The sequence below is a fragment of the Setaria italica genome, chromosome VIII (genome assembly GCF_000263155.2).
Source record: "Setaria italica strain Yugu1 chromosome VIII, Setaria_italica_v2.0, whole genome shotgun sequence".
NCBI lineage: Eukaryota > Viridiplantae > Streptophyta > Magnoliopsida > Poales > Poaceae > Setaria > Setaria italica.
The window spans coordinates 2,522,001-2,584,510 of record NC_028457.1 but is presented as its reverse complement, the minus strand read 5'-3'; the positions used below and the strand labels follow the sequence as shown (position 1 = coordinate 2,584,510).

The 62,510-nt window shown below is 43.2% G+C and overlaps 2 protein-coding genes and 1 long non-coding RNA gene across 5 annotated transcripts; 2 read left to right on the top strand and 1 right to left on the bottom strand.

The window, feature by feature from the left end:
* The first annotated feature begins 5,410 nt into the window (after window positions 1-5,410).
* LOC111258298 lies at window positions 5,411-9,056 on the top strand. Of its 2 annotated transcripts, XR_002678964.1 has the most exons (7): window positions 5,411-5,545; window positions 5,612-5,671; window positions 5,747-5,920; window positions 5,994-6,662; window positions 6,880-6,974; window positions 7,580-7,665; window positions 8,835-9,056. It is a non-coding gene; the product is annotated as an uncharacterized LOC111258298 (long non-coding RNA). The 2 variants fall into 2 exon arrangements; XR_002678965.1 differs by lacking the exon at window positions 6,880-6,974.
* A 21,047-nt stretch (window positions 9,057-30,103) lies between these two features.
* On the bottom strand, window positions 30,104-37,730 carry LOC101765363. 2 transcript variants are annotated; one of them, XM_022828985.1, is made up of 3 exons: window positions 37,630-37,730; window positions 30,926-32,526; window positions 30,104-30,826 (listed from the first exon to the last, which is right to left on the bottom strand). In XM_022828985.1, the coding sequence occupies exons 1-3, from the start codon at window positions 37,689-37,691 to the stop codon at window positions 30,348-30,350; spliced, it is 2,142 nt and encodes a 713-aa protein (XP_022684720.1). In that variant the 5' UTR covers window positions 37,692-37,730; the 3' UTR covers window positions 30,104-30,347. The 2 variants fall into 2 exon arrangements, with proteins under 2 accessions (XP_022684720.1, XP_004978722.1); XM_004978665.2 differs by having other exon boundaries at window positions 30,104-32,526.
* Window positions 37,731-45,727: 7,997 nt separating this feature from the next.
* Window positions 45,728-61,386, top strand: LOC111258235. Its single transcript, XM_022829186.1, has 15 exons — window positions 45,728-45,886; window positions 45,992-46,250; window positions 46,404-46,626; window positions 46,734-46,881; window positions 54,214-54,855; window positions 54,928-54,989; window positions 55,077-55,128; window positions 55,239-55,619; window positions 56,134-56,268; window positions 56,366-56,511; window positions 56,556-56,613; window positions 57,672-57,738; window positions 59,989-60,137; window positions 60,485-60,577; window positions 61,234-61,386. Exons 1-15 carry the CDS (start codon window positions 45,728-45,730, stop codon window positions 61,384-61,386), a joined length of 2,727 nt encoding a protein of 908 aa, XP_022684921.1.
* The last annotated feature ends 1,124 nt before the right edge of the window (window positions 61,387-62,510 follow it).

Genomic DNA, 62,510 nt, shown 5'->3' with positions numbered 1-62,510 from the left:
AAATGGGCGGCCTCGCTTCCTATTCTCACTGACGGTTGCCTGCTGTACCCGAGAAACTGCACCCCTCCCAAGGCGGTTCCCAAGGCAGACGCATTCGGCATTTTTTAAATAACTCCTCCTGTTCCCTACCCTCTCCCCAATCTCCTCGCCATTTCGCAAAAGAGGGTTTCTAGAACTCTCGCTGTAGCCCCCATCGCCCCCTTCGATTTCCTTCAATCGTGGCCTCCGCCTCCCCAGCGTATATGGCCTTCCAAGCGTCCATGGAAACACTCCCGCTTGAGGTGGTCATTGAGATCACCATCCACGTCGCTGCGACCTCGGACCAGCCCATGGACGACCTTTGCAACCTACGGGCGACTTGCAGGCTCCTGCACTGCGCGTGCAGCCACTGCGCTGTCGGACGACGCGTGGCACTGCTCCGGTGCTGGGAGGATATGGAGTGGTACCAGCCGGACAGGTACTACTCCCTACTCCATCTGCTGGTTGGTGTGGGGAACCCGGAGGCCTCCATGCTCAGGGGGATACTAGACTTCTTCGGGGGAGCCGGAGGCCTGCCCTCGCATCCGTCCCTCGACGAGCTCTCCCGCGCCGCCACAGGCGGGCTCAATGTGGCGGCGTATCTGTACGCTGTGATGCTATACAGGAACGTTGGTGGCACCGCGGACGACGACATTGCCAAGATGTACGTCCGCCGCGTGGAGGGTGAAGAAGGAACAGTGGCGAGTGGGAGCATCGGCCCAATGAAGCTCGGCAACTTTGGTTGTCGGGAGTGCCGTGGGGATGCCGTATACCTCGTGTGGCGAATTACGTGGTGCAAGGCTGGCGATGCGCTGCCACCAGCACCGGTTCATGGCGAATTCCCATGCGCTGGAGGCGGCTGTGGCTTCCCTAATGGCTGGGGACAAGCTATGCTGTTTTGCAGTGAGGACTGCAGGCTACGCCATGAAATTGCGGCGTTCGAACAGAGATTGGGAATAGATATCTAATTCAGTTTTCGTATGCAGTTGTGAATTATCGTAGCTTTTGCGTTTCTTTTGCTTTTGCCAGATGATGTCCAGGACTGTTGGGTCTACTTGTAGTCCTTGCTGGACTATATATGTGGTTAATGAAGGTCGATGTTCTATACAACGTGTTACCATCCTGTGCTGGGTTGAACTAGCATGTGGATTGTTACTAGCATGTGTGATCATTGTAAATTTTACTGAGACAGTGAATTAGCGTAGCTTTTGCTTGTTGGTGTCCAAGACTGGTTGGCTGAACTCGTAGTCAGTGTTTGAACTATATATGCGGTTACTGAAGGTCCTTGTCCTAAACAACGTTTTACCAGCCTATGCAGGGTTGAAGTAGCACGTGCATTGTTACTATCATGTGCGTCATTCTAATTCTCGGTTTAGACAGAGTTGTTGGAAATCCGACAAGGTTATGTTTGTCGGAAACATCATGATACTGTAGCATCACATTGCCAAATTAGTCTCCATCACTGGTTTTGTAATTAGGGGGTGTTTGGATCCTAGAGCTAAAGTTTAGTCCGTGTCACATCGAATATTTGGAGCCTAATTAGGAGAACTAAGTATGAGTTAATTATAAAACTAATTACACAGATGAAGGTTAAACGGCGAGACGAATCTATTAAGCCTAATTAATCCATCATTAGCAAATGGGAGAGGACTAATTAGTAAATAGTCTATGTTTAATACTCCTGATTAGTATCCAAACATTTGATGTGACAGGGGCTAAAGTTTATCCCGGGGATCCAAACACCCCTTTAGTCTAAGTTTATGTTGGCGTGAAGATTGAACGGTAGACCCGATCCTCGCGTCGGACACACGACCCGGGAGAATCTGCTTCGCTTCTGTTCGGGTTTCGCCTTGGTGCGGTTCGCGCAGTGTGCCAGTCAATCTGACTTGTTGATTGAAAAGGAAAAGAATGTCAGATAATTAGAGCTGATCGGCTGGTCTTCCGATCTGCTTTAGGAAACGTATCGGCAGGATCTGCCGTAGTGTACTGTAGCAGTCGACTGGTTTGGCTGATGTACTCATAGTAGATTGTTAAGGAACAGGTAATGCAACCTAAGCAAATCTACCGCAACAATAAACGAAATAGATCTGATCGGCTGTATGATGATAAGTAAAATATAACGAAATAGAGCGAATAGCTGATCGGACGTATTCCAAGCTGGATAACTGGTCATAAAAGCTAAAACAATAGGCAAAACCTATAATTCTAGCTAGTATCAATAACTAGTGAATAAATCTAAACAAGACGACTGCGATGCGCCCGAAGTCAAAGCTTAGATATTACTCGAAACGCGGAACTTTCAGGTTGGCTGGAGATCGAAGTGATGCAGCCCTGCTGACTTGCACGAACTCGTGAAAGAAATAGAAAACTTGGCAAAGTTGCCGACTTGAAAGTAAATTGCGAAAATAGTAGATTTGTTTTGTATTGATGTTTGTATATGTTTACAAGTCTCGCAGGGTCTCTATTTATACCCTTTACAATAAGAATCTTATTCGATTACAACTCGGCAATATCTCTAATTTAAATTAAAGCAACTAACCTAAACAAACAAACTAGATTAGGAGTCGGACACAAACCCTACAATAACTGTCCGACTTCATCTTTGACACCATGCAACCGCCGCGGCCTGTACAGGCCTACCTCCTTGTCTGTTGTGCTCCAGTACCTTCTCACCTCCCTGGCCCACTTAGGCCCATGTCGGCCGAACTGCCTTGACCCTTCATTGGCCGATCTTATCATTGGCTGGTCAGCCGAGTTACTGAAGCTTAATCGGCTGCTTCCTTCAACCATAGCTCCTGGTTCATCCGTATCAGTCATCCTTCTTTCCCTTTTGATGCCGACTCTGGCACGTGTCAAAAACCAGCGTCAACACATGCCCCCTAGTTTCGAAGTGAAACATATCTTTTGCTCTGAAATTCTCTCAACTCCAATCCCTTCTTCCGTAAGACTCGCAACATCATAGGCAACAAAATCGTATCTGTCCCCGAAATCTCCTCCTTGATGATTACCTTCCCCGAATAGAGCGCCAGTCAGGTAACAACCCCATTTAAATTTTGCGCAGACGGCGTGGATGAAGTCCCGTTTTTACCCTTTCACTGGGTAATCCTTATAAATACATATCCTTCTTCACCGTCCTCCTTTGCCTTTTCACCCAAGCACTCCACTTTCTCTCTCTTCTTCTCCCGAGCGCGAAGGGCTCTTCCTCGGTGGATCCGGCATATGCTTCCACCACCTCCGATGCACCTCTGTCTCATCGGACCTCAACGACCTGCCTTCGCCACCTCCGGCGCCTTCCTGGAGATCCGTCCGCGAGCATCAATGGCATCTTCTGGTTCCCAACCTCAAGCGGCAGCGGCGCCCACGGCCACCATGACCTTCGTCCTCGAGGTATGTCCTTTCGACTTCTATCGCCTTTTTACCATGCCTTCTAATTCCTTTTTCTTAGTTATTTTTCGCATTTCCTCAGGAACTTAGGCATAACATTACCGTTCCAATGGCCAATGCACTTGGATTCATCGGCCTTGGTCCTATGGGAGATCCAGACCCCACATATCTGATTAGTTTAGAGACTCACCGGATTCCTTTTAAGAATTCCACCATGGAATTAGATCAATGGACAAACACCTTTAAATCCTAGCCATCTTGGTCTACTCAGACTCCTAAATGGAGGGATTGGTTTTTTAGGATGTCCGGCCCCAACAGAGTCTTTTGGGATGGGTTAAAGATCGGCCACTGTATAAACCTGTCACCATCCAGCATGGACAAGAATGAACCTTTGCTCATGGCAGCGTCTTATTTCTGGTCGGACGCTCTCAACGCCTTTCTCTTCGGCCATGGGCTGATGACTCCAACTTTGGCCGACGTCCCGGTGCTGACCGGCCTTGATGTCTCTTCCGCTGGCTGTCCTTTTGACTTTCTGGCTAAACCCACCCATAAGCTGAAGACCAAATCCATCAGCAGATGGAAAGGTTATATTGAAATGAACATGAAGACCGGGCCCATCTCGGAAAGAGAACACACAACTTTTCTGATGATGTGGCTAGAAAAGTTTGTTTTCTGTGGCAAATCAGCCGGTCCAACCTCCAATACTCAGTCGCTGGCCGAAGCACTAGTCAGAGGTGCAACAGTCCCCCTAGGAAAGCATCTGCTTGGGGCTATGTACTATATGCTGCACCAAGTTGCAGTAAAGCTGTCAAAAGGAGAGCTGATAGGAAATCTAGGTGGTCCCTGGTGGTTCGTTAACCTCTGGCTAAACCTGTACTTGATGAAGATTTCCAAAGAGAGGGTCGAACTCAAAACCTTCCCAGCTGTAGAAGAAGAGGCCGATCCATCGGCTAGACGCAGATGTACCTCCCTTGGTGAAGCCGTGTTGGCCTTCCTAGGCAGTCAGTTTTTACCATCTAGAGTGGCCAAACACTTCAGATGCTTCTATAATGGTTTCAATGAGGAGACCACGGACCGGTACCCATATAAGAGGGAAACTCCAATCTTTGAGTACCCAGTATGCTTCAATTCGGCCTCCAATAATTTTGACGAGGAGATCCTAAATATTCTGATCAAACCCAGGATTCTGACAGCGAACTTCTTTTCTGGAAAGGATTCTCCAACGTATGAATTTTACAACCCATCAGCAGCAGCTCACCTGTTTGGTTTAGGGCAAATGCTGATTGGAGTATACTTCGCCGACAAAGTAAAGTCCAGAGAAGTAGTTTCGAACGGACTGGAGTATAATAGACCGAGCAATTTAATTCCAGACTCCAGTACCATCGACTTGACCATATGGCTGGTGGCTCTATTCTCCACTCAGCAGTTCAAACTATGGTGGGATGAGTGGAAACGGTATATCTACTGCAAAGCCCCTGGAGTATACTGTCGCAAGCTTGACGTCGGCTTCGTTAATCCTGAAATTGAGGTAACTTCTCTTGTCCTGCCGATCCTTCTCATTTACTTAATATAAGAACTTTTTTCATCACTGACTTCTTTTGTTTAGGCCGATGATCAGGCGCTCCCAACACACAGTCAGTCTGGCCGACTGATAGAGACACATCACCCATACACGTCATATCCTCTCATCGGCTATCATGCGCCATCAATACAGATATAATGGCAGGTCGAAAACGCAAGAAGCCAGCCACCAAGGTGATATCCCGCAAGAGGATTATCAGGCCAGAGACGGCATCTTATCGAGCAGCATATCGGCAGGCAGCATCAACGGCCGGACCGTCGGAACCGTCTCCAAGTGGAGCAGGTGAAGCATCGGCAACAACAGCCAATGATATTGACTTAACTGCAGTAGCGTCGGCAGCAGTAACACTTCTGTCGGAGGCTGTTCAGGTAATGCTCACATCACTATCTCCTTCATATAATTGCCGACAATTAACCTTCTCCTCTGCAGTCATCTTTAATACTTGCGTCGGAGCAACTGGCCTCGACATCGGCCCTGGCACCAGCTCAACCTCCAACGACAGCCGATCCTCAGGACGAAGCTATCCTGAAGACCTCCGCAACAGTAGATACTCTGCTCGAGGTATAGAGTACTCATCCTACACTTGTACCCTTAACTCTTTGCTGACGTCGGCTGATTTTTATACAGACCCCTTCAATCTCACCGGCCGTCCTCCTTGAATCCTTGCCAGTTACACGTGTCTTGGAGGTAAAGATCAATCATCCGTGCTTATCCTCATACCCCTTTTTTTTTCTTCTTATTGAAAAAAAATCTAATTTTCAGGAGACCAACCCAAATGTTCCATCGGCCGCTCCCCTGGAGCCGATCATTATTGAGGATTCTCCAGACACAAACCCAGAGGGTACGCTTCCGGCGGTGAATGAGTCATCTCAACAAGACCTGCCGATGGAAAGAGCTGCACTCCCCGCTCAAGTTGAGGAGATATGCTGGAAGATGGTAAGTGTCTCTTCATACCTTTCAGCCGACTGATAATTAAAATTATTGGCTGACACCTCTCACCCTTTTGCAGGAACAAGATACTCCAGACAACAGTCTTTTCTCTTTTCAAGTCGAGGATCTTCCAGAGGATGAAGAGGCTGAATCCCGCCTGCTGGCTTTTGGAACGGTGCTTGATGAAGTAAGGGTTAAACTTCAAAACATGCGGGCCCTTCTCTAGCAAGATATCGGCCGTCTGGTGGAGGATGCTGAGCCGATACGCCGGATCCTTAGTGAGCTCAAAGGCTAAGTGCCAGAGAACATAGAGGAAGCCCTCCTTCCCGTAGCGCACATAGAAGTAATGCAGATCCAGGTAACGAAGGCTCTGCAGCGTACTGCCGATCGTGCCAACCAAGAGAAACTGCGCCAACAGAAGGATTCTCACAAGCTCCAGGCTGATGAACTCCATCACCGGATAGACTTCCTCAAGAAGTCCCATCCGAACATCGTCGGCGAAATTGATCGGCTAAAAGCGTGGAAAGCAGAACTTGCTAAAGAGATGGAGCTCGTCAGCTGTGCCATCATTGCTGAAGAGAAAAGGCTGGCTGAGCTTCCAGACGCTATCAAGGAGCTGGAGCGAGAAAAGCAAAGTCACGCACGCCAAGCCCTTAAGCTTCATCGGAGTACCTCAGATGTCCCTGGATCGGCGATTGAAGATCAACAGGTGATAGATACGGCCGATCAGATCCACCTTCGTGCGAAGGTATCCAGGCATTTCTGGGATAGTTGTAATAAATAGCATCGGCCCGGTGTATTAAACACTCAACTCTTCTTTTGCCGTAGTGATAACGCTTCGGAATCCTTTCAATTAATTGTTTGCAACCATTCCAAAGTCTGAATGGTCATTTGCATTAATTATCCCGACTGTTGCACCCCGTCACTTCGGCCTTATAAATGCGGACCTTTTGCACCTTCCTCAGAACAACTCCAAAGCTTGTATCCTTTCGTCCTCTGGAACCAGCAACTCCATCAACTCACCGAAATGGCCTCATCTTCCTTTTCCTCCGTCAACCAGGTATTCCTTCTCGCTATCATGGCCTTGCTATGAACCCCACGTGCTCCGTAGTTCGGGCAAGGTCGAAAGGCCAAGCCTTTAGCCCTGCTGCGCCACTTGTTTGGGCAAGGCTAGAAAACCAAGCCTTGAGCCAGCTGCCGTGCGCCTTGACTTTGCTGGGGCCTTGCAAGCTTGTGCCATCTCCTTGCTGCCATCCTTACTGAGCTGCTGCCTTGCCATCCCTTTGTACTCTTTTTGTCACCGCATCCTTTTGGTGCTTTTGGTCGAATACCTTGCTAGTGCATGCACCCCGCCGCTCGCAAGCCTGTCACGCTGCAGCCTACATGCTTGCATGGACACAAAAGATCTCAGCCGCGAGACCCGCGACACAACCAGAAGCTAAGACTTGACCCCACCTTAATTTCTATTAAATTCATAACTAATTTATTGATTTTCTTTACTTCCTATTAAATTCATAACTAATTTATTAATTTTCTAAAATTGAACCCGTGCTGTTTGTAGCTAGTTTGGAGTTATTTGTATCTTCTACTTGCTCTTCTTGGTATTTTTGCTTTAGATGTTTTGCCTGTTGTTTACTTTCGCGTTGCATCTCGTGTTTGTTGTAGACCTGTTTGAAGACCCGAGCAGCGACGATCGAGAAGGACCTTCAACCTCAACTTCAATGGCAAAGATTTCGACAAACAAATATAAGGTGTCATGTCACTCCCAAACATCCTATGCATGCTTAGTTGCTAGCGCTTTATTTATGATGCTTGCTTGATGATGGATTGCATAGCCAATATTTTAGCCATGCCTTGATAATTGTTATATCCTATTTCCTTGCTCCACCTTTATTTTATCCATACACATGCTTTTGAATTATGGATGGGCATATGCCACGGTTTTGGTGATGGGACTCTTTGGCCACTCTCATGTGTATTTTGGGTGTGTTACTCCTTGTTGTGTTTTGGCGGGAGCGAGCCGGTGCAGGTACTGAGGAGTGCCATGTCGGGAGAGAGCATTCTGGACTCTCTCCATCCCTTGTACCTGTGGCGGGTACCTTGTTTGAGGTGGTTGGTTGGTGCTTCGGCACGTTCTTGTTGTGGAGAGTGCTCGCTCCGAGCCGATTAAGGACCGAGTCAGTTTACCACCAGACACAACATCTATTTACGTACATATCGTTCGCTCACATATGGGCAAGGTTCGGTCCGAGACTGGTAGTGGATAGCGCTCTTCCCACAGGCGGATAGGAGATCGTGTAACGAGTTCGAGTCGATGGCCTGCTCTCACAAGACTGCAGCCCGGCGTGGTTAGGTTTCATAGCCTCGAGGTCTTCTCTGGTGACAGTGTGCCCTGCAGACAAAGACAGTTCCAGACTGGAGGAGTTGAGCAAGAGCTATCCACTTATTAGGGCTCTGGCCGTTACGTGGGGTTTGGAAGCTAGCTACCGTCCAGGCCCCATCCGGGCGGGTACATATGTACAACCTCTGCAGAGTGTTTAAAGCTATAGTTATAGTCCGTGTCCACTGGTATGGACAGTGCTATTGTCTACCACTACTTCTGATTAGACTTTGTATATTCTTCTACCTCCCCTTTTTAAGATAGGCTGACGTTTGCCATTGAGATGTGAGGGGAGGGAGCTCTCACATCGCCTAGAGTGCTTGGGACTGGACCCTTGGGTGAAGGGCCGGTGTTTTGTGCTGACTTCCTTGTTGAGGTGTTGATATCAGGATATGTGCTTGCTTCCTTGACTTGCTGCTGCTGCTGCTGCATGCATAAACCCCTACAGCCATATATAGGTTTATCCATTCATATAGAATTATTCCCTCATTTCCTTGGTTTGCTGCTTTTGGAAGCTGACATGGCTTACCTGCTTCTCAGGTAGATGGTGGCTTTTCAGGAATCGGTGCTCATATACGACTTCGACAATGATGAAAGGGAAGACTAATGACCGTTCTTCGCTCGAGTCGCCTATGAAGGTGGAGTTCGCCTTAGCTTCTGTTTCCGCTGCGTAGATATTTTACCTTTCTTTATTTAGTCCTGATGGACTTGTACCAGCATGTGTTGCTGAGTTGTACTCTTACTTATGTTAATTTTACTCAGTTGTACTCTATTCTTCCTCTCCGTTTCTGTGTTTGTATGGATTTGTACTATCTGAGATAGGGATTTGCACGTGATAGCCTTCCTGGGACTATCACCGAGATGTGTAGGCTTGAATTCTTTGATTTGGAAATTCGGGTCCGTTTCAAGTTTGGCCATCCGTTTGATGATGATACAAAGAGCTCATAAGCAATTTAGTGTCAGACAGTCGAAACAGCTCCTGCCACACTTTACTAGTGAACACGTTGTCTCTATCTCAAATGATAGCTTCAGGCAAGCCATGGAGCTTATAAATGTTTTGCATAAGCAACTAAGCCACATGCAAAGCTGTGAAGGGGTGAGACAGAGCTATGAAATAGGCATACTTTGTAAATTTATCCACCACAACAAAAATAGTATCCATCCTGTTAGAAGATGGGAGCCCTTAAATGAAGTCCATATTAATAACAGTCCAAGGAACTGATGGCACAAGGAGGGGTTGAAGAAGGCCAGGAGACTTACATGTTCAGACTTGGCTTGCTGACACACCTCACACTATTTGATGAAAAACTTGACAGTATCCTTCATCTTTAGCCAAGAAAACAAAGATTTCACCCTGTGATATGTGCCATGAAATCCTAAATGACCACCAACCCCACTATTATGTAATGCCTCTAGTACATGCTGTTGTGCCAGAGAATTATTTCCAAGCCACACTCTCCCTTTGTGCCTAATGACACCATCCACCAAAGAGAAATCCATAGAATTAGAGCCTGCAATGGCCAGCTCAGTCAAAAGTTGTTTAGCCACTGAGTCATCTTCATAACCCTGATCTAGCTTTTCAATCCAAGTAGGAGAACAAGCAGAAATAGCCAAAATAGGTGAAACTGAAGGACACCTTGAAAGTGCATCTGCATCAACATTGGTGATGCCCTTTTTATACACTATTTTAAACTTGAGGTCCATCAACTTCAATAAGGCCTTTTGCTGCACCTTAGTATGAACTCTTGATCAGTCAAATAAAGAAGACTTTTATGATCAGTCCGAATGACAAACTCTTGATTTTGAAGATAAGACCTCCACTCCTCAACTGCCATCAAAATGGCCAAGCATTCCTTTTCATAAGTGGACAGACCCTATTTCTTGGGACACAAAGATTTACTCAAATAAGCCACTGGATGATCCTCCTGTGTGAACACAGCCCCTAACCCATTGTCACTGGCATGTGTCTCAAGCGCAAAAGGTTTACTAAAATTGGGAATAGCCAACACAGGAGCTTGCACCAAAGCTTGTTTCAACAATTGAAAAGCTCGGTTAGCAATGGGAGTTCACTGAAACTGAAGACCTTTTTTAAGCAAGGTAGTAAGAGGTCAACTAATCAACCACAATGCCTAATAAACTTCCTATAAAAGCTAGTTAAGCCCAAAAATCCTCTTAAATCTTCAAGAGACACAGGAGTAGGCCAATTCTGCACAACCATAATTTTTGAAGGCTCAGTAGAAACACCCTTTTCTGAAATGCAATGGCCCAAATATTCAATGTGTTGTTGTGCAAAAGAACATTTAGAAAACTTGAGAAAGAATTGATGCTCTTCAATTATTTTGAACACTTGAGTAAGTAATTCCACATGTTCCTCAAGGGTGGCTGAATAAATCAAAATATCATCCATGAAAACCAAAACCCCTTTTCTGAGCAAGGGTTCAAAAATCATATTCATAGTGGATTGAAAAGTAGCTGCAGCATTTGAGAGCCCAAATGGCATTACTAAAGATTCATAGAGACCACTATGAGACCGAAAAGCAGTTTTATGTTCATCACCCTTGGCCATTCTGATATGATGATATCCATATCTAAAATCAAGTTTAGAAAACCACTTGGAGCCAGCTAATTCATCCAAGAGCTCATCCACAATTGGTAAAGGATGCTTGTTCTTCATAGAAATAGCATTCAAATGCCTATAGTCCACACAAAATCTCCAGGTTCCATCCTTTTTTCGAACCAACAAAACAGGAGAGGCATAAGAACTTGAACTGGGCCTAATCATGCCATTCCTAAGCATGTCAGCCAACTGATTCTCTATCTCTGATTTTTGAATAGGAGAGTACCTATAGGGTCTGATATTAACAAGTTGGGCACCAGGAACTAGCTCAATGTGATGATCAAACTGTCTTGAAGGGTGTAAGGCAGTTGGTTCTTGAAATAGATGCCTGAAGGTCAATAATACTTGCTTAACTTCAGGTTGAACAGACAACAATGCAGGGTCTGAAAGAGCATGAAGCTCCTGAAAGTCTGCTTGAACCTGTTGCTTAGATAACTAAGACTTCATCAAAACACAATGAGTAATAGCATGCCTTCTTAACAACCCTTTCACCTTCCTCACCCCAATTGATGTACATTTAGTTATCTCAGAAGAAATACCTCTCAATGTGATCCTTTGACCCTTATGAGTGAACCTCATAATCTTTTTTCTCCAATTGACCCACATAGGACTGCAGTCCTATAACCAATCTTCCCCCCGCAATCATATCAAAGCATTTCAAGGGCAAAATGCCCACATCAGTTATAAAAGTGTGTTGCTGAGTAGCCCACTGCAATTGCTGAATTCTCCTGTTACAATTCATAGGGGTGCCATCAACTGTGACAAAGGAGGCTACTGAACATTCTTGTTGAGGATATTCTAATTTGGCAGCCAATTCCTCACTGATAAAGGACCCAATGCTTCCAGAATCAACCAAAATCAGAACCTCCTGAGAGCCAATAAAACCCTGCAACATCATAGTTTTCCTTTTAACCATAGGTGTAGTAGATATATCCCCCAAAGCCATCACAACATCAAGGTTTTGCTCATCCTCACTGGAACCACTGTCACACCCTTCAGAAGGTTCCAAAGTATCCAGGAGTTCCTTAATAACATGTAATGGAACCTGAGGGGGACACTTATGATATTTTCTGCACTTTTCACCACATTTATAGTATAATCCATTTTTCTTCCTAAAAGCCATCAAGGCTTTGACCTTGTCATCAGAGTTCACTCTTTCCTTCTTTGGCTTCACTAAACCCGGTTTCTCTGAAATGCCCACCTTCCCTTTGTTAGACCCAAATGCTAGCCTAAAAGACATCTTGGGCAACTCATGAGCAAGAGGTTGTCCTGCACAACCAGCCAACTCTTCCTCTTGAAGAATTGCTAAAGCAGCTGCAGATGATACATCCTTAGGGCGATGCAAGGCAATAGCAGCTCTAATCTCCTCCTTGAGACCCCCCCCCCCCAAAAAAAAGAAAACCATGTGACAAAATAAGTGTTGTCATAAGCACAATTGTATAGCAAGATCCCATGGGAGAGCTCCTCAAACTAGTCAGATAATCAGAGACAGAACCAGACTGGCGAAGGGAATCCAATCGATGGAACTTGACTTGATACTGATCCCTGTCAAATCAGTCAAGCACAACTGCACAAAACACTTCCTAGTCCAACACCCGTCCCCTGCGCTCAAACGTTTGAAGCCATGCCACTGCATTCCCTTTAAAGCTGAGAGCCGTGAACCTCGTCTTTAGGTGAGGACTCACCGCATAAACCTCAAAATACATTTCGCAGTTGTCACGCCATAAACGAGGATTTTCTCCATCAAAACTGGGAAACTCAAGTTTGGGAAGAGGAGCATATCGTGTCCCAAACTCTCGGCTCCTAGTCTGCGAATCAAAATGAGAGGTAGAGGTTTTAGGAAATGCCCCCGTGACCGAGCGTAGCGGATGGGATCCAAGGATCCCACCGCTGACATCCTGGTGTGTTGTGTCACTGCGGTGCCCACTGGCTCGCTCCTGAAGTGGCACGGACGAGCGCCTCGCCACTAGAGGAGCCATGTTGAGGTTGAAGGGATCGACCCAACTTAGATGAGGCGGAGGTGGTTGCCAAGGAAGTGGTTGAGGTGCCGACTCCAATCAGAGCAACCGCATCATCACCTCGTGGGACTTGGTAAGCAGCGTGCCGAGGGAGGAATCCGTAGACGATTGCCAAGCTTCCAGGCCACTGATCTTGTCCAGAGATTGTTGCATCATCAGCTCAAATCGCTCAAACTTACACACCAAATCCTCAAGCGTTGCCACCATTTGCGTCTGCAACTTCATCGGCTTACGCGGCAGCGCCAGATCTCAGGCGAGGCTAGAGCGAGCGAAACAAATTTTCGATAGAATTTCATGGGGAATAAGGCTCTGGATACCAAATGTCACAGTCCTAGCCTGAGACGGAGCCGACTGATTGAGAAATCAGACGAGGAAGAGAGCAAGATAGATGAACAGAGAAAGAAGAAAGAGGAATGGCGAGGAATAGAAGCAGGATTGGTTTGCCGTTCTTTCTGTTACCTGTCCGAAAATGGATGTCGCATGCTTAAATCAGTTACACGGTGATATAGCTGCCAACAGCCTGGCACATCAGCCTTTCACACACACACCCGGCCCAACTACAACGCAATCACATATCTAGCTCACTAATCCATACCATAACACACCCGGCCAGACTACAGCCCAGTCACATATCTACCTCACTAATGCATACCATAACACTGTGGTAGTGGCTTGTTCATGTTCTTGTGCAGACTGCTAGCCCTAGTACAGTAGTGCTTTTACTTGGCTCTGCTCATGGGTCCAAGTGCTCTTAACAATAATTCTCTTAGCTATTAATTTTAGCATGCGCAGGTCATATCAATTAGCTCTTTGTTTAATATTTCACATGATTAGCTAGAGCTCTTGTCTTAGTCGGTAATTACTGAATAGCTCTTTCGGTTTGCTTCCATTACGCTTTGAGCGTTTCTAACCGTTCATAGGTGTTGGGCCTTAACCTCTCACGAAGCTAAAACACAACAATGAAGGAAGTCGAACCGTCACTTTTAGTGAATAGTGAATGTCCCCGTTTACATCAGGGTAGGGCCCCCCTTTACAGGTGCCTGGGCACTCTTACACTTTACACATTTTCCCTCGCCCAACTACTACATCCTCAGAATATTCTTTACATTTTGGTCATTTATGGATAACGTTTTTCCTGCTCCACGACAGCTCCGTGATTTGCGCTCTCACATAGCCCCGCAAATCACGCTTCCATGTTGTTCACGTCTCTAGGCTTCTTAACCTCGCACCCGAAGTTACTCGCAGCTTCAGTCACCCGGATCGCCTTAGCTTCTCTTTGATGAGCTGGATCACCTTCAGGACATCCAGGCACTCTTGGGCCAGCATCACGAGGGCTTCTTCAGCTTCAGGAGCCTTGATTCCCCTCAACGCTTGGCCAGATGATGATTTACCTTCGGTCGCGCTTGCCCCTTTATCCTGCACAAAACAGCTGAACGCCCGAGGCAAGGTTATTTCATCAGCGATCAAACTAAACCTTTTTCCTACCTTCGAGGCTAAATTCGGGCTTTGGCAGTTAAGAGTGCTCCTCCACACCTCATGATTCGACCGAAGCTAGGGATCAAGCTGCGAGGTTAAGGGTTTTTACACGGTCCTGAGGCAGTTTTTGGATTCGAGTGACCTCGAGGTTGACCCTTCTTTTGGGCAATCCCCAATAGTAGCTCCGCGTGGGCGAGGTTGGACACCGAGGACCGAACCCGTGAACTTAAGGTCTTTGCCCAAAAAATGTCACCCTCGAGCATCAGTGCGAATTGAGCCAATGGTTACCTTTCTAGCTGCTGACGTGTCACTTTTTTACCAGGCGACCTTTCACATCCTACGCACGGTTACAGGCGCTGTTTCGCACCCTTTCTACGCGCCTATAAAAGGACGAGGGGGGTCACTTTCACCCACGGTCTCAAAGCTAGGACGCCTTACGTGGTTGCTTCGCTATGGTTGGTTGTTGCTTTGTCGCGTGCGTCTTCGTAGTTGAAACATCATCACATGCTCGTTGCTCTCTCGCTCCTTGTTGGCTTCGGGCATTTTGAAGGTAATAAGGTTGTGTGTTTTGTACTTACAGTTTTAAACTTTTTTGTTTGTTGTCTTGTTATTCATAGCATTGTTTTTGTTGCGAAGCTCGCTCGGATCATCCACACTGCTCGGTCGATGTCTGCCGAGGAGATTGCTGCGGAGACTGAGCCTCACGTCGAGGCTGGTCCTTCTAACCCGTCCAAGGATGTTGATATCGAGTCCGTTTCTGAGGAAGGTGAAGTGAAAAGGTCTGCACCCGAGGCTGTGGACCTCGCTACTGATGACAAGGATTCTTCGAGCAGTGATGTATCAGGCTTTAGTTTCGATGGCGATGAAGCCAAAGGTGATGACGAGGTTGACGAAGGTGGTAGTGGTGAGGACCTTGGAGGTGTGGATGCAGATGTGAACGAGCTTGTGTCGGGCAAGGAGGTTGCATTCTGACGATGCACTTCGGGCGATCGCTGGTCACTGACAAGTGCATAAAATTGTACATTGATAAGGGATTTTTTTCCAAAGGGCGTTGGGAGAGCGCCCGAAGATGAGGCCATCCCGATGCCAAAGTATGGCGAAGCTGTCATTTTCAGAGACCTTTTCACTGCTGGTTTGAGGTTTCCTTGTGATCCAGCATTGCCGGATATTTTGGATCATTATAGGGCCAAGCTTCATCACCTGACCCCCAATTCCTTTGTTGCACTATTGAAATTTTTCTGGGTCCAGCATACCTTTAATGTTGTTGCTGATGTGGATGACTTCATGCGTCTGTTTGAGCTGCACATCCAAAAGAAGAAGGTTGTGTTTGACAACATAGTTGGGACCTTCGAGAATCATTTTGGTTGTTGCACATTTAATACCCAAAGGAAAAGCGAAAGACAAGGTCTGGAGAGGATTCAGCTTTCCTTTGCACAAAAGAACAGGTGGGACAATGATTGGTTGAACTACTGGTTCTATGTTAGGGTGGAGATGAAGGATGCTGGGGGTGCTCATGCAGTCTATCCTTTTCACACTACAATGACCCCCATGGACGTTGTCACAACTCCTCCGGTTGTGAGGTCAAAATTGGTTAAAAAATGCAAAGCTGCCTTTATGGAAGCTTCGAGCTCCATGTCTGGAAGGGACTTGGTGGAGGAGTATGTTGCGGCTAACAGATGGCCGCTTACTCCTGGCTGGGGGCCTCTCGACGTGGAGCTTAGAAAGGTGTCATGGAAAAGCAGCCTCTTGCCTTACCCCTGTATTGATGTTAGTGAGTTGCCCGAAGATTTCGCCCCGAACGTGTATGTTGAGAACATCGAGAGACGGGCTATTAACATCATAGGGCCTATCTCTGAGGCAGAAATAAAGTCCTTTAAGTTGGTGATTAAACACGGACTGCACGTGAACCGGGTTTTGGAGGGTCTTGGAATTGAGTTGCCTCTGTGATCGCTGCTTCGGGGAAAGAAAGCCCGCAGGCTGGGTGGTAGTGGAAGAGGAAAAGGAAGAGAGGAGAGAGCTCTTCCTGAGGTGTTGCTCGGTCTAGTGCAACTCTGGAAGCTGCTAAACCGAAGATAAAAACAAACACTCTTGAGGAACAAAAGAAAAAGGAAAAAGGTCACCCAAGGCCCCTCTCTCGGTGCTCCGAAGATGGTGAAGCCAATCCCTTCCAGGCCCCCTCCAACGAGTGTCAATCCCAAAGCTAGAAAAAATGCCCCTACGACTGGCACGAAAATTAAGAGGCCTGTGAAAAAACCTCGCTTCTCTCAAGCTGTGGACGAAGATGATATAGGTGTTGTGGATGTGGTAGCCCTTGCTACTGCTAAGGCCAAACGTGAAAGCAAGAGGTCTAAGACAGCTTCTGATGCAGAGATGATGACCGTTCCTGAAGCTAGCAATGTACAAGCTGAGTCTGAGGATCCGAAGGGGAAGAGTAAAGAACTAGAAACATCCGGTGAACAAAGTGCTGGGAGCAAGGCTGTGGCACCCCCCTTGCGAATTGAGTACAAGACTGAGAAACAAAGGATTGTGGAGCAGCTTGCTGATGCTAGGAGGAGAGTTGCTGACAATATAGCTGAGGCTATCAAGGATCCCTCTTCAAAGGCGGCTAGGTCAGGTAATGATGTTGTTGTGCGTCTACCTAGGTTGAGATTTTTTGAGTATACTGGGGCTTCAGAGGCATTCCTATTGGATTTCGAGAATACCATTGGTGCACCTAGCGAAGCTTATAGCAAATCTCATGTAAGGCTAATGGTGAAACATTATCCTGAAGATGCGAGGCTGACTCCATCATTGGAGAGTTTCAACAAAGCCTTCGGTACGAATCTGAGGAAAGAGGTTGTTGGAGCTTGCGCATCAGGGTCAGGTGAGGATTACAATCCTTTGAATTTGCGGTTGCAATGGAAGGCTCAAGCTGAAAGGGTTAAGTGTGGCACAGATAAAGCGGGAGGAGGTAGCATCAAAGTCGGTCAAGCTGGTGCAAAGGAGAAAGGCGAGACTGGCTCTGCAAAGGGGGTTGAGAAAGAAAAAGTGGGGCGAGCAGTCGCGGGCGACGATAGGCTGTTTAATCCCAAAGGTAAGATCTTTTTTGAGCCTATCCTTGTTTTCTTTATTGTACTTGTTTTAGCGAAGTCTTGAATATTATCTGGCTTTGTGCAGAGTTTGAAGGAGTTGTGAAGGGCTTGCGTGATGGAGAACTTGCGCAGATGGTTGCTACCCTCGGGCAAAAGGTTTGACTTGGTATCTTCTCAAGACATTTTTTACGCTTTGGTTGCTTGACAAGTTTTTCTTGTTTTTGCAGTGTGCAATAGCTGGGACGGGGGCAAAGGAAAGAGTAGAGGCTGAAGAGAGAAATTTGCTGGTCAGAATGGAGAGGGTAACGGTGCTCGAAGCTAAGGTTACCGAGCTCAAGGAAGAAAACAAGAGACTGCATGAAGAAAACAGAAGGCTGCATGGCGTTAAGGACAAACTTAAGGACTTAAATGAAGATTTAACGAAGCATAAAAACATGCTGATGAAAACCTTGGAGGAAGTGGCCAAAACCAATGATGATGTTATTTCGGAAAGAGACGAGCTTCGGCAAGAGGTTGAAAAGCTTAGGCGAGACCAGGCTGACAACATTGTGATTATAGAGAAGCTTCATGGACACGTTGAAAAAGATGCCAAGACTATTGCAAAGTAGACGAAGGCAATGATCCTTGTAGGTACTGAACTTGAGGAAAAGACCAAGTATATCAATGAGGCCGAAGCAATTTTGAAAGGAAAGTTTGCAGAGCTTTATGAGGAATACAAGGCTGAGCTTCTTCCTTTTGGTGGAGAACCCTACCCTTTCCCAGCTGATGGCAACGTCCTTGACGTATTTGAATGGATGAAGAACGAGTTTGAAAGTCTGCCCGAGGTTATGACTGGGCTCAATGATTATGCCGCATCCTTTTGTTTGGATAGCACCTTTCAACTTCTTGAGAGAGAGGACTGCGATCACTTTCTGACATTTGCTAAAGATGGTTATGACTTTCCCTCGGCTTCGGAGCTGAGGACCCAACAGAAAAGTGGGAATGTGAAGGCGGCGAAGTTGAAGATGTTTAGACGACTTTGGGCTGCTTCTAGGAAAGAGTACATCCAACAGCTTGCTAGGGAATGACTAGAGCAGGAAAAGCTGAATGCAGGGATAAAGAGGATGTGGGCACTTCACAGAAGGATCTCAGAATAGCTATGATTAAGTAACTTATGTAGGCCTTTGATGTAAACATTTGACTGTCTAGTGGCAAGGTTGCATGTATAACTTGATTGGTGTTTAATTTGGTCCGAGGTTGGTTTGCTGTGGTTTTTGTTGCTCGTCTTGTTCTTTTGGAAAAAACCAGTGCTGCCCTCATCATTTTAGTTCACTCGCTCTTCTCTCTGCTTGCACGAGGTTAGATCATAACGGTTAGTTTCTCTACAATGTTAAAATTGTTTTGTTACTTCGTTGTAAGGCCGAACAGATAAGTCAACATAAAACTTGGTCTCGAGTTTTGTTGACTTAGAAAAATGACGCAAGTTTGGTTGATATCGCAATTTATAGTTGCTTCAACCTTGAGTTTTGTGGTTTGGTGGTAGGATGATGCTAAAGATTTTGAACGATGCCCTTTTAGTTAAGGTGTCGCTCGGCTTGTAAGCTCGAGGCTTCACTTTCTGCTCACGAAAGGTGCCCGAATAAAGGTTGTTTTTTGAAAAAACATCACCCCCCTTCTGGTTTTCGCAAGGAGTAGAAAGAAAAACCTAAGCTGCAGTCTTTTCGTTGTGTTAAGTAGTCTTTAAAATTTGAATCCCCTAAAAAAAAAAATTTAAACCCCCCCAGCCCCCCCCCCCCCCCCCCCCCCCCCCGGGTGATTTCTGGGAGGCGGGTTTAGATGATCGGACCGAAGCTACGATCCTTCCCCACGGAAGGTAGATAGGAAGTGCTTGAAAAAACGTCAACCCCCCGCCCCCCGTCACTGGCTTTCGCGGGGAAGAGATAAGACTAGGCCGAGGCTACGAATCTTAATCGATATTGCAATGCGAGGTTGCCGAAACTTTGAGATTTTGAGGGTACCGGTCTATGACCACTTCTGACGGGGTTTCTAGAGTGTATGCTTCCAAAAAGTATTATTCCCTCATTTAATTCCATGATGTCGGGCCGAAGCCTCGAACTTTTCTCGCGAAAATCAGAAAAAAGGACCAGTTCTGTTGAAAAAACGTCCCCCCCTCTGGCTTTCGCGAGGAAGGAGAGGCTGAAGGGCCGAAGCTACGATTCTTGGTCAATGGTGACTTCACCGAATTGTTCTATTCGGGATGCTGTTTCTTGTCGTCAAGGTCGTGCTTTTGCGAGTGGGGAAAACGAGGAAGAAAGCGGAAGTGAAAAAGGGAAGAAGGAAGATATTTTGCCCGAAGGTACATTGTTTGTAACGTTTTGGTTATCTTGGGAAATGGAGGATGAAATGTGTATTTTCTGCGCTCGTGGTGCGCTTTGTAGTATGCTGCTTAGCAGCACTATTTAGGCTCGTCGAGAGTTGCTATTCTTCCTTCGTGTAGGAACACGAAGTTGCGTATTCTAAAGCTATGAACTGCTATATAGAGTTACATTGCTCTTTTTTCCTGCACGAATGCGTTGGGCTGCGCAACTCACTCTTGCGTTGAGTTATGGCAACAAACTTTTTTCTCCTCCGCGTAAAAGTGCGAGGTCACGCAACTTGTTGTTGCAATGTTTTGGAACATACTTTTTCTCCTCCGCATGAAAGCACGAGGTCACGCAACTGCTTTGGAAACATGTTTTTTCTCCTCCGCATGAAAGCACGAGGTCACACAACTTGTTGTTGCACTGAGTTCGATTATAGGGGGAACTTCGTATTATTATGTGAATGAAAATTTTACATGGATCTGCCTCATTAAAAAACTTGCCTCCAGTGTGGAGCCCCCCTAGCAAGGAAAAGAGTGCAGTCCAGACTCGATAACTTGAAGAGTAAATAACAAAAAATAAAACTGTCACCTTCGGCTTTGTTTATAACTCCACGAGCAAAAGGTAACAAAGACTTTAGGGAGTACTTTCGTAGACTGTCTTTAGGAAGTACTTTCGTAGACTGTCTATGTTCGAAGAGTGTGGTAGCTCCGTACCAAGCTTGTCCGCGAGGTGGAATGACCCTGATCTGCTACTTTTTGTAACGTTGTACAGGCCCACCCATGCCTCCAATAACTTGCCTGGGTTCTCCCAATTCTTCTTTCTCTTTATGACGAGGTCCCCAACTTTGATTTCTCTTTGCACCACTTTCTTATCTCTCCACAACCTGGTTTTTTTTTATATTTATCAATGTTGTCGGAAGCTTGAATTATGTAAAGCTCGATCATATCCTTCTCGACCTTGATGGCATCTTGGACATCTTCGGTGCACAAGACTTTTAGGCTATTATTCTTGATTTCTTCTCGTTTCACCGCTTCGGAACCTAAGAGTAGTGAAGGATCGGATGGGCGACCAGAGGGGGCATGAATGGTGCCTTTTCAAAATTCTTTCAAAAAACTAGACCTATGTCCCAAACACACACCAACTCTAGAATTGCCAGATCCACATAGCCAAGGAGCATGCTAATGTACCTAGGAACAATACAAGAAAGCTCTTGACACCTAGCGGAAGCAAACACAAAGTGGACAAAAAAAGTAACACAAGCTTCGGAGAAAAACCAGAGCTACGGTAGCCAAAACCAGAGAGAATATTACCAAAACCGGAGGGGAATATTCCAAACTGGAGCTTCCGGTTTTTAGAAACTGGAATTTCCGGTTTTGCCCACACGGCCTGACCGAGCCCAAAGAAAAATAGCAAAACTCAATCAAACAAACTCCAAAAATTATGAAATTTGAACCATAGCATCATGAGGTCGTAAATAATATTATTGTAAGAAATCAACCCTAAAAGACTTGTCAATCAAAGGGAATTTCAAATCTTGTCAAGAGCACTCCTTTTCCAACCCCAAAACTTGAATCGCCCCGATCTATGAACTCGTGAGGTTTCAATCGAATCCCTTTGGTGGAAAGGTTCAACTTAGATCCTAGTTCATCTCCTAACAATTGGTTTGACTCAAAACACCCCACAACTCACAAATCGAACGAAAACAACAAGGGGGCGGAGAGGAAGAAGCAAGAACGCGAAAAACACAAACAGAAATTGTAAATCCAAACGGGATGGAACAAGATGGCACGAAATAGATCTGTGGATTACTTCACCATGTCCAATTACAAGCCACTCCTTAGCACAATCAAAGCTAGGATGGTGAAAAGATCAAACAAAGATCCACTCCACTCTCTCCTCACCTCTCTCCCAAAGCCTCTCACAAAACAAAATGAGTAGACTACAACCTACTAGCCCAAGGGGGATTGGCTACCACAAACAGCCCTCGTACACATATATAGCATTTGAAAAATATCCAAAATGCTCTTACATTAAGCATACAACCCAAATACCCCTAGGGGTAAAATAGTCCAACTTTTTCTTCATTCACCGGACAGACCCGGCACCTTCACAACTTCGCTTCGCCTCGACGCAAGCTCCGCGATGGTGCCACGCACCCTCCAACTCGACATCGTCTGGCCGCACCAGAATCGCCTCTAGTTTTGAGGCCCAAACCGACAAACCTACCTGCGTGGTGGTTTTGAGGCCCAAACCGTCCATCTCTACTTGGCCGTCACGTGACCTCCACGATGTCGATGCCATCCAGTAGCACTGGACTCGTGCCTCGGTTTTGAGGCCAAACCGGTCAAACTCTCTGCACACCCTCCTGGCGTGACTCACCTCCAGTTTTGAGGCCAAACTGGTTAAACCCTCTCGTATGCCCCGCAAGGTGTGACTCATTGATGTCAACGCGTGTCCAGCCTCCGCCAAGCCTCCGACGGCTCCAAGTCTTTCGCTCCCACCTCCCAGGCCGCCTACTCGACTTGCCTCCATCTTGCTTGACTCGACCGACCCATCTCTATCACCGTCTGTGTACTCTTGCTCTTCCGTGCACCATGTGGATCGCCCATGACTCCGCCCGGACTCCTGGGGTCCCTCGATCCAAGCCTACTCATGTCCACCCTTCACAGCCCTAGTACATTGGCATGGACCTTTCGCGCTTGACCTTCACCTCATGCCGTCGACCGCCACGTCGCATCCTACACCTGTACATCACAAGCCAAGAGACACAACACACAAGATATATTTTGTACAAACACCACAACACAGTACAACACATCCAGTTAGTCGTTAGCATAATCATGCACATATGAAGTATGGACTCCACCGGTAAAGCCTCAAATTATCTAATCAATCACTCATCACAAATAGACCAAGGTCCTTCTCAACTTGGTCTCTCAATCTCCTCCTTGATAAGTGCATTGACAAAAGATGATTTGAAAGCAAAAGAAAAACTCATTCAAGTGCCCAAAAGCCAAGTAAAAGCAAACACAAGGCAACTTGACATGAAAAAGGATCATGCAAGCTCCTAACAATGATTCTAGGTTGCATCAAAGCCATTTCTCAATCTCCCCCTTGATGTATCCCATAAGACAACCAAAGAGTCAAGCAAAAGACGCAAGAGCTTCATGAATCCCAAAATGGCCATTCAAGTGCCTAAAAGCCAAGTAAAAGCAAACACAAGGCAACTTGATATGAGAAAGGATCATCCAAGCTCCAAACAAAGAATCTAGGTTGCATCAAAGACATTTCTCAATTTCCCCCTTGATGTATCCCACAAGACAACCAAAGAGTCAAGCAAAAGACACAAGAGCTTCATGAATCCCAAAATGCTATCAAAGTCATTTCAACATTTGTCAAACACTCATCACTATAAAATCAAGTTCATATGAACCTTGATTTTCTCAATCTCCCCCTTGATGAGTGTGTTGACAACATTCAAGCACAAAGAAATGGTTTGGGAGGTAAAAGCCAAAAATCTCATCCAAGTGATCAAAAGCCAAGTAAAGGCAAGATTAAATTCACTAGGCATGAGAACCATCACAAATGCCAAATCAACTTGGAAAGTCTCGGTCCCCAAATACATGGGCAACAGCTCGATACAACCGAGACAAAGAACATATGATTCCTCAAGAAGAGGTAGAAAGGGCTCAACACCAATCATGTGAAGATAGAAAGCACATGATCCCTCAAGAAGAGGCAGAAAGGGCTCAACACCAATCATGTGACGATCAAAAGCTCAAATCCAATGCCAGTTTCTCAAGAAGAGGTAAAAGCTATAGCTTGAAGGGCGTGAAACCTGTAGCCTGGGATTCAGTGGTGTTGTGCGACCATATTACCTTTGGGAGTTCATCAACCCATTTTCCTTTTTTCTGTTCAAATAGACACTTCTTAATTGCTGTGAAAATCAGGCCATTAACTTTTTCCACTGCACCGTTTGATTGCAGATGATATACTGAGGAGAACTTGATCTTTGTTCCAAGGCTGGTGCAAAACTCTTTGAAATCATTGTTGTTGAACTGCTTGCCATTGTCCACAGTCAGTTCCCTGGGTTCCCTGAACCTGCAAACAATGTTCTACTAGAAGAATTTTTGTAACAATTCGAGGTTATGGTTGCTAGCAGTTTGGCTCTGATCCATTTAGTGAAGTAGTCCACAACAACTGCTACAAACTTTTAGTTTTCCTAGGCTTTTGGAAGAGGGCCTACCAAGCTCGTTCCCCGTCTTTGCAACGGCCAGGACAGTGGGATAAGCTGGATTGGGAGAGACGGTGCGTGTCCCTAGTTTGCCATTTTCTGGCAGGCTTCACAATCCCGCATGAGGTCCTGAGTGTCACGAATGGCTGAAGGCCAGTAAAATCCCTACCCTAGAGCTTTGCTCACAAGGGCCCTGGAACCAATATGAGAACCACAAAACCCTTTATGAATTTCGGCTAGCAACTCCTTCTCGCTTTCTGCGTCAATGCAGTGAAGCCCTGGTGTTGATATTCCAGCCTTGTACGATTCCCCATCTATTATTGCATATCCTCTGGCCTTTTTTTTAGTCTAGTGAGTTCTATCTCATCGAGGGGCTCGAACTATCCTCTCATGTATGCCATGATTTTGGCCCGCCAGTCAAAGCATTGGATCGCATTTACGGGCTTCGAGACCGTCTGCTTCATTGATGGGGTCTCGATAATCTTGTAAAACACGTTGGGGGGAATCAACCCATTTTGAGCTGCTGCCTTCGTAAGTTTGTTTGCTTCGTCATTGTTGGACCTCAGGATATGTCGGACCGTGAAACCTCGGAAGTGTTTTTCCATTGCTCTGACTATTGCAAGATACTTGACGAGCTCTGCCTCTTTGGCTTCGCTTTCTTTCTCTATGTGTTCCTTGATGACTTTTGAGTTTGTCTTTACTATGAAGACTTGTTGCCCTAGGTCTTTCTTTCTCAGTGCCAGGAGCAATGCTTCGTATTTGGTGGTATTGTTTGTTGATCTTGAGCCGCTAGGGAATTTTAACCTCACGGCATATTTAATTTTTACGCCAATGGGCGAGGTCATGATAGCAGCTACTCCAACCCCTCCGTCGCACCAAGCACCATCACAGCATATAATCCATGGGGTTTCAACCTCGTCGGTGCTCGCACTTGGGGATGTTCAGTCGACGATGAAGTTGGCTAGAACCTGAGATTTTATGGCACTCCTCCTTTCAAAATCCACCACAAATTCGAACAGTTCAGATGCCCACTTGGCGATCCTGCTTGAAGCTTCTCTATTTGAGAAAAGATCGTGGAGTGGTTGGTTTGTGACAGCCACAATTCTATGACCCTCGAAATAATGGCGCAACTTGCACACTACCATGACTACTACATAAGCGATTTTTTCGAGCTCTAAATAGTGTAGTTTTGATCCATTGAGAGCTTCAAATGCGAAGTTGACTGGGATTTGTCTTAGCTTGCCCTCGACCTCTTTTTCTTGGATCATAGCTACATTGATTGCCATGTTCAAATCCAAAACATACAACAATAGAGGCGACCTCGGCTCAAGGGGGCATAACTTGGTCATGGATTGTAGGTAGTCCTTGAGCTCTTGAAATGCTTTACTCTAGTCTTCGCCCCATTCGAAGCTCTTAGAGCTTTGCCAGGTTTTGAAGAAGGCCATGCTTCACTCTGTGGCTCGAGGGATAAACCTGTTAAGTGTAGCTATTCTCCCGATAAGTCGTTGAACATCCTTGACCGAAGTTGGCTCCTTCATGTCGATAAGTGCTTGAATCTTTTTAGGGTTAGCCTGAATACCCTTGGTGGTGACCAGACAACCCAAAACCTTGCCTCGCTGTACTCCGAATACGCACTTATCAGGGTTCAACCTCAGGTTTGCTGCCCTCAAATTAGCGAAGGTTTCCGCGAGGTCACGGACATGATCAGCCCTTTTGTCATTTTTGACGACTATGTCATCAACATAAGCAAGGATGTTTCTGCGAAGCTGTGTGGCAAGGGCGATGGTGGTCACTTCAGCCCCTCCAGCATTCTTACAAAATAGAAAGTTCCAAATGGTGTCGCAAAGCTTGTTTTTTCTTCATCCTCCTTTATCCTAATTTGATGATATCCCGAAAATAGATCCAATAGTGCAAGCATTTGGCTGTTAGCAACATTGTCCACTACTTTGTCTACCCTCTCGAGAGGGTAGTCATCTTTGGGAAAGGCTTTGTTGAGGTCTGTGAAGTCAATGCACATTCTCCATCTGCCATTCTTCTTCCTGACTAGAACAATATTGGCTAGCCATTCTGGATAAAGGATGGGCCTAATGACATTGGCTTCAAGCAACTTGTCTACTTTAGCCTTTACAGCTTGGACTTTTTCATCTGACATTTTTTCTGAGCTTTTGCTTTTTTGGCTTTGCGCCGGGTCTGATGTCGAGGCTATGCTTAATTATTTCTCTGTCCACCCCCTGGATATCACTTGCAAATTAGGCGAAGACATCCTTATTCTTGTTCAAGAACTCGATCAGCTCGCGCTCTTCTTCAGGCTCGAGGTTAGCCCCGATGGTGACATATCTATTCGGCACATAGTTGTGCAAAAGGACTCTTTTGGTTTCTCCGTCAGCACTTATTTTTATTTTTCTTTTTCTCTCTTAGGGTTGACATAGGGCTTCTTTTTCTCTTGCTCGTCGGCTTTGATCGGGGTTGCAAGGTGATGGACATTCTTCTGGCCCAAGGTTGCACCTTTTTCTATGTTTCTTGCCATTTGCTGATCACCGTATATAGTGATGACAACCTTTAATGCTGGTATCTTCATGCAAAGGAAGAGTTGTATGATTGCTGCATCAAATTTGTTGATGAAAACTCGCCAAGGATGGCGAAATAAGATAGTACATTTCAACCACGTCGAAAGTGATGTGTTCCGTTCTTGCATTGTCCAGATTTCCAAATGAGACCGGAAGTGAAATTTTTCCGAGAGCCTTGACTGGCCTTCCCCCGAAGCCAAGCAATGGGACTTTGGCCAGTTGTAGCAATGGGACTTTGGCCGGTTGTAGGAGATGAGGGTCAATCTTCATCTCTCTGAAGGTGTTAGTGAAGATGATGTCTGCAGAGCTGCCAGTATCAACCAGGACTTTCCCTATCTGCTAGTTGGCCATGATTGCCTCTATTACCATTGCATCATTGTGCGAGGCTGTCTTTAGTTTGGAATCCTCTTCTGTGAATGTGATTGGCATGTGCTCCCATTTTGGCTTCGCTGATGGTCCATCGGGGGTGATTGTATTCACTTGCCAGAAGTAATCTCGCTTTTGCCTCTTGTTCTCAAATTCAAGTGAGGATCCACCAGTGATTGACATTATCATGCCAAATGTTGGCATTTCATTGGAGCTACCCTCGTGAGGCTCAGAGTGCGAAGACCCTCCAAAGATTGGAATATCATGCCGTAAGTTGGTAAGGCTTTGTTATTATTATTTGGTGGATTTGGTTCAGCTTTTGGGATTTCATTGGGTAGGTTTGGCGGTGGTTGTGGCATCTCATGTCATGGCTGTGGTGGTGGTTGGCTTGAGTTTGGCGAGGCTACCTTATTTGAGGTTGGAAAACAGATGAAGGTTGCTAAGTCATTGGTGGTTGAAAATTTGCGAAGCTACTAGGGTTTGGATAATAGGTTGGGTGTGGGTAAAAGGTTGTGTGGTGTATCATTTTAGGCGCTTGCACCGCCTCTTCGGTTGTTTTCTTTTCTGCTGCCCTCTTTGCGTTGACCTCCAAAGTGATGGGACACCAATATGTTGCATGGTTTGTTTGCTTTTCATGAAATATGCAGTGGTATGGTCTTATCTATCTGGCTTGGTTGTTTGGCTTCGATGGGCCATTGTTTCACCCTCTTCCTCTTCCATTGTGCCCACCTCTATGGTTGTTATCGAAGTTCGTATTCTTTGTGCAAATCTTCTTCTGTGGTCTTCGTCCGACCCACAGTATTTTTCTAGCTCTACGAACAGAGCTTCCATTATTTTTTATGGTTTTCTTGACAGCTTCGAAGCAGTTGGACCTAGGCTAAGTCGCATTATGCAAGCAAATATGGCGATACTGTCCGCCACGTGCGGTGTCTAAGCCTTAAGCTAAACAAATCTCTTAACGTAGCTTGCTAAGGGCTCCTCGTCCTTTTGCACACAATTATAAAGATCTCCCACATCAGTCATGATTTGGTGAAAACTCTGGAAGTTTTGGGTTAGCTTCACCTTCAAGTCAGCCCAACTGTGTATTGATTGGTGTGGAAGCAAGGAATACCAATGCAACATTGCTCCCTCAGATGCAATGATAAACGACTTGGCTAGCACGAAGTCGTCCCCTCCGACCGAAGCTACAGCGGCCTCATAGCTCATGAGAAACTGATGAGGGTCGGACTAGCCATTGAGCTTAAGGAGTCACCGCTTTGTAGGTGTGTGGCCATGGGGCTGCCTGTAAGCCAGCGGACAATGGTGAGCTCTTGTTGATACTTGCACACAAATTCGAAGCTGGCGGTGAATCCTGTTGGCCGAAGCTGTAGTTTGTGAATATCACGCGAGTGGCATCGGTGTTGCAGGCTTGCATAGGTGGTGGTGTGGGCTGTTGTGGCGTAGTTTGCATGTTCTCCAACTCACATAGCTCTCTCTGTAGTTGTTCTAATTGTTTTCTGGCTTCGTTCAGCATTGCTAGTTTGTCGGCTACTTCTCTCTAAGCTTGCAACTATTATGTAAACTGCTCCTTCTGCCTTCTCATTTCCTCCAGTTGTCTCAGGACCGAAGTTAACTCGTCTTCTGAGTCACTTGGGGGCTCATCCTGAGTATCTGTTTGCAGTAGGGCTTCGTTGGAGGCATCTTGCCCAGCCCTTGCCTTCAGCACTTTCCCCCTTAGGTTTTTTTCTATTCTTCTGTATCATTCCTCCTTGTTCAACATGATTTGCTACAATGGCTCAAATGAAACGAGCTGCCTTTCTTTCGTGGCTTCGGCTTCTGTGGTAGCTTTCTTCTTTCTCTGTGGTGGCATCGTGGGCTTCTTGGTGGCTTAAAACACGGTGGGCGCCAAATGTTGGGCCTTAACCTCTCACGAAGCTAAAACACAACAATGAAGGAAGTCGAACCATCGCTTTTAGTGAATAGTGAACGTCCCCCTTTACATCAAGGTAAGACCCCCTTTTATAGTGCTTGGGGTACTCTTACACTATACACATTTTCCCTCGCCCAACTACTACATCCTCATAATATTCTTTACATTTTGGTCATTTATGGATCACGTTTTTCCTGCTCCCCAACAGCTCCGTGATTTGCGCTCTCACATAGCCTGCAAATCACGCTTCCACATTGTTCACATCTCCAGGCTTCTTGACCTCGCACCCGGAGTTACTCACAGCTTCGATCACCCAGATCGCCTTAGCTTCTCTTTGACGAGCTGGATCACCTTTGGGACGTCCAGGCACTCTTGGGCCAGCATCACGAGGGCTTGTCTAGCTTCGGGAGCCTTGGTTCCCCTCAACGCTTGGCCAGATGATGATTTACCTTCGGTCGCGCTTGCCCCTTTATCCTGCACAAAACAACTGAACGCCCGAGGCAAGGTTATTTTGTCAGCGATCAAAGTAAACCTTTTTCCTACCTTCAAGGCTAAATTCAGGCTTTGGCAGTTAAGAGTGTTTGTCCGCACCTCATGATTTGACCCAAGCCGGGGATCAAGGCACCAGGTTAAGGGTTTTTACATGGTCCTGAGGCGGTTTTTGGATTCGAGCAACCTCGAGGTTGATCGTTCTTTTGGGTGATCCCCAATGATATGGTGAGCTTGTCACAAGTTGACTTATGTCATCTTGGCGATTAGAAGCAAGGTGTGTTTGGGATGGTAATCGGGATATAGACCTTATTCTTGAAGAGAATTTTTTTAAGCCTCACATTCGCCCGCTCTTTCGTTGAATTGGACGAGAGAGAATGAATAGAGAGAATGGAGCCATCGTTGGAGGATGCGTTGGCGCGCACCACCGTCTAGTCGGGTGGGCACCGGCCGGCCGGATCCCCCGAAAACCGTACGTGCGGGTCTCCCCGCAATGCCGTGAGCCACATGCGCGCCGCGACGACAGCGACCGCGATGCTGCGCTCGTCCGCGCGGGCAGTGCCGCCGCGCTCGTACGCGCCCAGGTCTCGTCCAGGTTGATGGGTTATCACGGATCAGCTCATATGCTCAGCAGCTTAAGGATCATCTCATTCAACCACATGCTCAGTAAAGCTCAAAGTTCAATCACTACAGTTCAACGAGATACATATGAAACTTGCGTTCAATGAAATTCATGAAAAAAGTTCCATTCGGTGTTTATATATTCCATCGTCCTACTGGAGCAGATGGAATTTGGAAACTTATTACATATATGTTGGTAAAAGGCAGCTGCACGCGTGCGCGAGCGCCCACACACACTCAAAAGCTAGTTTCTTGGTTCGGATCGAAGTAAGATACAATCATAAGAGTACACGATGATGAAATAATTGCTGGAAAAGGCGCATGTAGTAGTAGGTGCAGGAGGTCAAGCACCAGGGGGTGGCAGGAAAGGACCAAGCAAATACATGAGAACGAAAACATGAGTGACGAACTCACCACCCTTGGCTAGATGCTCGGCGTGGAAAGCAGCCCCGCAACGTGGCGCGGTGTAGTAAAGCATCTCCGCCCACACCGCGGCAATGAGGTCCCAGCGCTCAGCTTCATCCTTGATGCTAATCAGCTCCTGGGCCACCTCACGTGCACGGGGCAGCACTGGAGAAGAATATAGAGCTTCAGCACTCTGACAGAGTTTCTTCATGTGATCCTCGGCAGCTGCGTCGTTATTGTCATCGTTGGCCGATTCTTCATGCTCTAACTGGACAATTTCATCTCGTTCTTCCTCCTCGTTGGATTCTCCTTCATGCTCGACCTTGCTTATTTCAACTTGTTCCTTTGATTCTTCACGCTCCATCTTGATTTCTTCAGAAAGAAGAACCTTCGTGATGACAGCATCCTTGAGATCACCTGGATTAACACAATTTCCTCGATACGGTGATAGCTTTTTTGCAATTTCATATAGGGTTTCGTCATGTACAACATGGGAGTAGGTAGTAAGCATCACACCGCACTTGAAGACAAGGTACATGATGTAGTTTGATAGCTCTTTGCTCATCTGCTTATAGCAATGCTTCTTCAATAATCCATCAGCAGAATAAGTGGTGGCGGCGTCCTTGTCGCCGGAGTAACGAAAGCAGATGTCTGTTGCAATGTGCCATATGAGCACGCTTCTTGGGAAATCAACACCGGTTCTGACGCTCTCCTCAAGTGCTCTTAGTGTGCTTGTCGTCGCCTTGCGGTGATGAAGCGCTAGCTGGCCACGGGTGCTGGCAATGTTCCATTCTTTTCTTGTTCCCGAGACTAACAAAGTGTCGAGGATGAACTTCTTGATGGGCATACTGAGGTCTGCATCATGTTCGTAGCCACACTTTTCCCATATATATCTAACAAACTTGTTGGATACCTCTGCACTATTGATCATGTTGTATTGGTTGAGCTTTTGGGACCACAGTTTCTTCTTGGAGCAGCATTTGGAACTGAAGCGGGAGAAAAAGAAGCTGACAACAGATGACACATCTAGTACTATTGCTCCCACAAGCAGTAGGTAGGACACCATGATATCAACTCTGCCTCTGCTACTATGGAGTAGTGGGTCCCCCTTTTCGGCGGTCGCGAAGAGCACCAGGGCTATCGGCATTGCGACATAGGGGAAGAGGCTGCCCGAAAAGTAGATTTCAAAGATTATAGTCCGGGTACGCAAAGATTTTAAAGATCCAAATGATGTAGTGGGTCCCTCCTTGCGCTGACACAGTGTGAAACCCGCCAACTGCTCTCGAACAAAACCTTTGGTGTAGAGTCGCGAGTAGCACTGTGCCAGAAGTGTTCCCACGTACTCGTAGGCGTTGTGGTGGTCATCACGAGACAGGAACTTGTCGAGCATGCCTGGTAGCTTCCCAGTCTCTGCTAAGGTGATGCTCCGCACTGTATTGAGGGGAGCATCCCCTGCCATGATGTCAGTTGTGAGACTGAAGGACTCCCTGAACAGTGGACGCTCTGTACTGCCTTTGCACAACGACCCATAAAGAACTCCCTCCATGTCATTTATGGCTCTTTCCCTGTTGTCCTCATAAGAAGTTTTGCCTTGCCCGTATAGCTTCCATGCAAATTTGCTCTTCAGAAAATTTGGTCTCGCAAGGTAGAGGTACATAGTACGCAACGCGTACTTGCAGAACCCAGAGACGAACACGAGAACCAACGCCATCTTGAGCCGGCGGTCCGGCCAAGAGGCCTTGCCCACGACGTAGCCGGCGACTGCTGCCTGGATGACCAGGTTCAGTAGGTGCCGCTTCCACAGCTCGTTGTCCTGCATGGAGAAGGCCGTCATGGTCTCCTGCCCGCCCAGGTGGACGAGCGCGAACGGCGCCCAGAAGGACATGAGCCCCTGGTCGCTCGGCTCGATCGCGCGGACCGCGAGGTGGCCCAGCACGAAGGTGGCCACTGAGTCGGCTGATAAGTAGGCAAGCCACAAAACAATGTGCCCCAGGGTCTTGTTGCTACGCATCCGTTTGCCCGAAAAGAGGAAGAGGAAGACTTGCAGGAACAGGCCGACGAGGATCATGCTGTGGATCTCCCACGTTTGCCACAGCTCTTCGACAGCAGGCGCCAAGCTGAATGTATGCAGTTCACCGTTAATACCTAACTAGTCCATCCACACTAATATTTTTAAAAGATATTGTATTTAAAAATTATTTAGAAAGACTCCTAGCTAATAATTAATCAAAAAAATTTACCTACTGTTCTCTCATTTTTTTAATACTTCAACATAATACTCATATAGATGTGTACTTATTATGTTTGTCTAGTTGTGATTGATTTTTAATTATTAATTACTCTATACACTTTTTCATCTACATTCGCACTTTTTCATTTTGTATTGCACCTCTATACATTGTATTTAGCATAAAAATCAATATTTTTCATCACTTACTCTCATACATGTATAAATGGTCTACATGGTGACACCCATCATGCGTATATACCTTAACTTAGTTTACTTTTGGATATTTCTATCGATGAACATGAGGATAAATAGATTAAGATCTAGACGTTTACTTAGATAAAAGTATATGTGGGTAACTTAGATAAAAATTTAGAATGACATTTTAAGTTATAGTTTCTAATGATATGCATGGAAAATTGGATGAAGATTATTTTTTATAATGGTAGAGCTCTGTAATTGAGATATAGGTTTAGGGTTTTACCTTAAAATATTTTCATAGTGATAGTGGTAGTAACTTTTTAGAAAATAAAATAGACTATGGTTATTAGAGTTTACAGATTGATGTTTGTTATTTTTGATTTTTGTGAGAATTTCTAGGATTTTTTTCTAGCGTGTCTTGTCTGTGGAGTGTCCAATGAGACAAAAATAATAAGGCCACTTTCCTACAAAACTATTAGCTTGAGTTAGCTCTCATTTGTTAAATATTCAAACACAATACTTATATACATATACACTTATTATCTTCATCTAGTTGTGATAGATTTTAGTTAGTTTACTCTATAATGTCTTCATCCACATTTAAATCTTTGACTTTTCACTTCGCATCACAGTTATGCACTTAAATTTGTTTAATGTTCCTAAGTTTGAGCTATAATTTTAACATAGAAATATATATTCTCATTATTTGCTCTGTATCTTTATAAATGGTGACACACATCATGCGTACATACCTTAAGTATTATATCATATAGAAATAGTGTAAGAAATAGACAATGTATAATGATATATTGGTGTATACTGGTGGTATATTTTTAATAAAGGTGATTTGGATACAAATTTAGGGTCACCTTATGTTATTTTTAATAATAGCAAATGTGGATAATATAGATGCAAATTTAAGGGTTACTTTAAGTTATTTTTTAAGTATTAGTGGTAGGATATCTAGTTGCAAATTAAGGGGCGTATTTTAAATTATTTTTTATAATGATATAAGTGGGGTAATTTATATGAAGATTAGGGGTAACTTTAGTTTATTTTATATAATGGCAAAGATGGGTAATGTAGATATAGATTTAGGAGAGTTAGTTTGGGCTATTTTCATAATGGTATAGGTGGGTAAGTTTTTTTAAAACATGATAGATCTAATGGATATGATGATTTGAGTCAGCGGACTGATGCTAGATGTTTTGCTTTCTTGAGAATTTCTAATATTTCTCTCATTTTATAGAGTGTCCATCTAGAGTTTTAGAATTTTAGGTGGCTTCACCTGTAGGCCTCAAAAGGACCCTCCAAATAGTAATAGTAAGAGAAGATATAAGTAAGTTCATCGTGCAACACACATGACAAAAATAATAAAAACAAATGTGACTAACTATATAACAAAGAATGGGATCTTCACATGCTTCGGTCAATGTATAAATCTTTAGTTGATTATAACGTGTTTCACCGTGTTTGTTTCATGTGGAGGTGATTACAAATCATTGATTGTCTGTTTCCATTGGTATTTGGTATTAACTAGATTTCATGATTAAAAGAAGTTGGCGAAGAAGCGAGAAATGTTGCTTCTCTCATCTGGATGAGATAATTCAAATTATTTTCATTAATTATATTTTAATTACAATTGTGCCAAGTACCTTTGGAAAATCATTAACATTAAATTTTGTTTATGCCCATCTATAATATCGTTCAGACGTTTGATTTTTGGCTACATGGAGTGGACCAAAAATCCAAGGTTCAGAGCTTGGTGTGAGTCAGCACTCTATGTTATATATATATATGTGTAAGGTGTTATTCAAGGTCACGCACTGGACGAGGTCCCGTATACTTTTGCAAAAGGAGAAAGAACGGGATCTTGTGTGTAAGTGTGCTACGCATTGGAGATCTTCTTTTTTCAAGAACAGCAACTCTGAAGAAACCTTGGTACACCTGTTCTTCACATGCACCTTCAGGCAGTGGTGCTGGCGTTTTCTACACATCGGATGGGACTTGGGCCTGATGAGCATGGATATGATTACTGAGGCTAGAAGAGACTTCAACTTGAAAATTTTCAAGAAAATCCTCCTGGTGGCCTCGTGGGCCATTTGGAATCATAGCAATGAAGTCATTTTTGATGGCGTGCCTCTATCCCTAGGGAGGTAGAACCAAGCCCTCCATGAAAATAGAGTTGGAAGCCTGGTTTTGTAATTCCTTTTCCTCTTTGGGACTAAGGCCTTGTAAAACTGTATATAATTCTCCTTTTATAATAGAAAATACCAGTAGGGGCCTCTCCTGCTGTTCGCCTCAAAAAAGAAAACACACGGGGAATTGTGTATCTTTGTATTAAGAAGAAAACCGGTTCCCCACACGATCTGGTGATTATACTGCACAATTATCAACCAGAGGGGGGGAGGAGGGAGGTACAATGCTTGTGCTCCTCGCCCTGGACCTATTGTTGTTGCCATCGACCAACCTATAGTTGCCATGTATTATTTTGGCCCTACTTTAATCCAAAGTTGTCCTTTTCTCAAGACGACGTCCATCATCTGGCTTCAAAAAACGAACCACTTCTCCATGACTCCTACCCTCAGCCACACCGCCATCAATCTCGCCCTCACCTCTATGGACGGGGCTACTATAGTCTCCTTCGGTGGTAACAACCTTATTCCGGCTGCAATATCCATGCATAGAGGCTAGACTCATCAGCGTGGAGGCCGAATCCTAGTGGTAATCTCCTCAGTATATAGGCCAGATAGGGACCAAGGAGAGGAGGAAAAGAAAGGAATACACAAATGTCGACCTTCCTAGCGATGCATCAATCGAGGGAAGTGCGAGATATATCTCCCTTCAGTGGTCCTTTGGTGACGATGCACGCATCGAGCTCTGCCTCATGGAGAGCTTCCAAAATGCCACTCGTGAAGATGCTGATGAACTAGCGCTCCACCTCCTTCGGTGGCCGTGTTGGATTTCATGCGAAGAAGAAAGAGAGAGAAATGGGATCTCACAAGCTAGAGAGAAGAGAGTAGGGAGAAAATAGAAGGAGAAAGAGACCATTGGGGGACACACATCATTAATGGGCTAAAGCCCACACCAATGAAAGATAAAAGGAAGGAAACTGGAATTCAGGGGTAAAATGCCTACAAGCGATTGTGAATAGTTGATTTCGCCGCGATCAGGAAACCTTGCAATTGTGTTTGTGAAAAAGGTGCATAGTGGTGGCAGACCAAATTGTTCAAAAATATTACATTCACACCCACGCTAGTAGAAAATTAACTTTCGATCCTCCCCCTTTGTCCCAATTTAAAGTAGGCCCGGGAGAAAAGGGGGTACGCCACTCTTTACTCCTGGTTGGTATTTGCAACCAGAACTAAAGGCTCCTTTCATCCCAGGTCAAAAAGCAGCCACTCGTGGGGACCCTTTATTCCTGGTGAAAAAATCAACCACCCGTAGGGACCCTTTAGTCCCAGGTGGTAAGACCAACCGGGACGTATTACCACCCGGGACTAAAGCCCACGACACCAACCGGTATAAAAGGGGATCTTTCCGTTGGAAACTCCAACCGGGATAAAAGTGTACCCCACGGGTGGATGGAAAATGGATAAAAGCCCTCAAACCCTTTTAATCGAGTTGGTAATACGAACCGGGATAAAAGGGTTCGAGAGTTTTTATCCCTTATTCAGCCATCTTTGGGGGACCCTTTTTATCCTGATTGGTGTTTCCAACCAGGATAAAAAATGGATCTTTAATCCCGATTGGTGTTTCCAACCGGGATAAAAGGATCCCCACGAGTTAATACAAAAGGATTGCATCTCCTATATAGTCAGATGTGCTGTGTAGGTGGGATGACAAGGAAGCTACGCGAGGCTTGAGGTTGTGGGTTCGAATCCCATGGACTGCGCATGCGCATATTTCGCGTGAAAAATTGCCTGACTTGTGACTTATGACTTGCGCGTGTGGGGGCCCTCCCGAGATTTTTTTTTTGCAATCTTTTTTGCAAAATCATTCAGGATGAAAGGGGGCGAGGGGCTGCCCCTGACATGGCAACCGCTTTATCCCGGTTGGTATTACCAACCGGGATAAAAGGGGATCTTTATTCCTGATTGAGGGATCCAGGACAAAAGACCCCCTTTTATCTCGATTGCTTTATCCCGAATCGTTTTTGGGAAGATTTGCACCCTACCATCTGGGACTAATACCGGGTTCTCTACTAGTGACACATATGCACACATCATGTGGGGAAGACGCCAAAAAAAATTATACTTCCTCCCACCAATATAAGCATTTTAGACATTGACACGGTCTTTAACGTACTACTTTGACCAATAATATCTATAAAATAAATTATATTAAATAGAAATAATTATATATTATGATAGTTGGTTTCACGATTAATCTTTTTTTACCGAAGTTAGTAGAAGAAGCTCCTGACTTTTTTATTTTTTTATTTCAGATCAATTTAATTCGCTTCCATAGAGAGCCGAACTCGAACCTGCTTGGTGCTACTCAGGTGCTCTAAGCCTCTAACCACTAGGTTAGAGGCCCTTTTTCATCTCACGATTAATCTAGTAAATGCTAGTAATGTTTAAGAATTTTTTGTTGTAAATTCTTATATTTATGGAGAGAGGGAGCGGTTGGCAAAACAAAACTGGGTAGTTCTTCGCACACTCTATTATAAGAAAGAAGAACTGTGCGTATGATTGTAAACATATACTAAAATGGAACATGACAACTATATTGACTTTGGATAATCTGAATATAATAAACAAAATGAAAGCAAGAAATGACATCTAGTTACCTTTGTCCTTTCATCAGATCGCCCCTGCCAGGTTCGGCACCAGTAGTTATAATGGGCCTCATTTTAATATTTGGTACACGCAAGCATAACACGTACTGTTGCCTTGCTGCAGTAATATATTTATAATGATTGTTATGAGTGGTGATGGACAAGTTTGATACACTTTATGCGCCAACGGGATCTTGCTTCGGTAGAGAGCAATGTTCATATATATCTGTAAGATGCTTGCTTGAACAGAGAGCCGAATCTACATGCTGTTTTTTGGTAAAGGCTGAGACAAGATAAATGGGCAAAGCTGGCGGACGTCAGATTCTATCATTCCTTTGGAAAGAGCTGGCGTCCGCGGTAAGTTTCCTGAGCACGTTCTTGAACACCTCCGCCTTGTCGCTTGTCGGCGTGCTTCGGGAACCTTCCGTTTCCGTGTGTATTCTGATAATGCAGAGGCGGGAAATGCACTTTAAGGAATTTGTATCAACTTGATGAAAAACTTTGAATGTATAATACAATTTTGCTTGTCGGAAAAAAAAAACACTTGGGCGACCAAGGCTGCCTTCCCCAAACTGCAGAACCCGACGAGGGCCGGGCGATCACCTTTTTTTTTTGAGAAAACAGGAAGGGTGCAAGCCCCTTACTGATTATATTATAAATAAAACTGAAGCAGTACAAATTTAGAATAACCAACAAAGAGCAACAGAGAAGGAAAAAGAAGAAGAAGAAAACAAAGTAAGGAAAAGAAAGCCTAAAAAGAAGGGAGGAAACACTTAGAAATAGACAAGGGTAAAGAAAACAGAACAAAGAGCTCTTTCTAAAGGGTGGTGAACAGATGGAGCCATATTTCCATCTGTTGCAGATATCTTGGCTTTACTCTTAGCAAGACGTCTTTGAATTCAGATGTGAATTTCTGCAAGCAAACCCCAGAAGATGGAGCCAAATTGTTGAAAAACCATCCATTTCTTGTTGTCCAAATACTCCAAGTCATCAAAATGATGATTTCCATATAGAAGGGAACCTGTAGCTTGCTTTTAATTTGTGAGATAATGTTCGTAACCGTTCTTGTGGAGGTGTATGTTATCCCTATGCTGTTCCAACAAGCTTTGGCAAATCTACAGCAGAAGAAAAGATGTTTAACTGTTTCTCTTTTTTTGCCAAATGCACATTTCACAAGTTTGTGACTCAAGCTGCATGTGTCTTCGGTCCAATAGGTCTCTTGTGTTTAGCCGATCTCTGAGAAGTAACCAGAAGAAAAGTTTGTGTTTTTTCTGGCATTTTGACCTCCATAACCAAATAAAGCTTGGATGGACAACCCGTTGGCCGATGATTGTTTTATATGCTTTCTGTGATGAGAAATTCGTTGTTCCCCATATGTATGACCAGACATCTCTGCTTGCTGTTGGCGTGATTCTCTCAATGAATTGTTGCAAGTCCAAGTATTGACTATGAGCCTCGGCAGTAAGGGGAAGGTTGAAGTTTTGTATGAAGTTGGTCCTTCCAGATGCTGTCCTGTAAGTGCTATTAGTTTCTTTGACAAAGGAGAACAACTCCGGATATGCCCGACTTGGTATTATTCCATTCCAGAGATCATGCCAGAAGAAGACTGTTGAGCCATCCGATATCATAGCCGAGGCTATGCCCTTGTATTTGTTAAGCGTCTTAAGAACATCCCTCCACCAGAAGGATCCTTTGGATTGTGTTCCAGGTAGTGTGCCATTGTGATAATAGCTGTTCCAGATCAAATTGACCCATGGTGTATCTGCTTTTGTGTAGAATTTGTGCAGGAATTTCATAAGGAGAGCCTCATTGTGTGCATTAATATTGATAACTCCCAGGCCCCCACTATCCTTGGGCACACACACCATTGGCCATGCTGCTTTTGAAGGTTTTTTTGAGCTTGGATCTGCCCCATTCCATAAACAGTGCTTTCTAAATTTATCAATCTGTTTTATCACCCCTTTATGAAGTCTGATGGTGGAGATGTAGAACACAGCTGATGAAGATAACACAGAGTTGACCATTTCTAGTTTTCCCCCTTGACTTAAGAACATGGACATCGAATTTAGTCTTCTTTCAATTCTCTGTAGGAGAGGCATGAAATGCTCCATGTTTGGCTTGGTCGTTCCCAGAGGCAAACCTAGGTATGTGAAAGGCAAGGAGCTATGTTGACATTCAAAAATGTGTGCTAGACTGGCTAATCTTTCATTTGTGATATTCAGGGGCATCATTGTCGATTTTCTGTGATTAACCTTGAGTCCGGTCGACAGGGCAAAGATGTGCAGGATTTCTTTCAATTTCAAGAGCTGCCTGGGGCAGGCTTCCATGAATAACAGCGTATCATCGGCATATTGGACTATGGGGAAGTCTGTCCCTGCTCCCTGAGGAATGGGGAGGTTAAAACTGCCTAATTCTTTTTCATGGTTTACTATGGTTTGAAGAAGGTCAGCTGCCAGAACAAATAGAAGGGGAGACAGTGGATCTCCTTGTCGTACTCCTCTTTTACAGTGGAATACTTTCCCTGGGACTCCATTCAATAAAACCGAAGATGTTCCTGTTGCTAAGATATCTTGGATCCAATTCAACCATCTGGGCTCGAATCCTTTATGCTTCAGGACTTCTATAATGGCTTTGTGCTCAATTATATCAAACACCTTTTCGAAATCCAATTTGAGAATGATCAGTTCCCTTTTTGACCTTTTACAGATGTGTAAGTACTCATAGGCCCATGCTAAACAGTCTTGAATGCTCCTAGATTTGATGAAGCCATATTGGTTCTGGTGTATCATTCCCCTGATCACTTGTTGTAGTCTTGTCGCCAGAAGTTTAGTAATTATCTTAAGGGTCGAGTTGAGTAACGAAATGGGTCTGTAATCTCCCACATCCATCGGGCTTTCCTTCTTAGGGATGAGTGTGATATATGAGGAGTTTATACTTTGTAGACAAATGTTGTTATCATAGAAGTTTTGGAAGAGTTTGTAGAAGTCCTCTGCTATTACCTGCCAGCTTTTTTTGATGAATTCTCCATTGAAACCATCCGGCCCAGGTGACTTATCATTTGGGAGTTCTGCAATTACCTTATCTATTTCTTCCTTTGAAAATGGTTCATCCAATATTTCAAGGTTGTCCTCTTGTTGTAACAAATCCTCTAACTGGAAATACATGTGTGTGTATTCTGAGACCCCCAACCTTTGTTTAAAGGATTTCCATAATATTTCAGCTTTGGCTTCATGCTGAGATGTTTGAGTACCCCCTTCATCCCTTAGATGAGTTATTGTATTTCTTCTTTTCTTGATAGATGCCTGTGCATGGAAAAATCTTGTACATTCATCCCCCATTTTGATCCACCTGACCTTCCCCCTTTGCTTCTAGTAGGTTCTCTGCTGAAGTAGTAGCTGTTCCAAATTTTGTTCAACCAGATATCTAAAGTTCCATTCTTCTACACTGAGATCTCTTGCCTCTTCTATTAGGTCCATGAATTGTAGGGTTGATTTGTTGTTCTGTATAGATTTCTCTAAGCTTGGTAAATGTGATTTCCACATTTTGAGGATCCTTCTTAGGTTTTGCCGTTCTGCCAGCTGCCCGTTGGGTTCTGCCGTTCTGCCAGCTGCTCCAGGAGATCCGTTCGGGGCCCATCGACGGCTACAAGGAGTAGATCCTTGTCACGGATGTTGCGCGGGTGAAATATCGGTCGTGACGACGACGATTCAGCCATCGGAACTTTCTCTGCCTCCGCTCGAAGGCTTCCATGTCAAGTTTCTCAGTCGCTGCATCTCCTCAGCTAGCTGCAGATCCTTCGGCGGAACGAGGACGACTGCGTCTTCCGCAGAGCGCGATATGTACATTCCGGAGAGCACAAATCAACGCTGGGATCTCAGGCAAAGGTGATGTCACCATCGAAGGTGATAAGATGACACTGGTGGTGCTAACAATCCTGCATACCAACTTCGATTTTTTTTTATGGTAATCGTCCCAAGGGGCTCAACTTCAGCATCATCCGCGACTTCGTGTCTTCTAGCACATCAGCTCGAGGGATCAACCTCGATGTCATCCTCGACTTCACATCTTCGGCTACGTCGGCTCTAGAGGTTCACCCTTGACATGGGTACGAGGGGCTCGCCCTCGGCATCACCGTTACCCTCGGCATCATCATCTACCTTGACATCCCTACATTGCCTAGAGGGGAGCGCTGTCAGCTTCGAAGTCATCACTAACTTCACGTACGATTCAGCCTCAGCCACCACTACTACATCTACTACTTTGACTACTTCCACTACAGACGAAGCTTCTCTCATGAACACCGGCCAACAAGGGCTAGGGTTGTACTGGAGGAACAGTCCATCCTTTGTTCGGTGCTCGTAAGAGAAAGCTTGAAGATGTTACAACTACCTTCAATCACGACTACATCGGCTATCAAAGCAAGGCCTACTGATCGAGGCTCAAGAGTGAAGTTTTCTACCGATTTAAAGCTCATCATTCAAGGCACCCAAAGGCATACATCTAGAGTATGAGTTGCTGGTCTCTTTTAACATTAGCAACTATTAGGTCTTGTTGTACTGATCAAGACTGAATAGTTGAAAGGCTACTGTCGGGGGTGCAACTTAGGTGACCTAAGGCTGGAACCCCCTGTGTATAAAAGAGGCTCGAAATAGGGTGTAGGGCTTGTTTCTGAGGGTTAGGGACTGAGTTGTAACATCCTGAAATTTGAATCTATCTGTACTAATTGACCCTAATGGAATTAATATAGACAGACATCTTCTCCTATCTATAAATAGAGTCCTAAACTTGGAGAAGGGAATTCTTAGCCATTCGTTCATTTGGTTCATTTTGTTCACTTGGTTTGTTTTTTTCGTTCCCCTTCTCTCTATAACATATTCGGGATCTACGGTCCCAACATATTGATGTTCATGGGCGAAGACTTGGATGTTCGTGCCTAGCTGCTGTTCGTGCTGCTGAACTGCTGCGGATGAACCTTCTGCGGCTGTATGGGCACTTTGCAAATCTGACGATGGCCTCATCTACACAAAGCCGGCCCAAGGAAAAATGCTGCTAGGCCCATTGTAGACCGGTCTGCGATATGTATGGGGCCCATGCTGTTGTTGGATGGATAAAAAAGTCTACTTGGATAGATTTTTTTAGTTCAAACTAGGCTAACAAGTTCACTGAATCACTTAAGCAGGGAGCACATTGAATGCGAAGTAGAAGGATTGGACGAAGGTTCTTTGTTGGACTTAGTTGATGACCGGTGATGCACGTAGGTATGAGTCTTTATTGTGATGCACGCAGATATGAGTCTTTGTTGGCGCTTCTGATGGAGATGAGAAAGAGTTGGCTACTAAAACAGCTCACGAAGTGAAAAAAACTGGCTCATCTATAAATTATACTACCAAGGGATGGATAGTTTCTATTGGGCTTGCATTGTCTTGAAATAATATGTGGGCCGAACTATCTATATCTGTCATAATTGCATTGTCTATGTGGTGTGTTAGATGTTTGTAACTAACACCCATGCAACAATGGTGGAGCTTGGAATACTTCATTTGTACAAGACATGCTACTAGTATCTTTGGTCCGTTGCTTGAATACTTTTCTTTGTAGCATTTTGTGGAAGACCGATTGTCTGATAATAATGGAGACTTCATTTGAAGTCCGATAACTTTATGGGTTAGAGAGAGAGCTATGTTGGTAGCATGTTGTTTCATTTGGATGTTCAAATAATATTTGAAATTTAATTCTTAGAATTAATTTCTTGGTACATCCAAACAAGAAAATTGAAATGAATTTGATTCAAGGTAATTAAATTTCTATTAAATTCAATTGATAAAATAATATTCTTTGAATGAGATTTAATTCTAGGGAACCAAACGAGCTTTAAGACGAAATGAAGAGTTCAGACTCTTAAACAAAATGTTTCCACTTGTCTCCGCTAGATATGCCTTAGTGGGCTACATGGGCCACTGCAGCTTCCGCAGGAGTTTCACGGGGTTCAGCCCACGGTATCAGTGGATCCCCCAAGTACTGCCACCAGATCGATTTTTTTAGTAGTAAGCCCAGATCGATTCTGGATGCATATATTAAAATGGCCCATGTGGCATGCATGATATCATTTAGTTATAGTCAAATTCCCTCCCCCAAAAAATAAAAGAAAAGAAGCTATAGTCAAATGCCCCTGCAGGCTGCAGCTTCACAGGAGTTCCACGGGTCAGGTCTTGCTGCCGTCTAAATAATTCTCTTCTCCTTTTTTGCGAAGTAAATAAATGATATCTTCTCTGGTGAAACCATGTGGCTTGATCTTGTTGTCGATCATGAAGTGAGTTGTGCAAATTAAATTAACAGTCTAGCAGCTGATGGCGTCGATCGGCCCTTACCACAAGCAAAGCCGAAGACCGCCGTTCTGTTATTGTTTCGAGCTCATCCCTGCACAGCTCACTGCCTCAACGATTTTGGCGAGCCGTCCTCCGGAATGCAGCAGCATTCGTGGAGGTCTCCATCTAACTTCCAATCCATGGTAGTGTTCGACCGATTTTGCCAAAGCTCTGCATAGTTACTGTTTTTACCTTTTTTTGGAACTAACCTATTGTGTTAATTTCCTAACAAATTAAACCCATCACACATATGCATGTGTTAATTTCGTTTGACTGGGCTTCCTGTCAGCGTCAGAGACTAGCTCCTGTGTGTCAATCATGGTACTAGTCATTATCAGTGGCGCTGTGACAGTGCTATGCTTGGTCCTGTGGAATGTGCACCTGGCCGGTGAAACTTGTAAGCCGTCGCTTCCTGTTGTTGGTAATTCTCAGTGATCTGTTGCAATCGATTCTTCTTCTTATACATTACCCCCACTTCGACGTCGGAAAACCTCAGAGATCGAATTTGGATGCATGCAGAGTAATGGGCATCACATGAACGCCAGCTTGCATGGAATCTTTTGTGTGTTAATCATAAGGATTATGTCAACTCCTGCTGCTGCATTCGATTAGATAAATGAATAACCCTCCCATGTGTTTGGTGAAGCGTGTAAATTAAGCTGCTCTGCTCTCATCACCTGATCTGCACCTCAGCAACAATTGGGGCCTGTCCATCTCCAGCTAGCCAATACCACTCTACGTACTTTTCAGCTCTTCGAGCTTCTTTTTACTGACCGCTGCGTCGACGGCAGAGGCGAGCCGTACGTCCTTCTCCGCAAAGCAGCAGCTGTGCGACCTGCGAGCAGGCCTCTCCATCGTTTTCCAGGTTAGTGACCGATTTTCCGGTGCTCAATCTCCATTGAGGCCCAAGTACGTACTACTGCCTCGGGTTAGTAGGAACCTGCATGCTGAAGATTGATGCTTAAGTGTTTGTTCCCTCTCGATTCCATGCATCTTAAATTACATGCATAAAATTTTCAAATCCCAACTGGTGGTGACCTTGTTCTGAATATGCATGTAAATCACCTGTTCGATCTCTACTGTAGTCTACCCGGATGAATGCTCTATCAGAAAGGTTTCATCACTACAGTCGTCTACTGCCGTGTATGCCATGTAACAAATCGTAAGGATAGTTGTACTACAGTCAAGTTAGTTGGGTTTGGGTCACCTCCTATAGGAAGAAAATAGCATCCATATGATAGAATGGGAGACTAACTTAGTTTGTGGTTCGTGTGACACAGCTCCAAGGTTATTTACCGATTATTCACTGTAATTATGTTTTGGTTGGACAGCTTGCCCCAGCTGTCCACAGATTATTAGACCAGATCTGCATATCCTTTTCCATGTTTGCATCCGTAGACCTGTAATTCTACCCTCCGTTCATACGTATTTTGACTAGAGAAAAGTAAAAAAATTTACAGACTTTGACCAATAATTAATTAAATTATATGTACATTCAGTGTGTAAACTTGGCATCAATATATTTGCATTCAAAGTGGTTTTGAGATTATATTGAGTCTTTAGCAATTGACATTATATTGTAAGAGACATCACGGATCAAAATCTACTTTAGAAGATCTTTCCTCTCTCAAAATATGTGTATAATTTCTGAATGGATGGAGTATATCCTTATTACTTAACATTCATCATCCTTATAATTAATTCTCGCTCATGTTTGGAGGATAAAGAGCTATATGTGACTACAAATGGACTGTGAATCTAGTATCCATGATCGCTTGGAGCGCATGCTACTCGATGCAAGGCCAGAACCAATAGACCTGCCACTATCATTTCTAAAAGCAATCACGAATGATTTCTCTGATGATCAGCATATTGGCAAAGGTGGGTTTGCAGTTGTTTACAAGGTACGTGTAACTCTCAAGTCTCATGTGCCCTCAGTCTTAACTCTTAACTAAAGTTGATATAGCAAGATTCATGCTAATGGAGACAAGGCAATGTTGTGACTGCAGGGACAACTTCAGAATGGGACCCTTGTGGCTGTGAAGAAGCTGTCCCAAGGGGTTGAAATGGATGAGGACAAGTTCATCAAAGAGGTTGATTGTCTGATGAGGGTGAAGCATAGAAATATAGTACGATTCCTCGGATACTGCGCTGACACACAAGGGAAATGTTTAAAATACGAGGGGAAGAATGTCATGGCAGAGGAACGTGAAAGGTTGCTCTGCTTTGAGTTTCTGCCAAATAAGAGTCTTGATAAGTATATCAACGGTATGTTTCTTCCCATCAGGGGACGTCCATCACTCGAAGGATATCTATTTCAAAAATTTGGGAATTACTTACGGCTGAATTGTGTTGAACTAGTAAGGACTCTAGGTATGCTAAAAACAATACCTCTATGAAAATACCTTTTTATTCTGGCAGATGCATCTCAGGAGCTTGAATGGAGAACACGCTATCGAATAATTAAGGGAATTTGCGAGGGCTTACATTATCTTCACCAGGAATTTATTCTTCATTTAGATCTCAAACCTGCAAATATATTGTTGAATAAAGACATGGTGCCAAAAATTGCTGACTTTGGTCTCTCAAGGTGCTTTGATGAAAATAAAAGCCAAACTATTACTGCACAAGCGGCTGGAACACTGTAAGCTAGCTAAGAATATCGAAAGAACACTTTTTTCGTTGCCGATTATTGATTATTCCATTTGGCTTTGCTCTTAAATTACTCAGTCCACAGCATTTTCCATGCAGGGGATATATGGCACCAGAACTATTACATGATAGACGAATCACGTTCAAGTCAGACATATATAGTCTTGGTATTATAATCTTGGAGATATTAACAGGACAGAGGTATTCTGCCATTGGGGATGTAACAAGTTTAAACAATCACTCAAAGGTAAATGCTTGATGTTAATAGTACTCACTCCGTCCATTGGAGATTAAGATTTTTAAGACAGATTTAATGGGAATGAAAATGACTGTGGTGCCCCTCTATCAAATCACCAAGATCATATATATGCAATATTACGGCTTTTCAATTGATGCTATAAATGGCCGGTGCTAATTAAATTTTTAAACACACAAATATTAAAACTAATTAGTTACTAATGATGAGGGAGGGGGGAGGGGTGGCTCATGCAAGTTCTTATATTTATGAACAAATTTTGAATGCTTTTAGAAGTAGTTACATTTGTGGATGGAGGAAATAACAGGCTAATTAGCTCTCTCAATATTATTATGTGCACTATATATAACTATAGGCCTTATACGATGTAATTATTTTGTATTGGCTAAACATATGCATAGTGTGTGATTGAGATTATAGTTGTAGTTCTCATACAAGTTACTACTGCAGTAGCTTCATTAGTCAACATCGTTGTAATAAGGCCTCAACGAAGTAAATGTACCAGTCCTTCCTCCTAGTTTTTCTCAGTTAACAAGAATGTTTTAAGGATCTTTCCTATTTCTAAGTTTCTCTAATTTTCTTAAAGCTTATGCTGGCTAGAATGACAATTGTTGTTTACATTGATATACATTAAGGACAATAACACTACTGGAAAACCCACCTTTAGTCCCGGTTGGATAGGGTTATAGATCCCGAAAATCCAATCAGGACTAACTATTCGAGACAAAAGGGGATTTTTCATCCTTTAATCCCGGTTGGTAAAACTAACCGGGACTAAAGGGGCCACCACGCAGGCCCTAGCATGCGCCCCTTTAGTCCAGGGGGTATGTGCATGTGCCCCCTTTAGTACTTAAGATTTTTTAATTCTTTTCTATATTAATATTATGCAAGTCGTATATATATTTCATGATAGTACATTATACACATCAAACTAATATTTATACAATTACTATATATACAATAATTTGCCCTCTTCATTCTTAGGATCCTCCTATCGTGATGTTGCTCGATTCGGCTATTGAATGTCCATCGTAATAAAATTCTATCACCTCGTCCACCAGAAATCCAATGAGACCTTCTTGGATTGCCAAAATCCTCTCCTTCTTCGAGAGTTTTTCTTGAATCTGCCACATCTATAATTTGGAAATATGTGAATGTTACACGAACAATTAAATATAAGAAGTTAGAAAACAATTAATTATTAATAGTTTTATTTTACGTACATGTATATTGTCCGACGATAATTGTTCATGTGCTCATAGATGTAGTATCCACATAAATTATTGCCTTGTTCCTATCTCAAGCACTTTAGTGGGCAAAAAATAAGTTATGACATATTCGTGTTATATAATGTACAAAATTTGCAAACTTCATACGTACCAGGACGTTGTATTGAATGTAATTTTTTCTTTGAATTCACCACAGTGAGTCTTACAGAATTGTTTCCATGCACTGTGGATTAAAATAATGAATGATACAGTGTTAGGTGAAAATTTAGGAAACAAACTTTTGCATAGAGATAAAGGTCCAGAATTATTACAAGTTTAGCATGTCTTGAATGTCTTTGTACTCCACCGGTGGTTTCCTCAATGAATCGAACACAATAACGTGGCTCTTATCAATCATAATTACTAGGAGAATCTAGTGAAATCAGCGTACATAAATGTTCATATTAGAACTAACTAACATTAATTAGGTAAGGAAAAGGAAAATGAAAATATACGGTACCCACACTTACTTAAAGTTGTATGGTAGTAGTATGTATTCCTTGTAATTTTGTTTCTCCAAGAAATTGTATATTGGGTCCAATGTACGCTCTGGTTGATTCCGTATCTGAAGTTCGTTAATGAGCGATGGATCTATGAAGCCAATGTTGAAGTATGATTCTCTGCGGTACCTCTGAATTAGCATCCCACATAAAATGGAAGACAAAGTTAGTAGGGTGACGCACACACACAAAATAATGATCTGAGCCAAAATTTACATCTTGATAAATAGACACTTACAGAACCCAGGTGCTGATGAGAGAGACGTCAAGGGCATCCTGATGGTACACTTCATATATATCCTTGAATTGCATCCATAGGAGTTTCTCACCTTCGTTGAAAAAATCAATCGGTTTAACGCGAAGAGCGAACATGAGCCTTTCCTTGGCCGACTGCTCCATGTACCATTGATGGAATTCGTACATCTTCGTAGAGAGCTTTCGTACCAATTCAAGGCTTACTAGAGGCTTGCCTACCTCAAAGGGCCATTTAGGTACAATCTTTTTTGGAGCTGCCGGTTCAACTTGCCCTAGAACTTCAACAAGCGACATACCTATATCTTCCATAAGCATAATGACTTGGATTTGTTGTTCTATGGGCATTGCTACTATAGTTTGAACATCTTTATCTACTTACTCCCCTAACTGGGAGACAATACGACTGGAAGACGACTCTCCTCATTTTTTCTTCCGATCAAACTTAACTAACGAACGCTCGTAGTTTGATAGTAAAGTCTTCTTTACTTCTTTTTTCATACCAATAAATTTTTTTAATTTTGTTGGATCTATTGGCTTTGGCTCCATCTCCTTTGTTTTTCTTTTATTCAGTGCATGCTTTGAAGAACTCCCTCACCGTTGCTTGCGATGCCTCCCACAATTTCTCAATAGTCATATCGGCTGGTAGCTTCTGAATGGGTCCAGACTTCTTTGTTTTCTTAACAGGTTCTTTTGCCTTTGGCTGCCTTGGCTTGGAAGGCGGTGGTCACGACTTTTTGACAGGTGCTGCAGGTTCCTTGCTCGCACCAAACTTTAGTCCCGGTGACGGTGATCGGGGAGGGTGTTTTGGTCGTTATTGCTCGCACCACCAGTATTCGATGGAGATGGAGATGTTGATCGAGCAGGATGCAATGGTCCCAGTGGTGATGACGGTCCTGGAGGTGGATGTGCTGGAGATGACGGTCTTGAGTTCTAAGGAGATGGTGGCTGCGGGGGATCTATGGGGAGCAATGATGCCTCCTTGCCGAAGATGATGATGTAGCATTTTCACCATAGAATGATCATGTGAAATGCATCTCCTAGTTTCCTTTCCCCATCACCTCCCATGAGGTCAAGCTCTAGGCCTTCATATTGACTATTACAAATCTACTCTAGGCCAACACTGGAGTAGCCAGGTGTAATCTCCATGCCATGGCTTGTTTGTCCTGGCAGGATTGGTAAAGCACTTCCGTATGCCACTTATACATATAGGAGAAATAAAGAAGTTATTAAACTCCCGAGGCATGGGTAAATTATTTGACATAATTGCATAAATTATATATATGTGTACCTTAATAGTGATGTTGCCAAATAGTCTATACAGCTCACATGAGGTGCGATGAGTGATGTCATCCACAGGGTACCGTTGGTTGTCCTGCGCAACCACAGGTAATCTTGGCATGTTCTTATTGGGGACCCCTGTGGAAGTACAACTGCTTTGGCGTTGAGAAGGGCTGACGACGACGTTGGGATTCAGTATTGCTCCAGATTGGGTCATCTCAGTAACTCCCAGGGCCACTTGCCGATTAATTTCTTCCTGCATTCTTACTTCTTGTGAATGCACTTTAACTTCTAACATGTGCCGCCAGTTCAAAAGACTACCCTTACATCCTTTATCATCTCAAATACACAATTTTCATTATAGTGTGCAGGTTTTTTACGATGGTTTGGTGCCCCTGCCCCTTCGAAATGCATCCCTTTCTTTCTTACCAGGTGGTTAGTAGGAAGAAATCAATGATGGCCCATATACATGACCTTCCTACAATGTTTCAAATACATGCAAGCCATCAACAAACTCCTTGGTCTGTCTGTCCGCGTTATACATCCATTGCCGGTCCATCTGTATCGTATTACGTGAGAAATGGACATAGCTCTTCGTATTAGATAAAGAACTTGATCAATATTGATAATTTAGACCAATCGAGATAATATGTAGTCTTCGCAATAAACATGAGATAAATAAATTATTGGTCAAAGAAATACAATTATTGTTAAATTATAGTGACATGGAAAATTGTACCAATGACCAAATTCTATTTCTTACACCTACAATTTATTTACCTTAATTTATTGCAATGACTAAATATTAAAAACATATTTACTCTATTTTTTCCCATATCTAATATTGATCAAGTTCATTACCTAATATGAATCATATATAACAAGCAAGCTATCCATCAAATTCTAGCTCAACAACAACATGTATAAATAAAAATCCTCTCCATTCTCCCTCATTCTAAAACTTCATTTTTCTCTATCTCTAAAGCATAAAACAAAGCATAATAATGATAAATGAAGGGAGGATGAAGTAGTTAACCTTCACAACACTTTGGATGAGTGAAATCCCTACGGAAATGGAAAAAAAATCGGGCAGCACCTCCCTAAGGTTGCGTGCTCGCCATGGAGAGGAGGAAGAAACTCTCGGTCTGGTGGAGTGGCTCGGGCTTTGGGAGGAAGAAGCAAGGGGAATTTATAGGCGAGGAGCTTTAGTCCCGGTTGAAAATTCCAACCAGGACAAAAGCCTCCCCTTTTGTTCCAGTTGACAATTCCAGCCGGGACAAAAGGGGGGGCTTTGTCCCGGTTGTAATTTCCAAACAGGACAAAAGCTCCCGTCAGTGCCAGAATTTTTAGCCGTTACAACCGGAACTAAGGGGAGGCTTTAGTCCCGGTTGGTCTTTACAACCGGGACTAAAGCTCCCCCCGTCAGTAGCCTTCGGTGGCTCATTTTTGACCTAGAACTAAAGGCTCAACCGGGACAAAAAGGGTTGGATGGAAGTTGAGTTCTCTAGTAGTGTAAGCTTTCATATTTGCAGTTACACAAATAATAGTTGGTTGCAAAGAATTAAACCTTCCTACTATCAGGAAACATGAGAAGTCCCAGGTTGGGGAAAAAAATAAACATTCACTTAGCAAAGGTAGAAGAAAGCATGAAACTGATTATCAATGCACAAATTGTTTTCTGCTACTACAAAAAGTCTATATGCTGGTCTTTCTCCTTAATTTGGCTAGAATATAGAAATATATTCGCATAGCGTTACATTCAATGTCCATGCTTACTTTTTGAAGAGTTATGTTGGTATCTTGATCTGTGCTGATCTTGTTTGCACGGATAACCTGCCTTATCTGTATCATGCAGTCTCAGTCAGGCACCGATAGGGGGTTAGGAGCTGGCATGAATGGCAGTGTTTTCTGCAGTAGTGAAATGACTAGCACACATGTTTTTCCATTTGATTTCTTCGATTAACTCATGGTGGTTGCAATTTCTTACTAGGTACTTCAAAGTTGGAGTAATATGTTTGACTCATCACAAGAAGATATAGGGTTGGAACATGTAATAAGAGTATGTGCTGAGTTGGGCATAGAGTGCATTGATTATGACCCAGCGAAGAGGCCAACAATACGGGGTATAATTGACAGGCTTGATGAAATGGAACGCACGCACGGTTATATTGAAACTACCAATACTTCATCGGCAATACATGTAAGTATGGCACATAGCAATGCTTCCACACGGAGGAATCGTTTTAGAGCTTGATGTGCAAAGCAGTTTTTATAATTTCTTTGTTGTTGGTGGATGAAGTGAAGTTCGTAAATTGTTCTGCTGGAATTTCTGGCATTTATTATATGAGAGCTGATAGTAATTTTGATAATTCCTCACACATGCATGCCACAATTAAAGGCACTAAAATGAATCTATCCATAATTTTTAAGTATTAGAGTAACTACGAGCATGACTTTTACTGTATATTCATCATTTATAGCTAGGGATGAAAATAGATCGGATACGAATGGATATATGCGGATACAAATACAAATAGTTTTTTTTTCTTAGATCGAATTCGGATACGAATAGTGCCGCGATGTGTCGAATAGTGATTATCATCCTATTCGGATCTTAGAAATCCAACTTTGAATATTCGGATATGGATACGATACGGATATTGAATGTCCGGATTCGGATATGAACTATCCATTTAAGTGTATGCATCTTTGGTCGGACGAACGTACGGCATACCACTTTCATGAATAGCTGTAAAATGTGCGAAAGTCTAAAGGCTAAGGGCAGTGTACTTCTGTATAACACATGGTCGACAAGTGTACAGTTGCACAAAAATGAATCTTGCAGGTGTTGTTTTACTTTGTGTAAATTAAGTTTAGACCCTTCTTGTTTCTCACCTCAAATTATATAATCCAACTTATAATTTTTTAAGAGGAAACAAATAGATTATAATCCACATGCCAGATTATTATAATCTAATAAGCTACTCTCACACAGCTTATGTATTACAAGCTCTGAGGTGGAAAACAAACATAGCCTTGGTCTTTCAAAATTTTCTAAATAAAATGGAAAAGTAAAGTTCTAGTTTCAAACAAACATGGCACCTGATATGTCATGTGCATCTACGCCTGTGGGTTGAGTCATGCACCTATAACTCTATTCTACTGCGGCCACATCAATAGGTGCAGTTTAATTTGTGAAAATCAAGTGTAATTTTACGAATTTGCTAAAATGGAATGATCGTTGTCAAATGGAACCTCCCGTGACATGCATATGCGTGAGTTACATGGCTATGTTGTTCTCGTTTTGCTGAAAATAGATAGCGGTGCCACTTTTAGTCGATGGAAATCCAATATCAGATCACTCCCGAATCCCGGTCCTATTTGGATAAAGGGGTAATTATTAGCCAAGTAAAAAAATAGCTCTACTCATATCCATTAGGTGATTGAAGTAATAAGCTAATTTGAGCTAAACGGAACTGATAGTCACTGGGTGTGTTTGGTTGCATGCACCACTTAATGTATGTATGGATGATCCTAGATGGTAGCGTTAAACCAATTTGCTTGTACTATATGATTCAGTCTAATTAGTAGAATAGTGTATTAAGTGGAATGTTTCATCCTGGATAGGTTAGTTGAGATAATTCACCCAATCAAACAAAAAGATCATTATTATTTGAAATACAAGCAACCAAAAGTCATTTTGCTGCCGATGACAGGCCTGTGGGATGCAACCGGTGGGAGCTAAATGGAACCCGTGTCCCGCACGCCCCTGGTGTCCTGAACACACCGTGCAGTCGGGGCCGCACTGTTAAAAAAACAAAAAAAAAAAGTCTTTTTTACCCTACCACCTACATTTTTTTGCCCTACCCCTGCGGCAGGAGCCAGGGGTCCTGCCTCCTCCATTTCTCTCTTATTTCCTTCTCTTAAAATAGACTTTTCACCAAGAATCACCACACATTTCTCTATAGCTTCATACTAGCTATCTCTTCTTAGCTTGATAAATAAGTGATGGTTGCATGCAGACACATTCCATCTGGCCCCCTGAGATTGACAAGCTCCTGGACGTTCACCCGTTGGAGCTCCGGTTCCCCTTCGAGCCAAACAAGCGTATCCAATGCCCTGTGAGCCTGACCAACAAGACAAACCGTTACGTTGGCGTTTGGATTACACCAACCAGCTGCGCAGATACGCGCTTCGACCTTTGTTTCCCAGACTCATGGGATCACGACTCTGAGGAAGATGACGAGTCGCAAGAGGAGGATTACGACTCGGATGAGTGGGAAGAGGTTGAGTATCTTGACGAGGAGGAAAAATCTGAGGTGGGCGAGTCTCCGGAGGGGGGGCAGTCTCCAAAGGACCCGTGCTCATACTTTTTCCAGATCTTGGAGCCACATTCCACTTTGGTCGTGGCTATGACAATGAAGGAGCAAGATGAACCTCCGCTGCCGCCACAGGACATGGGCAAGTTTGAGGTGGTGATGATCATCATGTGGTCGGAGCAGGACCTTAAAGATTTAGAATCGTCCATTCGAAACAAGATGAATATGGACAACGATTTATTGAAGCAAGTCGAGGAGTTGGGTGGCAAGGTGCATCCGGCGGCAATGCTAACGGCGGCTGTCATATGTGACCCAGCAAGCTGCCAGGCAACCATGACCAAGCAGGTGAGTTAGCTTGACATCATCAATCGAGCTACAAAAAAGCAGTATCATAACTAAAGGCCCATTATATATCAGATCATGTCAACAGGGGAGTTCGGGGAGCCCTTACTCGTAGATGTGCACCCCACAAATTCATGGTTAGTACGCAGATGGTTCGTTCCTTTCCATTCAAGTTCTAGCTATATACTTCTATTTCATCTTTAATTAATTGAAAAACATGACAGGATTTTGGCTGTACATCTAGATTATGTTTGTATTTGGAACTACCAGACACAGGTATATATCAGTACTGCTATATCGCTAGCTAGCATATGTCTGTCGACACAACACATTGATTAAACTGATTAAACTCAACTAGTGTTAGTGATCTTTTCATTTTTCAACAGGAAAGAGTGATGGAGTTGCAGGTCATCAAGAATGACACATGTATAATTTCTGCCATAAAATTTATCTCTCGAAAACAATGGTTCGCGGCCGGGGATGATCGCGGATACATCCATGTTTATGATTACACTACAAAGGACATGGTCATTAAACTCAGAGCTCACCGTGGTAACGATGTTAGCTGGTTGGCTGTTCATGCAACATACCCCTTTTTGCTGTCATCGTCTGGGGGAAACCAATCCTCGATCAGGCTTTGGAACTGGGATGAGGATTGGGTCTGCACTCGAACATTCGACGGACACACAAGGGGCGTGCAGCGTATCATGTTTAACCCAAGGAACATCAACTCTTTTGCTAGTGTTTCTGACGACGACACAATAAAGGTTTGTTCTGCCTCTTTTCCATCCCAAACCGTGCAAGCACGCGCCTGTGGCAGTTAGCGATGAATCAATTGACCAAATGATGGTGTGTTTGTGTTTCAAGAACATCATCTAATGGAGTATCATGAGGCTATCCCGTGAATTTTGGTGGGATGAACTGATTTCTTAAATTTTAATCCGATCATATGCTTGTGAGGGATAAAGTAGTGATGGATGAACATATCCCGTTCCCCAAACCTGAAATTAAATGTGCTAATGGTCGAAACTTTTAGTCTCTGCTTCGGGGTACCGGTTCTAATACCGAAACTAAAGGGGTTTTGGAACCTATACTAAAACCACATTTTCCAGTAGTGCCTAACAAAAATATAAGTAGTGAGAAGGTGGATAGATCGATCTCCTATTTCTCAAACCAAAACCCCAACCAATCTCATTATCTGAAAAAAAAAGAACACCCCAACCAATCATGTAGCGTATTTAATTTGGTTACGATATTTGTTTTCTGTACATGAAATTTCAGGTCTGGGACATTCATTCATCCGATCCTGAAACCACTTTGGCATCGTTGGATGCGTACAGCGTCGATTTTGTTTTCACTGATAGTCATCGGCCTCTCCAGCTGGTTACTTGTGACAAGCAGGCCGGGTGTGCATGTGTACGTATGGCATCCATCTCATCATGCGCAAACACACGTGGCAGTAACTTAACTATTCAAAATGCTATTCCTTCTTCTGATTTCCTTGGTCAATCAGATATGGGATGTGCAGACAAGGAAACGTGTTCACAGGCTTGCCATGCGTGGCATGAGCATGGATCTCGTTGCTTGTCACCCAAAGCTTCCATTGTTGGTGACCACGTGGAAAAGGACTCTTTGCTTATGGGACGCCAATACCTACAGGTCAGTAATATGCATGCTTCTGCTAATTTTTACGCACACTGTAGGAGCATCGCAGTGCAGTGCACACCATTGCTTAATTTTATATGCATAGATAACTGCAAGGTAATAAGAATGAACACTAAGTGATCCATTGATGAGCTGGAATATACTAGATAGGAGATAATCTGAACATGCCGTTCGCGGGGCCGGGGTAGCGAGGTAGCCGTGGTCGTTTCTGCAGATATAGTAGTAGCTGTTGTCGGGGTAGCCAACATGGTGAGGTAGCCTCCTAGGGAGCCATGGGCACAAGAACAAATGTGTGACAAAAAGAAATGGAAAAGATGGCAGTGTGTTTATAGCAGCGCATGACCTTTTGTGCGCACGGAAGACACTCTCTTCTCGATATTTTCATTAGAAGTAATAATAAATAAATGACTCAACAAAATAAAATTTTGAAAATGATGTAGTTACATGTGATGTATTTAGATGCTGTCAAAAGAAGGTATAATTATTAACACTGTGATATTATATACGTACAGGCTTGAGAAAATGGTTCGCCTAGCAAGCAGTCCGATTCAAGGTTTGGAATTCCTGGACACAAACTTACCAAGGTAACAGTTTTTTCATACAACCTTGCACTTTAATTACTTACTCCTACATGCTAATTAAGTGTGGAAATTTAATTTTGGCATAAATATATGCATATCTTGTTATAGAACAACTACTCTAAAAGATGTGTTACAGGATTCGTGTTTTACGTTAGCAAGCATATTGCACAAGTGGGGAACTGTTGAGTCATTGTTAAAATAGATAACCACTAAAAGAGTTCCAATATTTCCCAACAGAGTCCTTAGCATTTTTCTCGTGCGTTTTTAGATATAATTTTTTATCTTTTCCATTCATTGATTTCCACTTGCTCAGCTGTATTGTTATAATTCTTCTCACTAATTGATGGTTGTGACCTTGAAACATCTAATTACACAGGCTTCTGGTCGGATTTGAAAACAATGATATAGCAATCTTGGAAACAAATCTGCCTGCAACAACGACGGACACGGATGAATCTGTGGTGGGACCATGGGAGCAAGGCTGTTCCGAGCACATCTTCATTAGTGCTTCTAAGTCGTATGTCATATGCAACGTATTTCTCATTCTAAATATACTTTCATTCTTTTTAACAGATTGAGAATTATGGAGGTCAACATAGAATAGCAGATACTGGATTCATAAATCCTCAGTGCGTGGATGGTGTGCTATTGGTGTTCAATAGCAAGGTAAAATGAAATACCCAAAAACTGAAACTCTTCCATCCTAAAATATAGCTAGTTTTAGATTTATCCTACGTCAAACATTTTTATCTTTAATCAACAATGTCTCTACAAATAATTTATTTCGGATAGAAAAAGTTGCATGTTATGATATTTAGTTTCACAAGGAATCTACTAACACCATTTTTACGTGTCAGTCTATATGATTTATGTGCTATTCATAGTAAAAAGGTTTTGACTTAGAACAACTCTAAAACTAGCTTATTCTGGGATGAAGAGAGTAATTAAGTAATAAGTACGAACACAAGGTGGAACCTATCACATCATGTTACAATTTGGTCGTGACGCACTAAAATTACGTGTGTCTGTATGGGAACTTATAGAGTGCGGAGTTATATCATCACTAGATTACAAATTTTTAGAGCACGGAGTAATACCAAGAAGACACCACTGAGTCAATGGCAGGCAGGCCGAGTGAAGGATATATTGGTTTTCAATGCGCCACTCATGCTATACGAACCACCTTGACTTATATTGGACTTTGGATTATAGACTTATATTGGACTTTGGATTATAAATTTTGTTGTAATACCCCGGCCTAATATACCATAGAAGTGGTTGTTATTGTCCATGTGATCCTATTGTGGTTATAGCTAGTGAGTTTAATGCCACTTAGAAGTTTATGGGGTTGAGGGCTAGTTTTTATTCCAAGCGTACCACCTCTGGGTTAACCTTTTTAAAGTGGAACGAAAGTTTAAAAGTGATGCTATATACGTATGCGGACCCGTTCTACGTAAGGATTTAGGTTGTAAGCAGTTTTGGATGCAGGGTGTTATATTTGTATTTTGAAGTTGAACACAATTCAGAAGAGAAGTGATACCATAAAAAGGAATAGCTTATTCATAGTTCATTCAGAATGGTTTGAGGTTATTTTCTGAAACATGTGATTCCATGGCACCGGATCATTGTTTAGGCTAGCACATCTAAAGTGTCTGCTTGCATATGGCCTAAAATAAGGTCAATGCTCTTGGTACACCAAGTTATTGCCCACATTTTGTTTTGCAAAAGTAGGGATAAAATTAGGTGAAGGTGTTTGCATATATAACAAGATGGCTACACGCTGCAAGTAGAGTCCACAAACCCTGTTTCAACCATTTATGTGACTTATACTTTAAGAGTTTCAGTTGTGCCAATCAATGAATTTGGTCAAGTTCAAGGTTATTGCACTTGACATGCAATGCATATCATGCCGAGCAAGCTTGGTTCATATGGAGTTTGCCCGAGTCGGGTTCGTTCATATCATTCTCTGCTTCTCTTTGACCCATTTAATTATCCAGTATGATGTGACTTCAATGAAATGCGCTGAGAGCACCTCAGAGACACCTATTTCTTATCCCAGTATAGGAGATTTTAATTCATCAATTATGGTAACTATCTATCACCATCAATTCTCCAAAGCATGCCTCTATTCTTGCCAGCGAGTTTGACAAATGGATGAACACCTACAGGTAAATAAAGAAGTTCAGGAGGTTTTAAGACACACATTAAGCAAGGCCCAACTGACTGAGAATACCATTTTCAATCAGATCGTTACGGACACTAGCTGCACAGATCCATTTAATGGTAAAGTTTGCTCAGCTAAATTGATAAACTACTCCCTCCAATAATAAATAAGCAACATTTTGGAACTGTCTGAAATCAGCTATTCCAAATATTGGCCACTACTTTTTACTATAATTTATCTACACAATATAGCAAATTAATGTACGCTTGTATAAAAGAGTGGATACAAATGGTCCTTCAACTTGTCATGGAGTGACATCTAGTTCATGAACTTTAAAAATGCATATTTAGATCCATAAAATTGTTAAGATGTGTCACCTAGATTCAAAGTTCCAAAATACCACTATGATTTAATTTTGACTTTTCATGTGAGATCTCTACACTGACATGCTATGTCACCAAGCGTAGGGTATTTTGGGAACTTTGGACTAGATGGCACATTTGATAAGTTTAATGATATGAATATGCATTTTCAAATATCATGAGCGTAGATGAAACTTCATGACAAGTTTAAGGATTGCCCGTGCATTTCATTCCTTTCTTGACAACTCTACCCGTACCGCTTTCAAATGTTCAATTAACTTAATTAAGAAAGCACAATGCTACCTATATGTGATGGAGTGAGTATTCTTTTATAATCTGACAGTTGGATGTTGGCTATTTGTAGGTCTCTATGTGGGAGAATATGGTTACCATGGACATGAAGTTGTAAAACTCAGTCGGAAGTTCGGTAAGTGGAACATAACTGATGAGGAGTCTTTTGAGTATGTCGAAGCAATAAAATTGACTGGTGACGTCAATGTCCCTGCTGGCAAGGTTTGCTGCTGACTTTTTTTTTTACATTTTGATAAATGAGTATCCACGTGTTTCCCACCCACCGATCAAAGTTTTTCACAGACAACATTCCGTGCTAAGATTGGGAAGGGCAATTGTCTTGAGAATCATGGCACATACCCAGAGGAATTTGGTGTGGTAATATTTTCAACCTGTAGACTTATCATGTGATGATTCATTCCATTCCTAAAATGGATGCCGCATGGTTTAGTTACATTTTAGTTACATTTACATGTTTTGTTCCGAGCGCATCTTTGTGCTTCCGAGCTTTGTGTTATATATGCAACTTTATCATTCTAAACGTATTTTTGTTCTTTCTTTTTTTAAAGATTGAGAGTTATAAAGGTCAGGGTAGAATAGCAGATACAGGATTCATAAATCCCCAATGGGTGGATGGTGAGCTATTGGTGTTCAATGGCAAGGTAAAATGAAATTCCCAACAATGTTTCTTTTGTCTGCAACTCTAATGTTTCTGAAACTCCCCCTGTCTCGAATTAGTTTACATTCTAGCTTTATCCTAAATCAAATATTTCTATTTTTGATCAACAATTTCTAGAAATTCATATAGTTTAACATAATAAGATTTATCTTAAAGATTCACCATGAAAAAATACTTTCATACTAATATATAATTTGTATGTTGTTCAACAATAAGATTTTCAGGAATTTATGGTTAAAGATAGAAATGTTTGACTTACGATAAAGTTAGAATGATAACAAATTTAAATAAGAGCAAGTGAAGTACAGACATAATCTTAAACCTGTCATGTCATAACTTATGTTATGAACTGCTAGACTTATATTGGACTCTGGATCATAATTTTCTTTTATTACACTCAATGAAGTTAAACACAATTCATAAGAAACACTGGTTCATTCAACACGATTTATCTCCTGAAGTTATTTTCTGAAACAAATGTAACTATGGCACCTGATCTTTTATTAGGATAGCACATCTGAAGTGGATGCATGGCCTAAATAGTCAATGCTCCTAATACCCATCTCTTCAGACGTGGCCATCAATGAATTTCATTAGTTCAACATTTGTTGCTATTGACATGCAATGTATATTTTGCAGAGTAAGGTTGGTTTCGTGTGGAATTTTCCCAAGCCGGTTTTCATCATTCTCTACTTCTCTTTGACCCATTTAATTTGCCAAAGTGATGAGACTCTGTCAAAGTGTGTTGATAATTTCTCAGAGAACACCTCTGAGGGTAGTCCAAACCCATAGAGTCTATGGGTGGTGTCTAGAGGAGAGAGAGTAATAAATGTATGTATAGACAGTACCTCCTCAATGTACAATATATCTATAGTTGTTTCTATAGAGAAGAAAAACCAATTACTTTACATGTTCATCAAATAGGATACGATTAGTGGTGGCAAAGTCGTGCAACATGTAAATTAGCTGAACAAATTGAGACAAGCCGCGTAACAACAGAGACTCAACATGTTGAGGATAAGAGCATAATTCAGTCTACACAACTCCGGCGAGTTGTAAAATCAAGCTTGCAGAATAACTCCATATCTATTTGATTAGCAAATCAATCACTGCATAGACTGCAAAGCATCTCACCTACTATTTACAGTTCTGTTTCTGTCAGAACAATATAACAGGAGATAGTTCTTTTCAAGAAAAGAATTGAAAAATTATGGTTTCTCAGTAAGAGCTTGTGATTACAAGTTTTGATCTGACTCTATGTTTCTGAATTGTGAGCATGTTGGCAAAGGTAGTAGTACATTGCAAAATAGAGAAGGCCCCATGATTAATACTGAATCGATCCATGGATGAATACTGAACCAATGTTCTCCATCGATGAATAAATAAGTCGATGTTTTATACATTTTGTTGCCGATCATATATCTTACCGTTCTTGAATCATGATTCGCCATGGATTGGGAAAACCATGCATTGGTCCTTACCATTGATGCCGATGTGGCATTTTTTTTTACTATGTTCTTTTGCATTTGTCCTAGATTCGCGTGATGAAGCTCTTGCTGTGAATGATTTGCATCGTGTTCTTTTGGATGAAGACCGGGAGACCGGCGCTGTTCTTCCTGCTTGGAGGCCAGATGGGCCTCTGTTCTTTCTCTTGCTGTGTGCGATGATGGCCAAACAGATTAGCAGAATCCTTCGGTACGGCTACACCACATGCAGGAAAGGACAAAGAAGCTAAAGTCACCACATGTGTTCAAATCCGAACTTAAATAAGACCATAGAGCTTGAATCAAGTATCAAAATTAATTTTTGATTGCACCATTACGTTTGTTACGAATTTAACCTTCCAAACAAGACCACGCTTAATTAACTATGTTCGAATGATATTTGTTGCAGAACATTTTTCATACATGACGAAT

Coding starts and splice junctions, on each gene's coding strand:
- LOC101765363 (XM_004978665.2), bottom strand. CDS start 37,691: ATGAGGCCCATTATAACTACTGGTGCCGAACCTGGCAGGGGCGATCTG. Junction 32,527..37,629: donor GATCTGATGAAAGGACAAAG/GTAACTAGATGT, acceptor GCATACATTCAG/CTTGGCGCCTGCTGTCGAAG.
- LOC111258235 (XM_022829186.1), top strand. CDS start 45,728: ATGGACTGTGAATCTAGTATCCATGATCGCTTGGAGCGCATGCTACTC. Junction 45,887..45,991: donor GGTTTGCAGTTGTTTACAAG/GTACGTGTAACT, acceptor TTGTGACTGCAG/GGACAACTTCAGAATGGGAC. Junction 54,990..55,076: donor GTGCACCCCACAAATTCATG/GTTAGTACGCAG, acceptor AAAACATGACAG/GATTTTGGCTGTACATCTAG.